General features: G+C 32.4%; 7 protein-coding genes across 10 annotated transcripts in view; 5 read left to right on the top strand and 2 right to left on the bottom strand.

The window, feature by feature from the left end:
• The window catches only part of LOC111713607 (zinc finger transcription factor Trps1), a 9,426-nt gene extending 2,291 nt beyond the window's left edge, over window positions 1-7,135 (bottom strand). The window contains exons 1-10 of one of the 2 annotated variants that reach the window (XM_023488502.1): window positions 7,025-7,135; window positions 5,998-6,123; window positions 4,769-4,846; window positions 3,781-3,844; window positions 2,994-3,020; window positions 2,781-2,857; window positions 2,250-2,316; window positions 1,380-1,426; window positions 849-913; window positions 1-84 (exon numbers count right to left, since the gene is read on the bottom strand). The exon at window positions 1-84 is cut by the window's left edge and continues 24 nt beyond it. In XM_023488502.1, coding sequence (XP_023344270.1) covers window positions 1-84; window positions 849-913; window positions 1,380-1,426; window positions 2,250-2,316; window positions 2,781-2,857; window positions 2,994-3,020; window positions 3,781-3,844; window positions 4,769-4,846; window positions 5,998-6,123; window positions 7,025-7,108 — 719 coding nt within the window. In that variant the 5' untranslated portion in view covers window positions 7,109-7,135. The remainder of the gene's footprint in view (window positions 85-848; window positions 914-1,379; window positions 1,427-2,249; window positions 2,317-2,780; window positions 2,858-2,993; window positions 3,021-3,780; window positions 3,845-4,768; window positions 4,847-5,997; window positions 6,124-7,024) is intronic. The other variant, XM_023488503.1, reaches the window with a different exon arrangement.
• Window positions 7,136-8,914: 1,779 nt separating this feature from the next.
• On the bottom strand, window positions 8,915-22,435 carry LOC111713606 (uncharacterized). The gene is made up of 15 exons (XM_023488501.1): window positions 22,026-22,435; window positions 20,406-20,506; window positions 18,769-18,955; window positions 18,026-18,217; window positions 17,292-17,390; window positions 16,418-16,527; window positions 14,663-14,732; window positions 13,905-13,947; window positions 12,653-12,737; window positions 12,244-12,308; window positions 11,494-11,606; window positions 10,647-10,734; window positions 10,202-10,278; window positions 9,167-9,217; window positions 8,915-8,952 (listed from the first exon to the last, which is right to left on the bottom strand). Exons 1-15 carry the CDS (start codon window positions 22,078-22,080, stop codon window positions 8,915-8,917), a joined length of 1,374 nt encoding a protein of 457 aa, XP_023344269.1. The 5' UTR covers window positions 22,081-22,435.
• A 3,698-nt stretch (window positions 22,436-26,133) lies between these two features.
• Window positions 26,134-28,113, top strand: LOC111713605 (copine-8). The gene is made up of 5 exons (XM_023488500.1): window positions 26,134-26,228; window positions 26,802-26,853; window positions 27,558-27,637; window positions 27,820-27,878; window positions 27,941-28,113. Exons 1-5 carry the CDS (start codon window positions 26,140-26,142, stop codon window positions 28,111-28,113), a joined length of 453 nt encoding a protein of 150 aa, XP_023344268.1. The 5' UTR covers window positions 26,134-26,139.
• Window positions 28,114-29,292: 1,179 nt separating this feature from the next.
• Window positions 29,293-30,095, top strand: LOC111713608 (splicing factor 3A subunit 2). The gene is made up of 2 exons (XM_023488504.1): window positions 29,293-29,400; window positions 29,488-30,095. Exons 1-2 carry the CDS (start codon window positions 29,361-29,363, stop codon window positions 29,946-29,948), a joined length of 501 nt encoding a protein of 166 aa, XP_023344272.1. The 5' UTR covers window positions 29,293-29,360; the 3' UTR covers window positions 29,949-30,095.
• Window positions 30,096-33,720: 3,625 nt separating this feature from the next.
• LOC111713603 (monoacylglycerol lipase ABHD12) lies at window positions 33,721-47,810 on the top strand. Of its 2 annotated transcripts, none has more exons than XM_023488496.1 (15): window positions 33,721-33,948; window positions 34,552-34,669; window positions 34,899-34,932; window positions 36,160-36,236; window positions 38,320-38,394; window positions 38,575-38,624; window positions 39,263-39,371; window positions 39,948-40,025; window positions 40,314-40,382; window positions 40,451-40,539; window positions 41,264-41,361; window positions 41,473-41,596; window positions 42,872-42,914; window positions 47,440-47,518; window positions 47,709-47,810. In XM_023488496.1, the coding sequence occupies exons 1-15, from the start codon at window positions 33,879-33,881 to the stop codon at window positions 47,763-47,765; spliced, it is 1,170 nt and encodes a 389-aa protein (XP_023344264.1). In that variant the 5' UTR covers window positions 33,721-33,878; the 3' UTR covers window positions 47,766-47,810. The 2 variants fall into 2 exon arrangements, with proteins under 2 accessions (XP_023344264.1, XP_023344263.1); XM_023488495.1 differs by having other exon boundaries at window positions 33,851-33,948; window positions 42,866-42,914.
• On the top strand, window positions 43,419-44,842 carry LOC111713604 (actin-5C). 2 transcript variants are annotated; one of them, XM_023488499.1, is made up of 2 exons: window positions 43,419-43,650; window positions 43,704-44,842. In XM_023488499.1, exons 1-2 carry the CDS (start codon window positions 43,482-43,484, stop codon window positions 44,663-44,665), a joined length of 1,131 nt encoding a protein of 376 aa, XP_023344267.1. In that variant the 5' UTR covers window positions 43,419-43,481; the 3' UTR covers window positions 44,666-44,842. The 2 variants fall into 2 exon arrangements, with proteins under 2 accessions (XP_023344267.1, XP_023344265.1); XM_023488497.1 differs by having other exon boundaries at window positions 43,419-43,671; window positions 43,725-44,836.
• Window positions 47,811-48,342: 532 nt separating the features above from the next.
• LOC111713602 (cytochrome P450 2B4) lies at window positions 48,343-71,106 on the top strand (the record flags this gene model as incomplete). Its single annotated transcript, XM_023488494.1, has 26 exons — window positions 48,343-48,411; window positions 48,620-48,763; window positions 48,818-49,536; window positions 49,790-49,793; window positions 51,923-51,998; window positions 52,430-52,507; window positions 52,557-52,585; window positions 54,224-54,324; window positions 55,235-55,332; window positions 55,394-55,435; window positions 56,085-56,156; window positions 57,463-57,516; window positions 58,280-58,321; window positions 59,021-59,118; window positions 60,381-60,414; window positions 61,029-61,074; window positions 61,777-61,820; window positions 62,562-62,638; window positions 62,767-62,860; window positions 63,129-63,180; window positions 65,205-65,257; window positions 65,741-65,817; window positions 68,263-68,333; window positions 69,491-69,551; window positions 70,136-70,174; window positions 71,040-71,106. Coding segments are annotated over exons 1-26 (2,341 nt in total), but the record flags the coding sequence as incomplete, so codon positions are not given.
• Between the last annotated feature and the right edge of the window lie 102 nt (window positions 71,107-71,208).

Raw genomic sequence — 71,208 nt, 5'->3', positions numbered from 1 at the left:
ACATCTGCCTCATAGGGTTCCACCTCCCTGAAATAGGATTCTCCGCCCATTAAACCACGAACACGAGACATCAAGGGATCAATCCTGAACAAGTGTTTTGTTGATAATCTTATTCTTTTTTAATTGTGTGTATCCGACCTACCGTAGGTCGGTTGCACACTTAACTGTAGGTTAGATGGAGACCTTTTGTACAAAAAGTGTTTCATCCGACATACAAAATGTGTTCATACTATCTATATAAGTTGTGCATCCGACCTGCAAAAAGTGTTTATCCGACCTACAAAACTGTTCATCCGACCTAAAAAATGTGTGCATCTGACCTACAAAAGTTGTGCATCCGACCTACAAAAAGTTTGCGTCCGACCTACAAAAAGTGTGCATTCGACCTACAAAAAGTATACATACGACCTACAAAAAGTGTGTGCATCCGACTTATAAATTTGTGTGCAGCGAAAACAGCGAGATCCTTATGGTAGCACAGTCTACTGACAATATCTGCAGTTGGGTCGGATTAACAAACAAGAATGTACATCTGACATACAGCTGTCGTATGATCGATGTTGGGGTAGGTCCGAAATATCGTAGGATTTGATATTAAACCTACCCATTTATCTGTTACTAAACCTACCCATTTATCTGTTACTAAGCCTACCCATTTATAAGTTATCAAACCTACCCATAATTATTCGTTATAAAACCTACCCATTTATGTGTTACTAAACCTACCCATTTATTTGTAATTAAACCTACTCATTTATGTGTTATTAAACCTACCCATTTATGTGTTATTAAACCTACCCATAATTATTCGTTATAAAACATACCCATTTATTTGTTATTAAACCTACCCATTGATGAGCCCGTTTCCGTCATCTAGGTACCCTTTCCCAGGAGCCATGACATAGTCCACGGGCTGAAATAAAAATGGCCATATAAAAAAAATGTAATATGTATTAAAATTAAAATTGTTTGAAATCGTTTTAACGATTTTGTAGATTAACATTGGCCTGCACGTACTTTACAAATCTTTATATATATATATATATATATATATATCTATATATATATATATATCTATAAGTTGTAATCCCTGTTCGTCTGGTTTTTTTGTCAGATCATAACTCATGAACCCCTTGACCGATTTACCTCAAATGTTGATTGGGGAACTCGAGAAAACTACGTGAATGTTCTTCGATGAGCTAAAGGTTTTTAAGTTAAGTGAAACCACTTTTATAGGGAAACATAGCTTTACGACAAATCACGGGTAAAAAGTGAAACTAACTATGACTACCCTGGGCAACGATGGGTTCCCAAGCATGTGCTTATATATATATATATTTAACAGATTTAGTTTCGATGGTAAAATGAATAATATCAACCTGTGAAAATTCATGAGCTTTCATGTCTGTGTAGTCTAGAACCTTTCCTAGAATAATAGAATATATAAAAGAGTAATATCGATTGACCCTTATGATTAAATGCCGGATTCACAATGGTACCCTTTACCCCTTTTTAAGTTAAACTATGACGAAAATAAAATTTGTCTGTCTTGTAAAGATTGATTGATTTTTCTTATTTTCTCTTCTTGGACCAAATTTAATGAATATCGGGTAGGTCGAAGAACCGTCTAATACTAAGCAATACCGGTTCAAATTTAAACCACCAATTTATGTTAAAGATTCTGGAAGGATTTGAATCGGTAACTCAAACTTTAATCGGCGGTAGGCGGTTCAGCGATCCCTCAAATTCATTAAACTCGAAGTCCTTTGTCTCAGTGTGAATAATTACGTCTACTGGTCTACTGGTCTACTGGTCTACTAGTCTACTGGTCTACTGGTCTACTGGTCTACTAGTCTACTGGTCTACTGGTCTACTGGTCTACTGGTCTACTGGTCTACTGGTCAACTGGTCAACTCGTCTACTAGTCTACTGGTCTACTGATCTACTGGTCTACTGGTTTACTGGTCCACTGGTCTACTGGTCTACTGGTCTACTGGTCTACTGGTCTACTGGTCTACAGGTCTACTGGTCTATTGGTCTATTGGTCTACTGGTCTACAGGTCTACTGGTCTACTGGTCTACTGGCCTACTGGTCTACTGGTCTACTGGTCTACAGGTCTACAGGTCTACTGGTCTACTGGTCTACTGATCTACTGGTCTACTGGTATACAGGTCTACTGGTCTACTGGTTTCTTTAATGTTTTTCTTAGTTATATACTTTTTTTACTTCAAATTTATAAGAATTTAACCTGCTAATATATAATCATTAGTTTTGATTGAATATCCAGACTGCTTTCCAGAATTCAACACTATCTCCTTAAAGGGACTGTTAAGGTAAAATTAAAGGAGGTATAGGCTGAGGCCTAACAAATTTAGGAGTTGATCGCGACTAATATTATTTCTATCTGATGTCCTTGTCTCGAGAAATTGGTATAAAACTCTGGCAAAGTTATACCAAAACTTATATATCTATAATACTTTGACACAGTTTTTTCGAGACAAGGACATAGAACTAATATTGGTCGCGATCAGCTTCAAACATTTTTAGGTTTCAGCCTATACCCCCTTTCATTGGACTTTCACATTCCCTTATAATAGAAATCATTTTATCTAAAATTTCGAGAGGTTTTTGAAACCTTGTAATAAGCATCCCATTATGTCTGAATTATCTAAATGTTATCTAAAATTTCTGAATATGCAGATTCATACTCCATTCAAAGTGTTTATCTTCATATATTTCAAAAATGATTATTTAGAATTTTTCAGATTTTTTGTGTTACCTGTGGGTCCAGATTCTCTCCTAGTTTAGGTGTTAAATAAATATTTCTATCTCCGATCTCAATCTTTACTCGTGTCTCTAAATACAAAAAAAATAGTAAAATCAACACTTAAAAACCCCCATTTAGTCAAAAGAATCGGTTTTGCAAAAGTTTTTGAATTTTAAAATTTGACTTGAAAACTTAATTCTGTTGAAGAGATGGGTTTAGTCTTACCTTCCAACCTGGAGCCTTTCATCTTCTCTGCAATAAAAGTTTTTAAACTAAAAGATCAAAATAATTTAAACTAAAGATAAAGGGAGTTTTCGCTTAATATAAAAAAGAGGAACTATAGTTACGTTACACACGGATCTGCCCTATTTCTAACCGATAAATAGGTAAATATAATTTTGAGAAAATCTCCACCATTCTCATACCCTCTTAAATTTTTTGCAAACAGTCCCTTTGAATAAGAAAATCCTATAACTCGTTTTGTCGGAAAAATATTTCAGTTACAAATTTTTGATTTTTAAGCGCAAAAAGAAAAAACATCAAAGACATAGATTCAAAATTTTTCCTAAAATTTCAAGAAATCCTTTTGTATTTTAGTTGTATGAGAAATGAGAATCATTAAAAAGTTTACTGCAGTGATAATTAAAATATTTGAAATAAACTTGATTAAGGAAATCAAAGTTTTTAAACTACAGGGTGAGTCAAAAAAAATGTGATTGGCGGCGCCTGATGAAAAATTGTACCTTTTTTGTGCAACTCTCCTAGATGGTATTTTTTCAATATTTTTTGGACATTTTTATTTTTTTTTTGCTACTCCTATGGCCATAAAAAAGATCCGCGAATCTTTTTTCTCTCAAAATCAAAAGTTCAGAAAAGCAAAAATGTGTATTTAAATTATTTCTATCACTGAAAAACATCTTTTCCTTCAAAATAAGACTAACCCTGTAATTTTCAAAGATTGATCAAGACCAATAAAAATAATAAGGATAAAGCTAAAATATTTTTGGTTTACCCATTTCTCTCTCCATATTAACAACGCTGGCTGGCTTTGTGGAGGTTTTATGCCTTCTAGGCTCCTAAACATAATATTAGAACATCTATCATTCATTTGTATGTTGGCAACATATTGAACCTTAACTGTTAAACTTACACTCTTTGAAATAAATAAATATTAAAATTTCAAAATAAGTTTATTTTATTCTGTACAAAGGAATAGAGCCTTTAACACAAGCTCATCTCTTCTAATCCCTATATCTTTACAACATGATGATGTAAAACTTTGATAGTTCAAATTTAGAATATTTGATCTAACAGAACTCATAGTTTGAAATATCTAGTCTACGAAATTGTGTAGTACAGATATAGGAATTAGAAAATCAGATGTTTGTGTCAAACACTCGTTTCTTTGAGAAAAAAAATGCCCTTTTTGCTTTTTGGCAAATACATAATTAAACGTTTGAACGTTTTGTTTACAGTATTGCAAGGCAACGTGAATATTATGTTTGAATATATTTTTTATACAAACCTTGTGTCCTTGATATAGGGTGTCTCACGAAACATGACAGTTTGTGAATAGTTTAAAATGTCTTCTTCCATAATTTGATAAGTTGTTTGATGTATTTATCATTATAAAATTGATTTCACAGTAAAATATATATGATTTAAACATTTTTTAAAAAGAAATAAACTGCAAAAAGGCTTTAATATCTAATACAGTATGTGTAAGAAGACAATTAAAACTATTCACCAACTGTCAGGTTTCGTGGGACACCCTGTAGCTGTCAGAGATCATTTATGTATGGCAGTGTTACTCACAAAAGAAGAAAATGTGAGGACGAACTGAAACTCTTAAAATAAAACAATCCCAGAGTTATATTAAATTGTATAGTCTAATTGAATGGCGTGTTTAATGATTGAGCAAAGTAAGAAACCCTGTATATAATGTACATTGGACACCCTGTATGTTATTATTACATATTTTTTATATATCTTATTCTAACCTTAACATTGTTTGGATTTTTAGGTTTTCTTTTCCTTGAACGAATACCTTCGTTCTTCTTAGATGGTGGACGATTTATCTGAACAGAAACATCAAAATGATTTGTTTTAGAAAAGAATTTTCATGAGGTTTTTTCTAAATGAGAAGTTTTTTCTTGGTATTAAGAAGTCAAATAAGCATGTGATACTTAAATCTAAAGAAATGGAGTTTTTGCCACAAACTCAAATCACTATATCTTTGCAACTAGATGGTGTAAACCGATGATATTTTAAAATCAGACTATTTGATCTAACAGAATTCATAGTTTGAAATATCAAATGTCTACAACACCAGGTTGCTAAGATATAGGGGGGAAACAGCTTTAGAGTTTGTGGCAAAAAATCATTTCCTTTAAAAAATTTACTTTGCTAATCGGTTCAAGATTAGCTAAAATTGAATTTGTAGTTGACCAAGCTCTTGTAGAGATGGACATCGTTTTTAAGAACGAGAGAAACTTTTGAGAACGAACTCAATTAATCGTGGAAAAGGGTGTTGTTTACAAAAAAACGAACGTTGAACAAAGAAACTGGATCGTTCAGAGAAATGAAAATGATTATTTCTTAAAAACGAACAATAAAAAGCAAAAACAAATGATTTTAAATTGTTCGAACGAAACATTAGCTTTTTTACTGAACACACAAGTTTTATTGAACAAATGATTTTACTAAACAAACAAGTTTACTATAAGAACGATTCTACTGAACAATCGTTCAGTGAGAAAACGAACGAACGAAATATTTTTTTTGAACAATTGAAAAAAAGGAACAAAATGGGTCGTTCACAAACTTAATTATTTCCAACCCCAATTGTAACAGCCCAGCTTTCAGCTTTACGGTACACAGCCTCATCAATAGATAAACATACAACAGGGGTCAAAATTCATTTTGTAGGATTGAAGGGCTAACCACTAACCAATGCAAGACTTTTGCGCTGCTTTAGACGGACTGGTATAATAAGTAAACACTTTACTATAATCCTTCTAGTTCAGATTATGCATCTTTTGAGCTTGTGTTTGTAAAACTTTTAAAAATAAAATGTCATAAAATGTCGTGCATATTTTTTTTTTACTTTCCTAGTTGTTAAGGAATTGCTGTGGGCTAAACAATTATAGTCTTCGGTGGTTAGTTGGACTTTATTTATTTACTTATGTAAATTGTCCTTAGGGAATGGTGGTATTGTTTATTTACTTACACGATGAAGTTTAAAGTATAGACCGCATGCATTGCAAACTGGTTCTCCTGAGCAGTTCCGCCGCCACAGAGTAGTAGTGTTGGTCTGGCAGTTAGCACAGCTTAAACCAGTTCTACGGTTAACTGCCTGCACAAAAGATTACATTTAGAGTTTCAGTTAAAATGATTTTGACAGACGTACATAGGGCTGGGAAACGTTTCGTTAATAAACGGCAAGTTTTTAAAAATCAACAGAAAAAGTATAGCAAAAACCGTTAAAATAGCCATTGTTGAAAAAAATGAGCGGTTTTAAAAAACTTCAAAATAACGGCGACTTTTGTTGATTTTTAAAATTAAAGAAAATAACAAATTAATTTGATGTATTTGACGTTTTTAAAAAAGTTTGTCCTCAAATTGTTCCAGCTGTGCCTGTTAACGATTTATATGTAATATCTTCCGTCAACGGCGTCAATAAAATTGATCCGAACGGAAAGTTTCAGTTCTCAGATAAAAGTCGGAACGTACCCGTGACCCAACATTAGCCATTAACCCAAGGTAAGGTAAGTCCATAAGAGAATTGTGTACTCAGAATAAACCAAATTCCGTAATATACATTGAACTCATTTTCGGTAGTACAATAGTATATTGGTTGTTTATAAACAAACGCAACCGAAACAGGGACTTGAACCGAAACATGTGATTAAACCCAGTATTCAATTACCTTGGTCGCAGTCCAGAGTTGTAAAGTTACACATTTAAAGATAAAATGGTAAATTGATTCATTATTCTAAAATATTTGTCAAAAACACCCTCCTCCTCTCATGTCGAAACTGCCGGCCAAATTTGCTAAAAAATTTTGAGGGAACCCGGGTACGCTAGGAGTGACATTGTCTAAAAGTTTTTTTTTAAACCAAATTTTTAAAAAAGGAAATTTCGTTTTCTAAAATAATTTTTTTTTAAATTATATTTTTTTTCTTTCAAAACTCAATTTTTTCTGATTTTTTTTCTATTTCAAGTGCCATGCCGTGCACTTCAGCTAGCGTGCTTACCCCAGAAGAGTTTTGGGAGAGTTTTGGTTTGTCTGGAGGTGTTCTGTTTCCTGCTGAAGAGGCTGAAGGTCGAATGCCATTCATCTTGCTATAAATTAATCTACAGTTATAACCAGAAAAATCCAGAATTTATTCAAAGTTTATCAGACAACTTTCCATATAAATTTCTGGTAATTTTAAACATAGAATAAAGACAGACCACATTTTGAAAATGGCAGGACTAGGGCTATTTTATCATAATTGATTCATCAATCATATTTGTAAAATTCGATTGTAAAGTCGTCTGATTAATTATAAATTAATTCTGGGTCTTTCTGTTTATCACTGTATAGGTGTCGGCGTTTATATCAATACAATGAAGACGACTTTTTTAAAAGTTTTGATTTGTAACAAGCTTTATTTAAGTTAAAAGTGCATTTAAACTAAGAGAAGCTGTCAATACAAATTTTTGTTAATCTGAGCATCCATAAACCTTCCCTGGGATCATGGGAGGTCCCATACAAAAGGAATTGAGTTTTTGCCACAAACTCTGAGTTTCTAATCTCTATATTTTTTATCCCTGGTCCAGGATTTAGTGGTAAGTTGGATACCACAGTTCTTGCATAGGCTGGTAGAGGGAGAGAAGGTTTCTGATTCTTGGTATACACCACCTTCCTGAATTAGGGTTTGAATATGAAGAAAAATGTTTTAATGCAAATTAGTAATTGCGACAGAAGTTAATTGATTTCGTTCGTTTTCAAAAATATTGTTCATTTTTTATCTATTTCGTACGTTTTCTCATTGCTCAGTAAGATCGTTTGTTTGGTTAAAATACTCTCGTTTCTTTAAATTATTTCAAAAATTGTTTGATTAGTAAAACACGAGCGTTTGTTTAAGTAGGGCTAAAAGATTTTAAATATTTCGTGTTTTTTTTGTTGGTTGTGAAAAATTCCTTTATTTTACGCTTAGTTTGAAAAGTTTGTCAATTGTCCATTTTGTTGTAACGGCATCATTGTTTACGAAAAATTTTGTTTGTTCACAATAACGATGTCCATCGTTCTATACAAAATAGAGCGTTACCTGTGGCTCCTGTGGAAGGTATGCTGAGGTTGGGCAGGAGTTGGCAGCTGATGGTACATAATAATAGAGCGTTACCTGTGGCTCCTGTGGAAGGTATGCTGAGGTTGGGCAGGAGTTGGCAGCTNGCATGGTGCAGACAAGATAAGTTGCTCCAAGAGCATGGTGCAGACAAGATAAGTTGCTCCAAGAGCATGGTGCAGACAAGATAAGTTGCTCCAAGAGCATGGTGCAGACAAGATAAGTTGCTCCAAGAGCATGGTGCAGACAAGATAAGTTGCTCCAAGAGCATGGTGCAGACAAGATAAGTTGCTCCAAGAGCATGGTGCAGACAAGATAAGTTGCTCCAAGAGCATGGTGCAGACAAGATAAGTTGCTCCAAGAGCATGGTGCAGACAAGATAAGTTGCTCCAAGAGCATGGTGCAGACAAGATAAGTTGCTCCAAGAGCATGGTGCAGACAAGATAAGTTGCTCCAAGAGCATGGTGCAGACAAGATAAGTTGCTCCAAGAGCATGGTGCAGACAAGATAAGTTGCTCCAAGAGCATGGTGCAGACAAGATAAGTTGCTCCAAGAGCATGGTGCAGACAAGATAAGTTGCTCCAAGAGCATGGTGCAGACAAGATAAGTTGCTCCAAGAGCATGGTGCAGACAAGATAAGTTGCTCCAAGAGCATGGTGCAGACAAGATAAGTTGCTCCAAGAGCATGGTGCAGACAAGATAAGTTGCTCCAAGAGCATGGTGCAGACAAGATAAGAGTGAAGACAAAATGATTACCTATAAATTCTGCTTAAAATGTTTTAATTATTTACTTTACAGGGAAGTTAAGAAATTTTACTTTACCATAGGTTCCCAAGAAAGACCAATTTTGCCTACAAATCATCCAGAGCGCAATGAGGAATGTTTTTTAGGCAAAATGGGTCGCGGGAACCCATGGTTAAAGGGACTTTAAAAGAAGAATGAAAGGGGATATAGGCTGAAAGCTAATCACTTTAGCTCTTGATCGCGACCATTGAAAGTTATATCTGATGTTCTTATCTCGAGAAATCGATATAAAAACTGTGTCAATTTTTTTATCTGGCTTACCAAGGTTTTTGCTGAACAAATCACTATTTTCCACAACAGCTGAAGACAAACCTAGAAAAATGTTTAATGTTAAATTCCTAATAAAATGTTAATTGTCAAACCTAGTAAAATGTTTAATGTCAAATTCCTAATAAAATGTTAATTGTCAAACCTAGTAAAATAATTAATTGTCAAACCTAGTAAAATGTTTAATGTCAAACATAGTAAAATGTTTAATGTCAAACCTAGTAAAATGTTTAATTGTCAAACCTAGTAAAATGTTTAATGACAAACCTAGTAAAATGTTTAATGTCAAACCTAGTAAAATGTTTAATGTCAAACCTAGTAAAATGTTTAATGTCAAACCTAGTAAAATGTTTAATGTCAAATTTAGTAAAATGTTTAATGTCAAACCTAGTAAAATGTTTAATATCAAACCTATTAAAATGTTTAATGTCAAACTAATGTAAGGGTTGAAAAGCCAATTTGTTAATATTTTTATAGCAATATATCCAGCTAATCGGGAAAGATTAGTGAAAGAAAATTATGAAATACATACATTTCATATTTTCATTTTTATGAAGGTCAAACACAATAATAGGATGCTATTCACCCTTGGGGATAAAAATATTATTTATTTTAGTTAATTTTACAAATGATTAGTTTTATCTAGGTTACTTTTGCAATTTTGCTGTTATCATTAAATACAAAATAAATGTTTATGTTGGACTATTTAAAGGGACTGTCAAAGTAATTTCAATTGACACTTTGATTAAAGGGGGACAGACCCAATTACATTTGTCTAATCAATAAAATGGAAATATAGTAGCTTTTAGAATGTGAAATTTTGGCAATTTCCTCCATTGTTTATTAAGCAGAAATCCATGAAACACCCAGAGAACCCATAATTAAGATTATCAATCTTCAGTGAGAAAAAAAGGATATCTTATTCAATTTTGATCAGCTAAAGCGTCTGAAGGTACGGTTAAAAATCTGACATTCCTCGCTTTACATGAAGGATCAGGGTTGAAAAAACGTGCCCAGTCCCTTTATTACCATGTTGATGTGGAAATGTTTCGTACGGTCCGGCTCCTGTGCTCCAAGGTTCAGGGTAGAGGGATTCAAATGGTTTTCTAAACAAATATTAGTAATCGATTGAATTTTGAAATAATTAATGTTGATAAAAAAATAGATGTTTAACTAATTTGAATAGTAACTCTTTCAGCATATACTTTATCTTCAAAACTTGTAACACTTTTTTTTTTTTTNGTAAACTCTCAGGCTTTTATTTTAAATTGGCAAATCATAGACATTTCTTTTGCAAACTCCTGTTAAAAGATTGCAAACTAGGGTAGAGTATTTATAGTTATAAATAAAAAAGAAAAGTAGAGTAAAGTAATAAAAGTAATATATTATAGTTTGAACTTGATGATTTTAAACCTACTATATAGATGGTAGGATGGTGGAGGTGTGTATTCTTCATATCTAGGAGAATGTTTACCTACTATATAGATGGTAGGATGGTGGAGGTGTGTATTCTTCATATCTAGGAGAATGTGCTTTATTATCGTAAACTCCACCAGCTGGTTCTAAAGAACAACAGTATTTATATCATTTTGAATTATCTCATACCAGATACATGGTGTCCCATGAAACTTTATGGTAGCAAGACGTTCTAAAGCTCGTCTTAAATATTTGAAGAATTTGCCTAGCCCTGGCATTTCCAAAATGTGTTTTGCCTTTTTTGTGCTGTCAATATTACCGGAGATATTAAGAATTCCATTCAGAACTGACAAAATCTGAACAAAATTGATCAGAGCTGCGGTAATATTGAAAGCATAGAAAAGACAGAGCACATTATGCAAATGTCAGGACTAGGGTTACTCTGTGTATATACTACAGAACCACACAAATTTCGGTTACTGTTATATGTTTCTTGGGACACCCTGTATATGAAAAGACAACAAAATGAGAGTGCGAAACTTTTATATAAGCTAAGAAAAAAAACTACGATCATTTCCTATTGATTGGTCGGATGAAAGTTTGATGTGTACAATTGTGAATCAAAGTCGCCATTTTGTTAGTATGAGTTAGTATGAGTTACATAATTTACAATCTCTAACAAGTAACTGTAAGCGTAATTTCAAGTCAAACTCCCTGCAAAGATGGCAACGGTAACCGTGAAAACTTAGTCGGATCAAAACATGAAGGAATTGTCAGAATTAAAACTAGAAAAATGACACGTTCTTCCAAATTATGGGGTTCAATGGTACCGTTGTGAATCGGGCATTAAAAGTTTCAACCTTATAGATAGATGTTAGTTATAGTTTGTTAAACAGCTGTGTTCCCTAGTGTTGTGTACATGGGGGACTCTCTGCTAGCATCCTTTACAGTAAAATATGGATCCTGAATAGCGTGGGAATCATCAAACCCAGGAACTAGTTCACGTTCATATCCATCCCTGAACAACGAATTTTGTATCAGAATATTGTCAGTTAGATTTTGATCTTTCATTCGAAAATCTGTCAAAAATTCAAAAAAATACAAAAAATATACTTTTTATGGATAAATAAGTGGGGCTTAAAGTTTAGACTGACTGGACTCTAGTGTATCTATCTATCTATATATAAATTTAGCTTGTCTGTCTGTCCGTTTGAATCCAATAAACGTCAAAACGGCTGAACCGATCGGGCCCAAATTATGTGTGGGACCTAACGTGACCCCTGGGAAGGTTCATGAATAATCAAAATTTGAAAAATTTGTGTTTAAAAGTTTTTTATTATTGTAAAATTTTTTAAATCTTGAAAATCCGCGAAATTTTTTTGTTTTTCAATGTTTACAACGAGAACACGTTCACAATTGAAATAGAAGATGGGCGCCGCGAAGCGCCCTTAAAGCCTAGTATATTATATTCCCACGAAGAATAAGACTTCATTCAATCATTTTCTTCAGATAATGATATTTAAAGTTTTTACATCATTAAACTATTAAACTAAATAAGTTTGCTCTTTCAAAACAACAATGAGTAAATTTTGGGGAAGTTTTTCAAACAAGGGGATGGGGTCATCCCGCCTTAAATCCCCCTTGTAATTTTGTACCTGGAGTACCCTCTCTCATATCCATCCAGATGTCTGGTTTGAAGAAGATGCAATCCAAGGCCATCCTAAAGTTTTTAAAAATTGTGAAAATCTATAAGTTTTTTGGAATTAATAACAGCTTTGAATTTGGAAAGAAAAAATCTTTGGCAAATCTTATCCAAATTTGTTAATAATTTTAAAGAATTTGTAAATTTTAGCGACAGTGCGAAAATGCTATTTCTCGAATTAATGCCGATCTTAGAATGGGCAAATTCTCACCATTTCACCGCAAATATTTCGTTTTATTTGGATTAAAAGTTAGATCAATCCCGAGGTTAGGATCACATAGATCCAAACAGATTAAACATGGTGGAGCCGGGTTCAATATCAGCCGTGTGTACGGTTCAACAAAGTTATTCTTGTCCAGTACCTGCTCCCTTCCCGTCTCTCCAAGGTTTTCCCCCAACCTATCCACCTCCGCACTTTGTAGTGCTGTCTGCAGGGCGTCAGGCCTACTAAAATATATTGATTGCACACTTCAAATGAAGCGGGAAGGTAAAAATACTGTCCCTAGTTTTGATTTTACGCACAAGTATGCTAAACGCATAGAGAATAGAATATATAGAGAGGAATTAAAAGAATCTCTCGGTATGAATTTTTTTAGTCCCTTTCAGCCTGAAAGGGAGTTCAAAGTGTACAAATCATGTAAATGTTCACAAATTATATGCAGTAGAGTACATTAATACAACATGTTCCTTAGACTATCCATTTCATCACCTGCAGTATGGAAACAGTACAACAAAATAGCCGTTTTACACTTTTTTCTAGTAAATTCCTCTCTATATATTCTATTCTCTATGGCTAAACGCAAAGGAATTGACTCTTTGCAACAAACTCTGATATTCTAATCCCTATATCTTTGGATTCCAACGTCGTAAACCTTTGAAATTTCAAATTATGACTTTTGTTAGATCAAAAAATATAAGTTTGAAATATCAAAGGTTTACGACATTGGGCTCCAAAGATATTGGGATTAGAAAATCAGAGTTTGTGGCAAAGAGTCAATTCCTTTACCTAACATATTTACTCTTCCCAGTAGCTCTTTAATACAATTAAATACTTGGTCGCTAGGCCAAGCTAACGGAAAATGACTTTGTACTAGTACTGGCAGGATTTCCTCCCACCTATTCTGCCTGACCGAAAGATAATGCTGTTTTAGCGCAGGGTGCAAAGAGCTGTGATTAACAACATGTTAGATTTCAATCTATTGTACAATTTACTTTAGTTTGACGTATTACCGGGTATACACAACCTATTCTAAATATTTCTTATACAAAGCATTTAAAATCATATGGTAGGGCGGGCCCCGTCAGGTGTATCTCCCTTCCATTCCATACTCCTTGAGTGTGGCCCATAAAACTTTGGCATAAGAAGATAAGAAGATATTTTTGAAGTTGAATTATGTTAGATCAAATATGCGGTAAATTTTAAATATCAGTTTGAGATTGGGGCAAGAATTCAGTTCTTTTACACGAAAAACCGTTTTTTTTTCAATCCTCATTTAAACATATATAAAAATATATGTTTTGTTTTTATTGCATCATATTCGCATAGTCAAAATAAAATGATATTTTATTTTTCCAAATTTCTAATTTTTATCATCTTGTTTTGTCATAGAATACCTAGCTGAGTCATGAAGATACTGCACTGAGAACTCGGGATATCCTTAATGAAAATTCATTAAAAATCTGCCTTTTTTATTTTTTTTTTATTTCTTAAACAGTGGTATAGCCAAAAAACGATGAAATTTTGTCATCTTCGTTCTTCCTTTAAACTAAAAGGGTAATTAATTAATCTTTGAGAATGCGCATTGAACATTTTCAGAAATAAATCAATTTCAACAATATCAGATCAAAATCTCCAGAATAAAGCCTACAATCATTCCACTGCTTTGTTGTGACCACTGTATTTACAATTTTCTAGAAATCAAGAAAAGCAAAATCACAACAAAAACAGACACATGCTTTTATTAGAATTCTTTTTAATGTACCTAGAGATACGCATAGGTACTTGATTGAAAGTATTTCACAATGTTTACATGTAAAAACTATGTTAGCTAGCAGATGTGTGTCTTTCTATGAGACTATGGAAGCAAGTTCTACAAGTTTTACAAGAACTTTTAAATACAAGAATGAATAATTTATATGTTGAAGGATTCGATGATTACGTAATAACTGAAATGATAAATATGTTATGTAGTGAGTAAAAATCATTGTTTTCTATTTGTGCATAATNTTATTATAAAGATTTATTCACACACAAAGATATAAATACATAAATAAGTGGTGTAGTTTTTTAAACATTTAATTATGTATTTATATCTTTGTGTGTGAATAAATCTTTATAATAAATATTAAAATAAAAATTCTGGTTTGTTTACCTAAAGTAACATATTCTACTCGACCTTCAGCCGTTATACCCGGCACATCAGCTGAACCAAGGTATTCAACCTGACAACAAAAATCAAAATGGCGACTAAAAATAAAAAATGGCGCCTTAGAATACGAATGGGTGTTTATAAATTTAAAATGGCGTCCACAAGAACTAATTCCGATCGCCATGGAGAGCAACATTTGTGTAGAAGATAGAGATTAGAGCTTCAGCTAATTTACTTTATATTAGTATCTACTGCACACACTTTTAAATTGAGGTGTTATTCATGAAATCTAAGAAAGTTGTCGATTTCAAGATTAAACCAAAGCACTGAAATCCCAGTTTTAAGATAATACATTTTTGTTTTCAGGTAGCGAAATTATTTTAGATTTTTTTTCTTTTAGAGAAAATAATCAGCCTTAAGAACTTTGTCATTATATATTTTTTTATAGATTACTTATTGGTCTATTCAGCGGAGGAAAAGCTATATCATATAACCTACAATAACCCATACTGGTATTAAAACATTCCCTTAACAGAATAGATTTTATTTTTCAAAATGAAGTGTGTAAACTTTCTTTAGCATACCATAAGCACGGTGGCTACATCGAAGTACTTTAAATTTTCTTTTTTTCTCAAGTTTTTGCACAGAAAAAAAATTAAACTTCAAAACAAATAATGCAATGTATAATTTCTTTTCTTTTGGTCTAAAGAATAAATCCACAAACATAATTCCTGCATAATCAATATTATTATATAGATGTCATTAAAAGTAAACCGTATGTAAAACACACAAAAAATTGTTAAATATATAACTATCGGTAAAAATAAATATTTAGACTTAAAAAATAATTTCTTTTTGACTATGTACATATCTTTAATTTTTTTCATTTGAATTATAACTTAACAGTAAAGCTGAAACCTTCACATACAAAAGTTGATATTTTAGTTTTCAGATCAATATGTGAAAAACCAACACTCCAAGAAATCTAAAATTTTCTTCGAGCACTGCACTGAGTCGAATTTGCCTTATTAGCATCAGGCTTCAATTAACATTAAAGGGACTGTAAAGGAAAAATGAAACCTGAGAATCTCAGAAGTTGAACGATACCTATAAGACATTTATCTGAAATTCCTGTCTCGAGAAACTGTTTCAAAATTATTCCAAAACGTATATATGTAAGATATACATCCGTATCACGTTACCAGAACTCCCTCCAATGGCAGAGCAGTATACTGGTCACGTGATACAGACGGAGACACATAACAATAATACTGCACTGTCATTGGTTGGAGTTCTGGTGACATGTTGCGGACGCATAATAATATTATCAATTTTATCAATTAAAAATGAAAAATTATTAAATTCGAATAATAATAGGAGCAAACTTGAACTTCTCAGGCTCCTCTGGGATATCGTTGTTTTCATATTAGTTGCTTATTTACTGAATATAATCTGTTTAATACTACAAATCTTATACAAATCTTACATATATACGTTTTAGTATTATTTTGACGGATTTTTCTATCAATTTCTCCAGACAGGAACATCAAATAGAACTCTGATATGTCTCAATCAACTCCAGAGATTCTCAGGTTTCAGCCTATACCCCCTTTCATTGTTCCTTTACAGTCCCTTTAAGCACAATTTGCAGGCTGAGGCCAAATAGATGAAATTGACTTGAATTTTTGACTGATTTTCTGTTTTTTGACTTTTACAAAAACGTGTTTTTTATGTTGTTTAATTTAAAAACTTTCCGACCTGCACTGTGTCTTTAGAATCCGAAATAGTATATTCCACATAGCTCGCCACCTGGGGAATACTTTCTAAACTATACGGATTCTCTTGCAGGGTAGAGGCTCCTCCTTCACCTAGTAATCATTTAGTTAGCTCTAAACTATACGGGTTCTCTTGCATGGTAGGGGCTCCTCCTTCACCTAGTACTCATTTAGTTAGTTCTAAACTATACGGGTTCTCTTGCAGGGTATGGGCTCCTCCTTCACCTAGTAATCATTTAGTTAGTTCTAAACTATACGGGTTCTATTGCAGGGTAGTGGCTCCTCCTTCACCTAGTAATCATTTAGTTAGTTATAAACTATACAGGTTCTCTTGCATGGTAGGGGCTCCTCCTTCACCTAGTACTCATTTAGTTAGTTATAAACTATACGGGTTCTCTTGCATCGTAGGGGCTCCTCCTTCACCTAGTAATCATTTAGTTAGTTCTAAACTATACGGGTCCTTCACCTAGTAATCATTTAGTTAGTTCTAAACTATACGGGTCCTCCTTCACCTAGTATACATTTAGTTAGTTATAAACTATACAGGTTCTCTTGCAGGCAGGGGGCTCTCCCCTTCCTTCACCTGGTAATCATTTAGTTATTTCAAAAAACATGAAACTTCTTAAGTTGTTTCTAATTTTTCTTCAAATTAGACAGCTTTAGAATTGTAAATTGTTGTATATATACTTGTTCAAAGAGTTATATACAGTTCTTAATTTCATAGGTTTCTCAAATTTGTTCATACAGAAATACAACAATATTTTCAGATATTGGCACCGTTTGTAAATAGGATTTATAACTTTTAAAATGAGTATGACTTGAACTAAAGTGTGCAGTCCTTGTATGAATGTTTTTACCTGCAGGAAGAAGGTCAGGAATGGCAGGAACATCTTCAAGTTTAACTTCTCTATCAGTATGTTTAGTGAGTTCAAGAGGATGATCTGTTTGGTATTCTTCTAAATCAAGATAATAGAAACAATCTATGTATATTATTTGTTTTTCTGTCTGTTTTTTTTGTGTGGGACCTGACGTACATGACCACAGGGAATTGGTTTATAGATGATAAAATTTTCAAAATTTAGCCTCCATCCAATAAAATTCGATTTTCATTTAATTTTGAAAATTCACGATTTGTTTAATAACATCTGCGAACTTTTTTTGTTATTATTGTTTTACAATGTATACAAAGAGAAAATATTCACGATTGAAACAGAAGATCCTGAAAGCCTGGTCATAATAATACATGTTTTTGGTTTGAGAAGGGTTTTTTATTAAAAACAGACACATACAGTAATTGAGTCTTTGTCACAAACTCTAACAGAATTCATAGTTTGAAATATTACTGGGTTGCAGAGCTATGGGGATAAGAAAATCAGAGTTTGTGGCTAAGACTAAACTCCTTGAAAAAATCAAGCATAGAATGTTTAGGACAAATTTCAAGAATTTATGAACAGTATTAGCAATAAGAATTTGAGGCAAATCTATTTAAGGGTTACTAAGGTATGATACGGACATACAAACAAACATGCAGTGATAACTATATAGTTGCAAAAAAAGAGGTATAATCTTTGTCAAAGTTAAAAGTTCAAACCTGCTAAAGAATACGAATTGTTAGGTATATCTGAGCTGCTTGTAATATCAGCTTCCGCCACGTCTTCAGCTCGGGTAGCAACTTCTTCATGTATCTCTTCTTCTGAAACTGGATTAGCTCTGGGGGCTGTTGATGGGTGTTCAGTAGAGTCAGGATCAGGAGTTGCTTCAGCTTTGAAAGTGTCAGTGTTGTCTAAAGTATTAAAGGAATTAATTCTTTTCTTTACTTAAATTTACTTATCCCTATTTTTTTGCGTCTTGATGGGGCAAAATTTTGATATTTTTGATATTTCAAACTTAGACTATTTGATCTAACAGAGGTGGAAACTTTAGAATGAAATATCCAGATATCCCGTCGGATAATTAATCTGAAGATTAAAGTTATGAGGTAAAACAAGCAATATTAAATCTGTAGATTAAGAAAAAGAGTGGATTAAGCCTTAATCCTAATATCCACCATTCTAAAGTTTTCAGCTCAGAATATATAGTTTTGAAATCTAAAGTCGACGCATCGGCTTGCAAATATACAGGGATTCAAAAATCAGAGTATTTCGCATTTTTTTAAATAACCACGCTACCCCAGTTACCATTATTATTATATGTTAGCTGTACCTGGCAAAACGACTGAAAAATTTGGCTAAAAAAATTTTTCTCTCAAATTCTATTTTTTTCCCCAATGTTTTCAAAATTTTACGGACACCACCGGGCACTTATTATTATTATTATTATCATTGTAACTATTACCATGGCTAAAGGTGTTCTCTGTATTATTCTCCTGATGTTCCATCTCCACATCTTCATCATCTTCTTCCTTGTCCTTCATCTTGTCCTCTAGTTCACCACTGTCCTCGTCCATGTTCTTGTCCTTGTTGTCCTCAATGTCCTCAGAAGGATGAAACTCATCCTTAATTTCCAGTCCTGAGTCAGAGTCCTGTAATCATTTCTATGTTTTAATGGACATTTTTTTAAGAATTTAAAATTACTGCTTTATTTTTAAAATAAAGTTTATCTAGCATAAATGGACATGGACAAAATGTTGTATCCGTAGAAAATAGAAATATGATTTTACTAAATTATTGATACATCAATTGTAGAACTCCCTTTTCCTCTTTTTTTGACAGCCCCCCATCAATAAACTAACAGATCAGTAAGTTTATAAAACCAGTGCAAAGGAATTGAGTTTTTGCCACAAACTCTGATTTGTAAACCTTACATCTTTGCCAAAAAATGTCGTAGGCCTTTCAAACTGCGTATTTGGTCATAATCTGGAATAATCTGCACATCAAATAATCTTAGTTTGAAATATGAAAGGTTTACACCATAAGATTGCACAAATATAGGGATTAGAAAATTTGAGTTTGTGGCAAAGACTCAATACCTTTAACATTAAGATACAAAATTGTTGATTTTCTAAAAATCAAAATTAACGTTTTTGAATAAATTGGTAACGTTTTTGATAATTTTTTACTTAAAGTCCTTCTTAAAGGGACTTTAAAGGAAAAATGAGAGGGGGTATAGGATAAAACCTGAAAACAGGAAGATAAGATAAATGTCCTGAAATTCTCAGGTTTTATCCTATACCCCCTTTCATTTTTCCTTTACAGTCCATTTAACTTGCCAATTTGAAATATTTGATATTTTTTGTTGCACATTTTAGAAGAACACGTGCCTCAGACACTCTAAGTTCCAAGAGTAAACAAAATTCGAGAAAAAAATTAACCCTCCTCCCCATGTTAACCATGTTTGACTTTAATTAAAATACTTTTCAAAAAAATAGTTTATGAAGTTAAAAATATTTGCTTTTAAATACATTTTAATAATAGTGTAACAGATTTTGTTTCTAAGGTTATTGCATTTTGTTAATAAAATTAGAAAATTCTTTTTAGATTTAAACAAAAAACTTTTATATATCTTGAAGTAATATATCTTCCAAACCTTTGAAATGAATTTTAAAAAACTGAAAATTGAATTTTTCCTTCATTAAAGTTACAATCAATTAAATTTAAATAAGATTTTGTTATCATTTAACCATTTTTTTGTTATTGCTGAATATCAATTAATATTTTATCTTCATTGATAAAAGTTAATTGCTATCATTACGGTATATATTAAATATATATATATATATATATATATATATATGTATAGCATGTAATCTCTCTTCTGTTTTACTTGTGGAAAAAAGATATCCCTTGATAAGATATCCTTATACACTTCGATAAGATAGTTTTATCGGTGGTATTTGAGTTAGAGATAGCAGACTATAGATAGGCAGCATATACTTCAATAGTTTACACCAGTCCTGCACCCCTAAAGGATCGACCAGGATACCAAGATTTCAAAAAAATATTAATTATTAAATATTAATGAGAGATTGCTACCTGCAGTGCAGTGTCCATGGCTTGAATGTTTGGTGAGTGTTGGCTGGATAAACTTGGACTTTGCCCTGGACGCTTCATTGCACGGTATACTCGCATACTCCCTACTCAAGAACATAGGCTTTAACCTGGAGGTAGCTTGCCAGTAGGCCAGGAGGAACACGGGCTTGAAGAAGATTTAAGAGAACCAATATATCATATATTCTCACTATATAGGGCTAAACTGAAAAGTAGGCGGAATAACGTGTAATGGCGGAGAAGTGTGGGGGGGGGAGGGGTGGGAGGTCTTATCTCAAGTCAAACATAGGAGTCTTATCAGCTATAAATGCTAGGTACACATTAATATATGAATCACCTAACCTTGTTACACAAAATATACCTTTCATATGAAATATATTAGACATGGGAAACAAAATTAAAAGAAAATCCAGGAAGAAAATATGTTTTAGAGAAAATTTCTCAGAGAATGATTGAATGAGTCTGAAATATAATTTAAAATAGAAAAACACATAAGTTGAAAGATTTGGGAGATTTTTGTAAATTTTTTTAGGCAAATATTTGAAAACAAAATTCATAGAGATAAAAAAGAAAAAGTGGCCCAATCATAGCAAAATAGTCTAGAAAAATCTGGGGGGGGGGGGCCTTGCGGCTAGATTATTCATGTGGTCAATCGCTTAGTAAGGCCCAGTTCTAAGTTAATATTCTAAAACTAAAAATTTCTTCAAATTTAGGGGGGGGGGGGCAAAAGAGGATACAGAATATGTAGATGAAAAAACAACTCTTAAGTGGAATAAGCAGGGGCGGATACGGGGGGGGGTGGCAGGACCTTCGCACCCCCTGACAGATTCAGGGGGGGGGCAGATTTCAGAATAGCTTCTCACTAGCACTTAAGGAAAAGAAAACCTAGTGCAAAACAGGATAGTCAACAACAAATGTTCACCTTCGGGGCGTCTTTTGGTTCCTAAATCTGGATTTTTTGGTTCCGAAATAAATATATAACACCCCCCTCACTTAAATCATGTATCTGTCCCTGGAAATAAGTAAGATCTAGTAGCAACGAAACAAAAACTTCATTTCGGAATATAAATTGCTCAGAGCATTTAATGATTTTCTCTTTAGATTAAAGAATTAAATTTTTTTAGACATAATAAATTAATTGAAAACTATTTTTTTGGTTATTATAACTTCTAAAGACCTAGAAGTATTACGTCAACGGAAAAGAGATAAAAGGAAAACTTCTTATCTTTCTGTAAAGTATAAAATTACGAAAATCATTTCTTTGAGAAATATAAATTAAATCGAAATAAAAAAATGAACTGTAAAATATGAACTGTACTTAATTGATCTGCACTGTAACTATTGATCTTCACTGTAAAAATTGATTTGCACTGTAAAAATTGATTTTAACTGTAAAAATTGATTTGCACTGTAAAAATTGATTTGCACTGTAAAAAATTATCAGCACAGTAAAAATAATCTGCAATATAAAAAATTGATCTGCATAGTAAAAATAAAATAATCTACACTGTAAAAATTGATTTGAACTGTAAAAAAGTCGGCACTGTAAAACTTGATCGGCACTGTAAAAAAAAAATGGCTGCCAAGATCGTGTTATCGTGTTACCTTTGAATTTTAACGGAAAGGAGATCATATTTTCTGCTGTACTCTGCCCAATCATTTTGGTTCTTATAAATTGCCAAACACTGTCGATTTTTCTTTTTCTTGAAGTTTTCTTCAAAATAGCAACACTTTGTTTTCCAGCATTTCATTCCGATGTTTTGATTTTTTGGAGAAGTTTCGTTCTTTCTCAGTAGTTTCTTTCACTAGATTTTCAATTTCATTCTAGATACAGTTCTCTCGTTGGGAGGGGGGTGGGGACAAGTGCCAGTGCACTGCCCCTTTGCCAAAAGGTCGGCCCGGTACTTTAAATAAAACGCAATTTCTTGGACAGAATTTTCTAGTTTCCCGTTTCCTGATACTTAATTTCACAAAGTTCTATTATCACAACAGGATTCCAATTTCATAGAATTTTTCTTTCTCTAGTTTTTAAACTCCTAGATGTATACCTTTCACTAGTTTTTAAACTCCTAGATGTATACCTTTCACTAGTTTTTAAACTCCTAGATGTATACCTTTCACTAGTTTCAATTTTCCTGTTTCCTGTTTCCAACTTTTTTTTATATTTTATTTTATAGTTTCAATTTAATAAAAAAAATTTAATAGTTTGTTAAGTTTTTCACTAGATTCCAATTTCATAGCAGAATTTACAAATTTCACTATTTCGAGGCGTTTTTTTATTGATGTTACTAGGTTTAAAGGGATTTAGAAGATTCTTTTACTAGATTCCAATTTCACAGCAGAAGTTTACTTGTTTCCAATTTCACATAAGTTTTTCCCTTAGCTTTCAATTTCTGAGAAGTTTCAATGTGATAAAGTTTCTTTTACTATAGCTTCCAAATTCACAGAACTCTCCTCGACACATTAAACTCACTACTTGCGTTAGTTTTGTCTTATCAATTGGTTCTGCGTACAAACATGCGTACATCCATGCGTACAAACATGCGTAAACGCATTCATTCATTCATATAGACAATTTACCTGCACTTTACTATATGGTTTATTTTTGAAGTTGATAAGGGATAGTTAGTTAGATGGATGGATAGATAGAGAGATAGATAGATAGATAGATATATAGATAGATAGATATAAAGATAGATAGATAGATAGATAGATAGATAGATAGATAGATAGATAGATAGATAGATAGATAGATGGATAAATATGGGGGGCAAATACAATTGTGGACAAATTTTTTAGGAATTATTTGAGACATAAAAAACGTTTCTTCGATGTATAATTACTGAGTTTGATAGCAAAGTCAACGCTTAAAACCATCTTTTTGAGTGGATACGTTTTGAGAATCGGTTTTTTTAAATTATTATAACGACCACAAAATTGTAACAAAAATTCTACAGTAAACTAATTGGTTGTTTAGGAAAAGGTTGAGAAAACAAAAATTAACTCTTATCACCGAAAATAAGTAATCTTTTCAATTATCAGTTTCTCAAATCTCTCATTATTCACAAAGATTTTCTGTAGATTTTCTGGAATTTTTTTTTGAAAAGACGACATTTGAAGAATTTGAAGAAATCTGCAAACAAATTCATAGAAAATAAGATTTTAAATCTGATGATGAAAACGAAATTGATTCTAACATTGATTTATTGACAAATTTCTTTTGAGAAATATGTTCCTAAACATCTGATTAGTCTACTGTAACATTTTTACTATTTTTTTTGTCGTCGTTATTTAATAATCTTTAAAAAACCGATTGTCAAAACGTACCCACCCAAATTAATGATTTTGAACTTCGACTTTGCACTCAAACTCAGTAATTATAGATCTTTAAAACTTTTTATATGTATCAAATGAATCCTAAAACATTTCTCTACAATACTGCAATTTCAGTTCAACCACCATACATTGCCGGTCACTCCCTTTAACAGGATAAAATCAGAAGGGCAAATAGCTTATATAATAGAAAGATAGATCGATAAAACTATTATTGTTAAAAACTTGTTAAAATTTGAGGTTAGCCGTGAACCAGATTAACTGTAAAAATGATTTTACATTTATTTAATTTATTATGTTAAGAATATTTTAAAATAATTCGATTGGCTTGTCTGTTAGGATGTCTGTATGTTTAAAAAAAGCCAATACAGCTGAACCGAATGGGCCCAAATTAATTTATGTCACATGATCCAAGAGAAGGTTTATGGAACGTTTAAACGGAAATTTTTTTACCGGAAAAAGATGATGACATTTAATATATAGAAAACGCGACAATTCATAAAGAAAATCCGCGAAATTAGCAAGTGAATAAAAATGGCGGCTTTATGAGAAAGGGCGAGAAACGCCATAAAATCACGGTTTCCTTGAATATTATTTATGAAGTGGCATGTCTGCTTTACAATGGTACCCTTAAAACCTTTGACTGATTAAGATATTGACACTTTTGTTTAAAAAAATGAATTATTTTCTTTTGTGGTTTTACCTGAAAATTAACTTTCTTGCTCCAGTAACAAAAATAATCAAAATTAAAAACTTTTTTAGCCAGAAAGTACGAGGTTAATATTCCACATTAATCATTAGGTTTAGGTTTCACGTGATACAGACGGAAATCATGTGACCAGTATACTGCACCGCCATTGGTTTAAGATCTGGTGACGTAGTTACGGACTAAACGGACTAAATGTAAAAATATTATCAATTATATTTATTATAAATGCAAAACAAAAGTAAAAAAAATTATAATACCAGCAAATTTGAGATTCTTAGGCTCCTGTGGGATATCTTCGTTGCGTAATTGTTGAATATGATCTGTTTAATACTACAACTTTTATACAAAATTGCATATATATGAATTTTCGTATAAATTTGACACAGTTTTATATAAATTTCTTGAGACAGGAACATCAGGTAAATGTCTTATAGGTATCGTTCAACTCTTGAGATTCTTAGGTTTCAGCCTATACCCCCTTTCATTTTTCCATTACAGTCCCGTTAAACACTTCAAAAACCCCTTTAACTTTTTCAACAAAAACCTGAAAATTAAATTAACTTTTTACAGATTATTTTTCACGTCTTGAAATTGTTATTACATCAATAATTATAAATTTATGACGACAATTAATGGATTTTCTATGACCAACGTACGTACTATATCTCTCACGTGATAAACATTATCAGTTGTGTACGTGCTTGATAAAAATATTAGTATATATAACATATCATATATTCACAGCAGTGTTGATAACATTTCAGACGATTCAATCTAATTCTGGAGTAGCATTGAAACTGTGTTAAATAATCATATTAAAGGAATCTGACTTTCTAATCCCTATATCTTAGCAACCTGACGCTGCACACCATTGAGGTTTCAAAATTTGAATTTTTGATTTAGCAGCACATTTATTTGGGATTTTCGACATCCGATTGCAAAGATGTACATCTTAAATATATATAATTACAATTTGAGGCAAATAATCAGTTCTTTTCCGCATAAAACTTAAAAAAATTACATATAAGATTGAAATCTGATATGTTTCAATCAGATTATTGAAAATATTTTTATTAAGAAGAAAAAATGTGTTAAATTTATAATAATTAACCAGAGTTGTAAACTTTAGAATGGGATATCCTTAATCCCGATCGGTTTATTAATCTGGAGATTAATTACAAGAGGAGAACAAGCATTATTTAATCTTGAGATTAAGAAAAAGAGTGGATCAAGAGTTAATCCCGACATGCACCATTTTAAAGTTCCCAGCTCTGAACATTTTTTTCTCTGATGCATGAGCATAAAATCAAAACAAGAGAAGCTGGAAGGTCGCAAAGTCGTACATATAATCCTCGCCTTTTGTCTAGTTCACATCGTCTACCAATACAAATTATAAACATTATAATTTTTATTTATAAACATTATAAACTATAAACATTATAATTTTTACTTATAAACATTAAATGTTATAAACATTATAATTTTTATGTATAAACATTATAATTTTTATTTATAAACATTAAAAATTATAAACATCACAATTTTTATTTATAAACACTATAAACTATAAACATTATTATTCTGATTCAATCGAATTTAAAATTTTAAAATTCAATATTTTGATTAATAAACATTATTAATCGTAAAAATTACTAAGTTATAAAAATTTCAGTAAAAATGCGAGCCGTAAGTCTGGGATTAGGAGCCAGGAAACTTAGGGATACAGATTATTTTTCTAAATCTGACCCATTCTGTGTAGTATCCAGGTTAGTATTCATGATACAGTGGTCCCATTCTGTGTAGTATCCAGGTTAGTATTCATGATACAGGGGTCCCATTCTGTGTAGTATCCAGGTTAGTATTCATGATACACTGGTCCCATTCTGTTTAGTATCCAGGTTAGTATTCATGATACAGTGGTCCCCATAATAATATTGAATTTTAGAAAATTATAAAAGTTTCAAATTAACGATTATGAATTACGAATCATAAATTATGTATATATTTTTATAAATACAGCGCTGTGATCTTGCCAGGCTACATTTGTTGAATAAAACGTGCTGGGTCGATACTACACGGTGTAGTCCAGACTGTACAGTACGACTGAATGAATAGTACATGTCGTACCGCCTCGGATCCTGCAACTTTTAGAATGGGGTGACAGGATGTCTCTTAAAAAAGATGATTAGTGTTTCATTTTCTTTATTCAAAAGTCATGTATTTGTGGAATTTGTAAGGGTTCTTTTCTCTCCCAATTTAATTAGACGATTTCTTAGAAAGAGAATCAGTCTGAATATTAGTATTTTTATTCTTTATAGTTTCATGCAATTATATTTCAGGCCTAACCTTCAGGGGGGTTTCACGCAGATTCGTATTTCGGAGACAAAACAAGTAAGTTTATTATAATTCGTGTATGTATCAGCATAACGACATAAACGAATGATTTTTATGTCGTTATTTGTTATCATTAAAGGTTCTTCGCACAAATTAACAATCTTAACTGAAGCTCTGAAACTCAAATTATAATCGTTCTAAAATTTTGCGTTTTTTTTTTAATTGGAGCATTTTAAGAATTGAAAATGTTGACATTTTTTCGGGTAAAGCTTTCATCTTTAACGGCCAATGAACCTTCTCTGGTGGGGTATTGAGTTGAAATCGAAAATTATGATCTGTTCCGCCGTTTTGACGTTTTATTGATCGCATCCTTACAAGTAAAATCTATGTTTAAAAATGCTTTAATTTTCAGCACCAAAAAAATCCATTAGTATAAAAAATAAAAGAATAAATTCCTAACTGAGGAATTTTAGATTCAGCAAAACATTGTTAAATTATAAAATAGAAAAAAAAATCTGTAAAACTGTAAAAGAAAATAAATTTGCCACAAACTCAAATTTTCTAATTACTGTATCTTTGCAACCCAATGGTGTACACCTTAAATATTTCAACCCATGATTTTTGTCAAACATTTTAAGTTTAAAACATCAATGGTGTCCACCCCTAGTTTGCAAAGATAACAGGAATAAAAAATTTGAGTCTGAGCTGACATGGATTAAAATAGGAAGAGGCGAAAATTATATTTTTAATTAATATTTTAGAACACGTTGAACCCAGACTGGAATGATTTTTTCTTTAAAGAGGAGGAGGTCCCTGGACACGATATGACTTTAAACCTTAAGTAGGTTCGATTTAAATTAAAGGGAATGTTATCGAATTTCATCTGCATAGTTTCCCCCTAAATTTCCTCTAGTCCCTATTTTCCCTGATATTCCCTGTATTCTCAGTATTCCTTGCATTCCCTGTCTTTCTGTATTCCTAGTATTCCCTGTATTCCTGATATTCCCTGTATTCCCTGTATAGGATAGAAGTGTTTGATGATGATGGCAAAAAAGGTCTCGACAATAACGATAAACTACTTGGTAATATTTAAAAAAAAAATTTGTAATTAAATTTTAAAGTTCTCATTTTTAATTTAATTTAGGAACGGGTCACTTTAGCCTTAAACAACTTGAAGCTGCATCATTGTGTAAGCATAATAATAATAATAATAATAATAATCTCCCTACATCCTTAGTTTACTCTCTACATCCTTGGGTTTACTCCCTAAATCCTAAGTTTACTCCCTACATCATGAGTTTACTCTATATACAATAGTGTTTCTTAAACCTCTGTCAACAGTGCACAAATATGGTTTTTTTTTCTATTTTAGAATGAATTGAGTTATGACAATTTCATTCATTGTTCCTGTAATAGAAATCCCATAATCACTAATTTTTGATTGAACAAAAATATCAATTTATGGGTGCCAATGTCTATCGAACATTATGTTTTTTTTTTGAATAGTTTTTGTTATCTTAACTTTTAGGTTTTTATGATTTATTTTTTATAATTTTTTAAATAATAAATAATTTCAAATGTTTATCAATCATTTTTTTCCCTTTCTCCATCTATGCGTCCACAGTTTTTTTATTGCCTCCCTTTGCCCGTCCATTTGTGGCGCTGCTTTTGAAAGAATGTTTACGAGTTGCTGTTTTTGTGCCATTTTAAGACATTGCAGGATCACCTTTTCATTATATAGATGTACTCCTCTCCGTTTTTTGTGCCGCTTATTGTAATTGCAGCCTCAGTGCTGAACATTCTGTCTACTTGCATTGGCTAGGTCACACTTCAAGCACTTCAAGTTAGTTTCTATTTCCAGCGAGGGAGAAATAGATTCCTAGCTATGAACCGCACATTTTTATTTTCCTGTACAAGGAGGGTTGCTATTCAACGAGGGATAATAAAGTGACTCGCTTAAAGGTAATTTTGCTGTAGGATCCATCAGAGAAATGTCCTCGAGTCTCATTTAGCTGCTTGTGAGAAGGTTATACGGTAGGTAGAGGAGAGTTGAAGATAATGATAAGGGTTTGTAGGAGTGGCATATTAGGAATGTTCGTTAAAATCACTCCATTTGTCCACATGTTATACTGTTTCCCAGTCCACCGGAATTCCTCAGGAAGTATCGCATTTAGTGTTCCCCTTGTAACAGCTCTGCTCAAAGAGCAGGAAAAGGGCCGTTTCAGAAAGGGCTCCGATTTCCGTGGCTACTGTAGATAAGAAGGACGCTAGCTAATTGAGCACAGGGTTCAGGGCCACTTGGCCTTCTCTCCCTCCATATGTGCAGACACCTTCCTCAGCATCTACTGCAGATAGTGCAGAGAGCTTTCTATCAGAGCTCTGTTATCAGGTTGTAGGAATGCAACTGTTTGTCAACTTATTATTTTTTTCAAAAATGAAGTCATAATCCTCCTAATTTAGTTTTATAAAATAATACAGCAAAACATGATGGAAACACTTAAATTCAAAATCAATTAGAAATTAAACTTTTTAGATCTTTCAAAATCCACGAGAATAATCTTGGCATGGCAACAGGCTCACAGCAGCAACAACCCAAGCCTAGTGGTAAGAATAAGCTTTATCTAAAACAAACAATTTACGACTTATTATGCTAAAAACATTTATTTAACATTAATATTAAACATTTATCAGGTAATTCTGGATATCCTTCATATCCTGCCCAGCCAGGGGGATATCCACCACAACAAGCCGGAGGATATCCTGGCTCTGCTCCAGCTGGATACCCACCCAACTCGTCTGGATATCCACCAAATCCAACTGGATATCCACCAAATCCCACTGGATATCCCTCTAATCAAACCGGATATTCCCAAAATCCTACTGGATATCTACCGAATCCAACTGGATATCCTTCTAATCCCACTGGCGTTCCCCCTAACCCTTCTGGATATCCGCTAAATCCAGCTGGATACCCTCCAAACCCGTCTGGATATCCTCCTAACCCCTCTGGATATCCTCCAAACCCCTCTGGATATCCTCCAAACCCCTCTGGATACCCACCTAATCCCTCTGGATATCCACCAAGTGGATTCAACATGCCTGGAGCCCTTTTCCCTGATAGTAACCTACCCTCCGGCCCTGGATACAAATAATGAGATAAATTAAAGAAAAATGGCTGGAAAATTGAAATCACGTGGCACAAATCATGTGACGGATCAGCTGATATTTCTAGTCGGTCTTATGTTTTTCAGCTGATTAAACGTAATATTTTTAATATATATTTTAATCCGTTTGTTAGACATTTGCTCAACATTTTTTGATTTCTCAACATGATTGGTGATAGAGAACATAATAAACCAGTCAGAGGCGTATTTAAGGGTAGGCTATGGGGGCTGAGCGCCCCCTGAACTAGTGAAATCTATGGATTTCAGGGGTTTTTCAGGCCCCAACCCCTGTGAAGAAAAAAGTTTCAACCCCCCCCCCCTAGAAAAATTCCTGAATACGCCCCTGAAACCAGTCTCATAATAAATTTGATTTTAGGTGTTTTAACATAAACTGTTATGTAAATCGCTAGGTTTCTTTTATACTTTTAGTAACATTTACATGTACTTGTACATTTTTTTGTACAAAATATTGCATGCATAATCACAAATTTAATAATTACATTGTAAGCTAAAGGCATGATCATACAATTTTCGTTTAGTTAAAAATATATAATTACTAGGGTTGCAAATTTACTTACACCAGACTCTGAGAATGAACATCTTGCTATTGCTGAACTGAAAACTTTAGAAGTGTATATCCTTAATACAGATCACTGAATCTGAATATCCGCTGTGGACACTTTTGATTTCTGCTTAAACCACTCTTTATCCTCTTTTTGGATAGCCCTACTGGATTTTGACCAATTAGAGTACTATCAATAAATGGCGCGCAAAGTTTCAAATTTCCAGGCTTCTAATCATAGATAAATAAAAAAACATAGATAGCTTATGCACGCAAAATGTCGTCTTATGCGCAATATATCTTTATCTATGCTTCTAACAGCTGTTTGGGATTCTGCATACACCTTCCTGGATACAAACTAAATATTAAAATAATCTTGAGATTAACAAAAGAGGAAAATCAAGCATTTATCTCGATATCCACAATTCTAAAGTTTTGTTTCTGTGTCACAAAGACACAAAAACCATTGATAGTTGTTTTGTAATAGTTGTTTTTTAGCATAGGAAATCAAAGTTTAGGAACAAAACAGTTTTATTTTTTTGTGCTATCAAGGTTTGTTGTTGTAAAATAGAGAATGTGTTGTTCTTTTTTTAAAAGAAATGGAAAATTAATTTTACCATTAACACACTGCACAATTGCACCGAATTTATAACTTGAGTATATCAGTTATCTTCTGTTTCCACTGTTTACAAGATCCCCCTGTAGAGTCAATACAATTGCACCGTATTTATAACTTGAGTATACCAGGTATCTTCTGTTTCCACTGTTTACAAGATCCCCCTGTAGAGTCAATACAATTGCACCGTATTTATAACTTGAGTATACCAATTATCTTCTGTTTCCACTGTTTACAAGATCCCCCTGTAGAGTCAATACAATTGCACCGTATTTATAACTTGAGTATACCAGTTATCTTCTGTTTCCACTGTTTACAGGTCCCCCTGTAGAGTCAATACAATGTTTTGCTTGTAAAACATGAGACAAACAATCAGCTAAAATTTTAATTGAGATTAGGTCGCCAAATTAAATTTACAGTAATAGACACAGTGTATAGAGAAAATAGACAATTCTTTGTCTATTTTTAGATTTAAGGGATTTTAATAGACACAGTGTGTAGAGAAAATAGACAATTCTTTGTCTATTTTTTAGATTCAAGGGACTTTAATAGACACAGTGTACAGAGAAAATAGACAATTCTTAATTGTAATTTCATGTGACTCTCCATGCATGCATTCACAACGGGGTTCTCTTTTAAGTTTTAAGAAAAAATTTTAAAATTTTTAAGGAAAATATACCCGGAGTTTTGACCTTCACATAAAAGCCGCCTATAATACGTCAAGAAAAGTCACAATTAATACAGTTTAACATAGAACTTTAAAGATATTGAAAGAATATATAAAATGTCGTCTTGACCATTTACCAATAGGTTTTAAACCATTTTACCTAAATCTTTATAATTGCAGAAATAAATAAATAGTCATTTAATAAGCGGAAACAGTTCAAAAGAGCTCCAGGATGATTGTTCAATTTAAAAACTAAATATCTCCATTATCAGTAGGTTTAGGAAAACGACATTCTATAAATTCATTCGATGTCTCCGAAGTTCTGGGTTAAACTGTAAGATGATCAAATAAAGCTAGGCACTTTCTAGTTTTTTATTAGTTCGTTAAACATTCGTTAACGAAGGCCATAAGCTGCATTGATCGTTCCACTTTCGTTCATTTCAAAATAGTTATATTTCAAAAAAAAATTTCAGTCGGTATTTTAAAAATAAACGATTGTTAATGAATCATACCGTTCTTTCACGAATTGCTAATGATGTTAACGATGTTAACAATGCCTTATTTTATTTTATAGTTGCTTCGACATTCAGGGTTTGGGTTCCTCGGAACAAAATTAAAGATGATTTATGAAAATATGCGGGGTCAGATGTACACAATTTATATAATTGATAACATTTCTGGTAGGGTTTCCAGCGAAATCGTTTCGCGAAAATTTTCTCTCTTTTCTCCGAAAGTTTCTTATTTTTTCGTATTCTTTTTTTAAGATCTAGATATTTATTTATGTATCGAGGTTATTACAAGTTTACAAAATTGTTAATATGGATTTAACACAAAACATTTTTGCAATGTTATCGTGTAAATACAATTGTAAATTAATTAAGTCGAAATCTAGAATTTTACAGATACATTTTTTCGTTTTTTCATGTCTGGATTGCTGGTAAATTTATATTCAAGTATTGACAAAGCAGCAGTTCAAGAGAAAAAACTACATTATATATGATAGGATAGCATACTTTTATGAAATCTGACTTGGAGATACTACAAACACAGTGTGTGTTATCTCTTATTGGAAAATGCTTCAAATAACAGTATTCATGCTTTCACATAAACATACACGGGAGCGAGTTTTCTTTTTTATATTAAAGAAAATTATTGTTAGCTTCATAAAGAGAAACATTGACCGTTACTCGTTAATATTGAGGCTACATAATTTAGGATAAAATAAAGAACATCATAATTAACATCTTTAATAACGGGGAGCATTGACGGCTCCTTGTTAATATCGAGGCTATATAAACTAGTATAGTGGAAAGAGACAAGATTTCAGTCTCTTCCTGTTCATCGTATCTTGTGAGATCATGGTTCCTCGGCTTGTTGCGGTGAAGTTTGTCTCCGTCAACCGCGAAATCGGGAGGCGTGTAAGTTCTGCTCATACTGAATTAATAAAAAGATCTATTAGTTTATTTAAAATCTTCGGTTGTTCTTAAATTGAACTCAAAGAATGTCAATTTTTAAATCATAGAATCTTTATTTGGAGACGTATTGAGAAAAGTATTTTTACAAAAGTGTTTATAAAAAAAGTTCAGATTGGATAAATAGGAACTTTGTAAAGACATAGAGGACAAAATTCGTATTCTGTAGAAAAAAATGCGAAAATATCGCGTATGTTTTCGGTTATTATCATCAATGACAAAAAAGACAATTTAAAATGGGTCCAGCTTCTCAAAAAATAGTTCTAACTGCGTTTAAAATTTGTTTCGAGCATAATATTTGGTTGTTCCCCAGTCATAGATACCTATAAGTATAAAGTTGTAATCTCAGTTTGTTTGTTTATCAGATCATAACTCTCGATCAGGAACCCCTTGACCGATTTGCCTCACATTTTGATTGGGAAACTCGGGAGACCCACAGGAATATTCTTAGCTTGAGATTATAAGTTGAGTCCACTTTTAACGGGAAAATAACTAAAATCGTAATTTACGACAACGGCGGGTAAATGGTGGGAATTACTATGACTCCCCTTTCAAGCTGGGTTCCTAAGCTAGTGTTTATATAAAGAGTTTCAGAGACGAAATGTTCCGATATGCTTTGCTATTTTCTTTTGCTCTTACCGTAACCTTGGAACCTGTTTTCAAAATTAACGGTAAATATTTTTAAACCAAAATTCTATGCAAACTGCAAACAAACTTTGAAAGATTGCAACAAATTAAAAAAAAACCTATAATCAAAAGTTTCAAAATTTTACATAATACCGAAGTCATTTGAAACTAAAAAGTTAGAATGGGCATTTTTAAATAGGTATACATAGGGCTGGGAACGTTCCAACTTTTTCTAGCCGTTTCGTTAACGGTTGGTTCCAACCATTAAAAAATAAAAATTTCAGTTAGCAGATAATTTTAAAGGTGAGGTTGGAGCGTTCATTCCGTTGACGGCATTTTTTATTTTTTTTAAATGTCATGCAATTTTAATCCGAAAATAAGGAAATTTACTGTTTTCATCTTACCAGTTAACGTTTTTAACAATGATTTTTTTTCAAAAACGGCTAATCCGTTTTGTTAATGATTTAAAAATGACGTTTTTTGCCATTCGCTAACGGACTCTTCCGTTAATTTTCGAAAACCTCGGTTTCCTTAATGGAACTTTGCCCAGTCCTAGCTATAAAATTTATTTTAAACGTATTAAATCTCTCTCTCCTTCTCTCTCTCTCTCTCTCTCTCTGGATCTCTGGATCTCCTCCTGTACTTAGGAAACCAGACTTTAAATGAAGAGAAGACAACTAAAGAAGTTTTCTTACAAAATGAGGAAAGGGAAGAAAAACAAGAAGAAGAAGAGGAAAAAATTATAGAAAATGAAAATAATAGAAGGTAAATAGTAATTTGCTATAACGTTATTTTTTTTAAGAATTTTATTTTAAAAGTTTTTTCCTATAAAAGATAAATAAAAATTGTACCAAATTACAAAAAGTGTAAAACAGCACACCTCAAACATTTATTTCTGATATTTTCAAAATAATTGGTATCAGAAATAGTCGGTGTACATTCTTCTTTTCTTTCACATGAAAAAAATCAAATGAAATTAATAAAATTGTTCTAGTTTTCACGAAGAAATGTCAGCTATCGCCATGGAGGTAAAAAAGCTACTTAAAAAAAAAGATTTTGTATTAATGTCAAATACTGTCCAAAACAAGAGAGGGTGTCATATTGGCCATAGAGGATACATTTTCATTCAATGTTTTTAAAAAAGGTTAAATTACATAAAATTCATATTTTTGAAGGCATTATTTTTTCCCAGACTTGAAGAAAGGTCAGAAACTAATCTCCTGGACGTTTTTACAGGAGTCATCGACAAATATCTTTTGAGAATTAAGTTTCTTAAAAATATTAGATTAAAGAGGTCACAAAGCACCTGAAAACTTGCCTCTAACTTAAATTGTCTAATCCTTATATATGTCAAACCTGATGTCAAAGACCTATTATTTTATATAAAAAAAATTGATAAATTGAAATTGAAGAGTACTTGTACGTTGCTAAAGCAAGTTGTGTACAGAAAACGTACAGGCTATATAGATGTCAAAACGGGACAGTACAAAATGGGACAGTACAAAAAGGGACAGTACAAAATGGGACAGTACAAAAAGGGACAGTACAAAATGGGACAGTACAAAAAGGGACAGTACAAAATGGGACAGTACAAAAAGGGACAGTACAAAATGGGACAGTACAAAAAGGGACAGTACAAAATGGGACAGTACAAAAAGGGACAGTACAAAATGGGACAGTACAAAAAGGGACAGTACAAAATGGGACAGTACAAAAAGGGACAGTACAAAATGGGACAGTACAAAAAGGGACAGTACAAAATGGGACAGTACAAAAAGGGACAGTACAAAATGGGACAGTACAAAAAGGGACAGTACAAAATGGGACAGTACAAAAAGGGACAGTACAAAATGGGACAGTACAAAAAGGGACAGTACAAAATGGGACAGTACAAAAAGGGACAGTACAAAACGGTACAGCATAAAAACGGTACAGTACAAAAACGGGATAGTACAGCAAATGAATCATCCCTTTCTAGGGAGTTTAATGTTCATCAGGATGCGAAAACTAGAAAACTAGAAAACTAGAAAACTAGAAAACTAGAAAACTAGAAAACTAGAAAACTAGAAAACTAGAAAACTAGAAAACTAGAAAACTAGAAAACTAGAAAACTAGAAAACTAGAAAACTAGAAAACTAGAAAACTAGAAAACTAGAAAACTAGAAAACTAGAAAACTAGAAAACTAGAAAACTAGAAAACTAGAAAACTAGAAAACTAGTTCTCGGTTCTTGATGAAATGTTATTTCTACTTTAGAGAGTTGAATGTGGCAAATATACAACATGGTTTGTTAGAACAGTTGTATTTTTACCTATAGTTAGGTTTAAAATCAGGTACGTAGTGCTCATGATGCATGCTTTCATAAAAACATAATATTTCTTCTTTGAATTCTTTGACTTTTTGGCCTTAACGATTATCAGGTTTTCTTAACAAACTAAGAAGTTTAGCTTTTAACTGTTGCTCTAAAATTTGTCATCTTAAATTGTTCTAAATTTTTGAATTGGCGTATTTAAAAAAAAATTAAATTATGATGGTCCAAATTATGGTTCATATTATATATATTGTAGAAGTCTCAATAACTCAGAATGATAACATATTTTCACAAGTTTATTTATTCATATGTTACTCGCTTAACATACTAAGAATGACTAGTGTAAAATCCGAGATTGAACAAGTTTGCGAAATATCAGTGAAACTGTTTGCGCATTTATGCAAACTCAATTCTAATTTTAACATGTAGGACAAAATCATATTTTCTTATAACTAAAAGTCAGGCTTCTACAATATAGACATAACTATAGAGCAATAATCAGAGCAGCTTCTATAGTTTTAATATTTATTAATACAAATTATTTCGTTTTGCTCGTCTTCAGTTAATATTTAATAAACATGGATAAGTTTATTAAATAAATTAAAGCAATTAATTACATTAAAGCAATGTTTAATTATAATTTATTCTGTTACAACGCAAAAAGTTGATTTATTTATTTATAGTAACTTACAAATCGCATGGCTAAGTGAAATAATTTATGCAAATTGCTCAATTGCCGTGTTTAATGTTTATTCGACTATTTACAATTATAACTTGGGTCTTGCTATGAGAAAGTGATTACTCCTTCATTTTCTAACTGTGATTTAGCTGGGAACTCCCAGGCTAGCTAGGCGAGTAAGTGATTACTCCTTCATTTTCTAACTGTGATTTAGCTGGGAACTCCCAGGCTAGCTAGGAGAGTAAGTGATTACTCCATCATTTTCTAGTTGTGATTTAGCTGGGAACTCCCAGGCTAGCTAGGCGAGTAAGTGATTACTCCATCATTTTCTATAGTTGTGATTTAGCTGGGAACTCCCGGGCTAGCTAGGCGAGAAAGTGATTACTCCTTAATTTTCTAGATGTTATTTAGCTGGGAACTCCCAGGCTAGCTAGGCGAGAAAGTGATTACTCCTTAATTTTCTAGATGTTATTTAGCTGGGAACTCCCAGGCTAGCTAGGCGAGAAAGTGATTACTCCTTCATTTTCTAGATGTTATTTAGCTGGGAACTCCCAGGCTAGCTAGGCGAGAAAGTCGCAGCTAAATCACAGCTAGAAAATATTTAAAGAATCCACACCACATATCTTTACAAATTAATGTGGCGGACCTTGATTATCTATACATATAAATAAGGTTGTAATATTTGTTTGTTTGTATGTCCGATCATAACACCCTGACCGATTTGCCTCAAATTTTGATTGGGAAACTCAGGAGTACCACGGGAATGTGTTGGTTTGATTTTTAAATTCTAAATTTAGTGGATCCACTATTTTATGGAGAAAAAAGGCCAAAATCGTAATTTACAACCAAGCGCGGGTAAACGACGGAAGTACCTATATGAGTAACGCTGGGTTCTCAAGCTAGTACATTCACAAAATAATAATAGAATCCACCTTCGTTCTTCCTCTTGGAAACACACACAAGAAATAAAATCATAAATCTTTGAAAAATTTACGCTTTTAGCAATTATAGCAACCCTCTTCCAGAATGATAAAATGTTTTCTTTAAAATTCTATACGGTTCAACCTTTTCTGAAAAATTTGAGCAAAACAAATATAAATACGCCCTTAGGTTTTCCAGGGGCGTATTCAGGAATTTGTCTAAGGGGGGTTAATTTTTTTTCTTTCCGGGGGGCTCATCACCCGTTGAGCCTGGAAACCCCTGAAATCAATATATTTCACTGGACCAGGGGGGGGGGCTAAACCCACATAGCCCCCCCTGAATACGCCTCTAAAACCAAATGCTAGATTTATAATTAATGTCCAATATAAATATTTGTATTTCGCCAGAGGAGGTCGGAACTGCTTAGTGGAGACGGAGATCAATGTTTGATCCGAGATTCACAAAACTGAAGTTGGACTTTAATTTTTTTTTTCTATTGAACCAGGGGAGGTATTTTAAACCTGTTCCGAGATCTATCCGACCCAGCAGACTATGGAATTAGCAATGGAAAAAATTTTAGGTAAGCAAAAGAAGGGAAAAAATTGTCTAATTTATTCCACTCTTATAATTTATACCCTTGCATTAAAAACTCAGCAAAAAGCAAACTAAACTAAACTAAGCAAAAAAAATCAGAAATTTGCCAATGTTAAATTTATCAAAATATAATAAATTTAATTCAAGAGTATTTTTTTTATTACAGAATTCCGACTGTTAAAGGTTCCCTTGGAGCCTGGTTTATCTGGCCCCAAGGATAGAGATGGAAATCGTTTTTTCATATGAACACAATTTTTGAGAACGAACAAGATTTTTCGTGAACGATGGTTTTATTCAGAAAAAAAACAATGGTGGACAAACGACTTGGAACATTCATAGAATTGAAAAAACGATCGTTTGTAAAAAAAACGAACGAAAAAACAAAAACGTACACTTTGAAAGTGTTCAAACGAACGAAAGAAATTTCTTATTTTACTGAACAAACGAGTTTTATTTCAAATGATATGGCTCTGGTCTGAATTTAAATAATAATCGGAAGTTTTTTAAAAATTTAAAGAAAACAAACTTTTATTGTTATTGTCTAGAAAAAAACTGAAAGAAACATTAATTCAAAAAAAATAATTCTGTTAATTTTGTAAGTTAAGCCGAAAAAAGGCTTGGATTCTTTAGAAAAGTAATTATTTTGAAACAAAAAAAAACGAAATAAAATTATTCGAAAAGAGATAATTTAGTTGATTTTTATGTTAATCCCAAAAAATTAATTTGAGAGCTTAGAATGGCTGAAATTTTTTTTTAAATTAACAAATAATTCTCTTATTCCTACCAACCAAACGTTTTTATCTAACGGTTAACAAACAGTCAAATAATACCTAACATGCCCTTCCTTACTCAAGGGTCCTCTGTGACTAGTTTATCTGAGTTAAGACCACGTGACACTCTGATTGTGTATATGCATGGAAACTCTGATTCCAGAGGGTTCGGAGACAGGATACAGCTTTACAGGTTAATCATCTTCATGTAGTTACGAGTAACCAAACTTTATGAAAATGTGATATCCTGTAAATATCCTGTAAATATCCTGTAAATATCCTGTAAATATCTGTAAATATCCGAATTGATTAAAAGAGTTTTCTTCCTGCAGAATTTATAACTTCAAAATAAGAAATATATTTCAATGTTTGTTACATCATTATCAATTCTAGAACAGAGGAACTGAGTTTTTGCCACAAACTCTGACTTGCTAACCCTTATATCTTCAACCTGATGTCGTATACCTTTGATATTTCAAAATATGAATTTTGTTAGATCAAATTGTCTAAGTTTGAAATATCAAAGGTTTACAACATCATATTGCAAAGATATAGAGATAAGAAAATATGAGTTTGAGGCAAAAACTTGCAGTTCCTTTGACTAATAAATCATAAAGATTAGACAGGGGATTAAGAAGAAATGAAAGATTTAAAAAACGTTTTACAATTAACAAAAGTAAAGAAAAGACTACAATGTAAGATAAATACAATAAATACAATAAAAAACAGAAAGAAAAAAGAAAGAAAAAAAAGAAATAATATTGTGTAGTGTATTAACCAAGATGGGATACTATGTTCTTTCATTCGACTACCGAGGTTTTGGGGATTCTACAAAAGTTCATCTCAGGTATTTTTACGCGGACTTTCGCAAATTTTTTCCTCTATGATAATTTTATTTATTATTATTTAATTTTGAAGAATATTAGGTTCCATTAGTAACGGAAGTAATTATTAAAAATAATGAAACATTAAGTAACAAACTAAAATTATTTTATAAAAATAAAAAAACGCTGTTTTCAGGACATATTTTATCATAAAAAAACTTTGTATTTAATTTTAAAAATGGTTGTACTATGTTTATTTGTAAACAAGTAAACAGTCCCTTTGAAAGGAAAATATTTGATTTAAATTGCAGTGAAACTACCTTGGTATCTGACAGCTTGAATGTCCTAACCTGGGCAACTAATTCTTTTAAAAAATCAAGGTGAGCTTTCTTTTAAAAAAGAATCTGCTTAAAACTTCAATATCTTAAATTTTCTTTTGTTTTCACAGTGGGAAAGGTCCTTTGTTGGTTGTTTGGGGGCACTCACTTGGCACTTCGATTGCTACAATAACAACAAATAAATGGCAAGCACTTGATAGTAAGTACATTATTTTTACACTTTTCAAAAAAAATTTTCATTCCACTTTAAAAAAATCCTCCTCCCCTAATTTGCTTACTTTTTTATAAATTTCTAGAAAGTATTTGTTTCATTATCTTTATTTTTAATTTGTAATAATTTTGGTAATTTTCTGTAGGACTGCTGAGGATATGAAATATATCGAAATTAATTTCCAAACCCGAGTTTTTCTACCTGTGAGAGTGAAACCTTTTTTTGCCAGTTAGGACAATTTTCAAGTACAATTCATGTTTTCATTGTTGCTTTTTTTTTAATGTAATTAAAAATCACATGCTGGAATGCTAACTTTTGTATGTCCCACATAATATTAGATCATGGTTGATGATTGTCCCACATAATATTAGTTCATGCTTGATGTTTGTCCCACATAATATTAGATCATGGTTGATTATTGTCCCACATAATATTAGATCATACTTGATGTTTGACCCACATAATATTAGATCATGGTTGATAATTGTCCCACATAATATTAGTTCATGCTTGATGATTGTCCCACATAATATCAGATCATGCTTGATGTTTGTCCCACATAATATTAGATCATGGTTGATGATTGTCCCACATAATATTAGATCATGCTTGATGTCTGTCCCAAATAATATTAGATCATTTATTGTCCCACATAATATTAGTTCATGCTTGATGAATTCTCAATGCACATGCTAAAATATAAATATTTTAGAGTATCTTATTAGCGGACTAGTTCTAGAAGCTGCTTTTAATACTATGGAAGATGAGGCCCAGTATTTAGGTGGGGCACTTGTGTCATGGCTAAACCTGGTAAATATTTTCACTTTTTACTTCAAAACTTAGATTTGTAATTTCTTTTTTCAGTCAGCGTAAAAAAAGCAATGGTTTCTTGGTAAAATTTTAAATGTGTGTTTACTGCAGAATGTGTCAGCTGAATTGAAATGCGCAGATGCCGAGTTCCGTTCTGTCGATTATCTACTGAACATCACTGCGCCTACGCTAGCTTTGCACGCGGAAGACGATACAGTAGTTCCTGTACATCTCGGTGAGAAATTTTTCATCTTACTTGAAATATTTAGTTGAATGACCATTATTTAAGTGTAAAGAATAAAGAATAAGAAAAAAATTGCACCTTAGGCCCCGACTAGCGCCTTGGTGTACTGTCCTGTTTAACCTCCCCCCCAGCATATCCTGGTTTTCAAGTACCCCAGCAGAGATAGGGTAGTTGAAGTGAATATGCAGTTTTGTGGAAAACTTCTTTCGGATTCATTTGAGACATATTAAACTTTTTAAAGATCTATAAATCCTGAGTTTGACATGCAAATTGGACGTTAAAAACTCCTACTTTAGGGGTGGATATGTTTTCAGAATTAGTTTTTTTAAATTATTAAACTCTAGAACTCTGTCTTAAACTATCTCATATCTATCTATTGTTTCTGGGCGAAAAGAAAGAAATATCTTTAAAACAATTTCTATTGATAATCTGGTAGCGTAAATATTACAGGATAGACTACTTGCAGGAAAAAAATTGAAAACCCTTTTATACCCAAGTGCGCCTAGCCTAGCCTAGCACGCTTGTTCGGTACAAAAAGGTTCTTAACCAAAAAATGAAACATAAACAGAAATAAAAGTCGCTGCATAACGACAACGAAAAATAAAGTAAAAATTATACAGTAATCAATTTAGATGGTGAGGAACATATTTCTGAAAAGAAATTTGTCTATAAATCAATGCTAAAATCAATTATTTCGTTTTCATTTTTATATTGAATTTCTTATTTTCTTTGAATTTATTCGCAGATTTCTTCAAATTCTTCAAATGTCGTCTTTTCAATAATAATTCTAGAAAATCTTTAGAAAATCTTTGTGAATAATGAGAAACCAGAATAATGAGAAAATAGAAACTAATAATTGAACAAGATTACTTATTTTCTATGATAAGCTTAATTTTTATTTTCTCAACATGTTCCTTTACGTGACGTCTGTAGTTTATTGTAGAACTTTTTTACATTTAATGTCGTCGTTCTTTAATAATTTAAAAAAACTAATTCTGAAAACGTATCCACGCCCAAAGTAGGAGTTTTGAAAATCGAATTTGCGCTCATACTCAGGATTTACAGATCTTTAAAAAGTTTAATATGTCTCAAATGAATCCGAAAGAAGTTTTCCACAACACTGCATACTCAGTTCAATTACCTTATATAGCCGGTTACTCCCTTAAAGATAAAGTGAAAACACATTTTAGAACACTCGTTTTTTGTATGCTTTGTTTATTGGGAACCCTTTCTTATATGAATGCTCTTTTAATTTTTAAGGTAAAGAACTTTTTAAGAGTGCTGTTGCTGGTGGGAAAACTAATATTAGGTAAAACATCAATGCACTGCACTATAGACTTGATTTCAAGTGACCCTCCGTTAAAGAGATACATTTCCAATTTACAATACTCCTCTTTGAATATTTATCTAGATCAGAATGCGGACGATAAAATTGTTTTCTTGTTCAAGACTTAAGTTAAAAAAAAAAACAATTAAAAATTATCAATTTTTTTGGATACTCAGATACAAGAACATTGTTATATTATAAAAATTAGAAACTTTTAATGGAAGGTCCGTCAAAATTATGATAAAAGTTAAAATAATTCTAAAAAGATTAATTTTTCTAATGCTAATAAAAAGATGTATGAATATAACATTTTACAAACAAGGCTACAGCCCAGCTAGCAGAAAATTTAAACAAAACTTTCCCAAACATTCCCTGATTTTCTCAGCTCACCGGTCAATTGACCAGGTCAACACAATACCTTACCTTATATGGCCTTCATGACTCTGCTTTCCTATCTGTGCTAAAGTATAAATGTTCAGATAGAAGAGTATAATTTATCAGTTTTCTGCTGCTCATTCTACACACAGCTTGTAGTAGAACTCAATCAAGATGTGTGACGAGGATGTTGCTGCTCTTGTCGTAGACAATGGATCTGGAATGTGCAAAGCTGGATTTGCTGGTGATGATGCTCCCAGAGCTGTCTTCCCCTCCATTGTCGGCCGTCCCCGTCACCAGGGAGTCATGGTTGGTATGGGACAGAAGGATGCTTATGTTGGAGATGAAGCCCAGAGCAAGAGAGGTATCCTCACCCTGAAGNTGCTTATGTTGGAGATGAAGCCCAGAGCAAGAGAGGTATTCTCACACTTAAGTACCCTGTTGAGCATGGAATCATCACCAACTGGGATGATATGGAGAAGATCTGGCATCACACCTTCTACAACGAGCTCCGTGTTGCCCCTGAGGAGCAGCCCGTCCTCCTGACTGAGGCCCCCCTCAACCCCAAGGCCAATAGAGAGAAGATGACTCAGATCATGTTTGAGACCTTCAATATGCCTGCTATGTATGTTGCTATCCAGGCTGTCCTCTCCCTCTATGCCTCTGGTCGTACCACTGGTCTTGTCATGGACTCTGGAGATGGTGTTTCCCACACTGTTCCTGTCTATGAAGGTTATGCTCTCCCCCATGCTATCCTTCGTCTGGATCTGGCTGGTCGTGAACTAACCAACTACCTCATGAAGATCCTGACTGAGAGAGGATACTCCTTCACCACCACTGCTGAGAGGGAGATTGTCAGAGACATCAAGGAGAAGCTCTGCTATGTTGCCCTTGACTTTGAGCAGGAGATGTCCACTGCTGCTGCCTCCACCTCCCTAGAGAAATCCTATGAGCTTCCTGACGGTCAGGTCATCACCATCGGTAACGAGAGGTTCAGGTGCCCTGAGGCCCTCTTCCAACCTTCCTTCCTTGGAATGGAGGCCTGTGGCATCCACGAGACCACCTTCAACTCCATCATGAAGTGTGATGTTGATATCCGTAAGGACCTGTATGCCAACACCGTCATGTCCGGAGGAACCACCATGTACCCTGGTATTGCTGACAGAATGCAGAAGGAGATCACTGCCCTGGCTCCCTCCACCATCAAGATCAAGATCATTGCTCCCCCTGAGAGAAAGTACTCTGTATGGATCGGAGGATCCATCCTGGCCTCCCTCTCCACCTTCCAACAGATGTGGATCTCCAAGCAGGAGTATGATGAGTGCGGACCCTCCATTGTTCACCGCAAGTGCTTCTAAATGAATAATTTAATCACATTTATTAATCCCCAGTCTTAACTTCTCTTCCATTTAATTGTATTCACATTCCATTGTAACTCACATTTTTTGTGATAATAGAATAATCTTAAAATTTAGACCGGAAAATAAACATAATTCAAGCAAAAATACTTCAGTAAAGAATGAAATAGGTTTTAATTCTTTTCCATTGATCACAAGAATCTACAGAATAGATGCATGAAAAAAGTTTTGTAAACAATGTAAGAAATTGTGGAATATTAATTCCAAGAAAATGAAAATTAAGTTGCGACTTTTATATTTCTGGTATGGGGGCATGTGAATTCATAATTTGAATTTTCTTAAATGTTTTCTGCCTTTTTTGTTCCTTCATCATTGACTGAATTATTAAGAATTTGGTCCCGATATTATTTTTCAAAATAAAAATGAATAAAATTTTCCTAAGTCTGCTGATTTTAAATGTAAACCGAGGGCAGACAACATTTAGGAAATCCCCCTTCTTGGACAAACTTTTTCTTACATTAACTACTTAAAATCAAAGTCTTTTCTACAGGGTGTCCCAAAAAACATGGGAATTCAGTGACGAATTCGATATCGTCTTTTCAAATAATTCTTTGATTTAGTATAGTGATACCTACTGAGAAAGCTGTAATCTGTAAGAGTTTCGTCTGCTATGTTTACATTTTGTTTGTTTATGTTTTGACTGCAACCGGATTACTTAGTAAAACAAGAAAATTACAGTATACAAACAGAGTAAACTTGTCCGTATTCACTGTTCATCTTGCGGAGACATTATTGACACATCTTTGCAGTCTTTTACCCTTTTCATTAAATAAACTCTAGCAGACATAATAATATTATGGCTTTTGAAATTAGGTATTACAATGCTAATTCATAACAAAGACGATATCGAATTCGTCACTGAATTCCCATGTTTTTTGGGACACCCTGTAAATTAAATTTTTAATGGAAAACTGGTGTTTACGACAAAACTTTTCATGATACAAATTCATCACGCGTGAGATTATAGAGAACATAGAATATGTAATATGTATGTACGGTAAACCTGGACTGTACGCCAAATGAGTATTCCCCTTTCAATGACATGTATGTACAGGGTGTCCCATTAAACATGGGAATTAAGTGACGACTTTTATATTGTCATCGATCCATATGGCATCTTTCATGAACACAATTATTGCAGTATTTCAGTTTAAACATCTTATATCGAAAACGCCTGGTCTGGAGAATTTTAAACTGTGGTTCACCAATTTTTTATCTTCAAAATTGATGGAGATATCGCAAAACTTGGACAAATTTCAATTAAATAAAAATAAAAATTGTCTTAATATCTCATATTTTCGTCAATATTTTATACATAAGAAAGATAGACCACTTTTTTACAGCTCATAAGACGTACAGCCTCGTTTTATACTTTCTTTGTCATCCCTTAAATATCAGAAATCAAAGACGACTTTCATGTCGTCTCTCAATTCCCATGTTTATTGGGACACCCTGTGGCCTGTAGTATAGTATAGATGGAAGAATAAAGATAAAGAATATATAGATGGAAGAATGTAGAATAAAGAATATATAGATGGAAGAATGAAGAATATGTAAATGGAAGAATGAAGAATAAAGAATATATTGATGGAAGAGTGAAGAATAAAGAATATATAGATGGAAGAATAAAGGATAAAGTATATATAGATGGAAGAATAAAGAATAAAGAATATATAGATGGAAGAATGTAGAATAAAGAATATATAAATGGAAGAATGAAGAATAAAGTATATAAAGATGGAAGAATGAAGAATAAAGAATATATTGATGGAAGAATAAAGAATAAAGAATATATAGATGGAAGAATGTAGAATAAAGAATATATAAATGGAAGAATGAAGAATAAAGTATATAAAGATGGAAGAATGAAGAATAAAGAATATATTGATGGAAGAATGAAGAATAAAGAATATATAGATGGAAGAATGAAGAATAAAGTATATATAGATGGTAGAATGAAGAATAAAGTATAATACAGATAAAGGAATGAAGAATAAAGTATATATAGATGGAAGAATGAAGAATAAAGTATAATACAGATGGAAGAATGAAGAATAAAGTATATATAGATGGTAGAATGAAGAATAAAGTATAATACAGATGGAAGATTGAAGAATAAAGCATATATAGTTGCAAGAATGAAGAATAAAGAATATATAGATGGAAGATTGAAGAATAAAGTATATATAGATGGTAGAATGAAGAATAAAGTATAATACAGATAAAGGAATGAAGAATAAAGAAGAATGAAGAATAAAGAATATATAGATGGAAGATTGAAGAATAAAGTATATATAGATGGAAGAATGAAGAATAAAGTATAATGCAGATGGAAGATTGAAGAATAAAGCATATATAGTTGCAAGAATGAAGAATAAAGAATATATAGATGGAAGAATGAAGAATAAAGTATATATAGATGGAAGAATAAAGAATAAAGAATATATAAATGGAAGAATGAAGAATAAAGAATATGTAAATGGAAGAATGAAGAATAAAGAATATAGAAATGGAAGAATGAAGAATAAAGAATATATAGATGGAAGATTGAAGAATAAAGGAGAAAAGAGAAGAAAAAGAGAAGAAACTAAAATATATGGTTGAGAAAATATTTAAGAATTTGTTTGGTTTATTTGACCTGTGACCCCCGTTTTACAATAAAAAGAACCGCTTGCATTGCAAACTTTTATTGTGTACACAAAATTATCTTTTAGGTTTATCAATTATGACAAGAAATACAATCTCAATCATAATCATATATTCTCAGCGACAACAATAGACCAAGATCTCAAGGTATATTTTAGTACAATATAAAACACATTAAAATGTAAAAGTTAAAACGCAGTGGTAAACATGTCCGTTTAATGCTACAAACCTGCAGATTGTAGGTTCGGTGTGACAATTTCAAGTTTGACTCTTTCTTGCTCAGTGAAGAACACATTAAACGGGTATTATTGTAAATCTCCTTAAACCATTTTTTCAGGAATTCTTTTATCTCGTTGGAAACACTTCAAACGCTGATAATCTACCCACGAATTAATAAAAATGTATATATTTTTTTAATAAACATTCATTATACAGTCTATACAGTAATTTTTTGTTAAGTCATAATCTCAATGATTTAGATGTAAAATCTCAGTCGATGCTTACAATATTGGGAGAGCATCAAAGAGACGAAGAGTAAAACATGCAATATTTTAAAGCTGATTTACAAAGTGATGTTCACTTTTCACTTTTTTGCAATTCAAACAAACAGTTACGTTTACAACTAAAAAAATCTTAAAAACGAAACAATCCTCTTTTTAAGACATGAAAAAAACAAGTATTAGTTTCTTAATCCTTCCTCAATTTTGCTGTTTATTATGATATATAACTCAGTATAATTTCTGTATTACTTTCAAAGAACTGAGTAGTGAAAAGTCCCCTGAAATTATTGCAAGGTTGATTGAATGTGATTGAATGTTAACGAAACGACGAATTTTTAAAAAACGATCGTTTTAAAAATGACCATTTTTAAAAAATGAACTTTTAAAAAAAACGATCGTTTTTAAAAACGATCGTTTTGTTTTTGATTTTTCGTCATCGTTTTCATAACGAAACGATCGTTTTTAAAAAAAATGAAAACATCAACATCCCTAGGTCCAGACTGCTATGAAAAATCCATCATTTTCCAGATCGGGTCGACTGTAAAGTGACACAACGCCCTCCCTTGCTTTTGAATTTACCTCACTATACTATACTAGCATGTATACTAGAGCTTTAAACATTTGTCTCAATTCTTAATTTAAAGAAATAATTGAAAAAATTTTTATTGCATGAAAGCTTTAAAGTCTACGGCTTGCATCTGTGGTCACTTCTTTTCATAAAAATACTAAATTTGACCCTTTGAAACAGGCACACGGTGATACACAGGCACATGGTGATAAAGAGGCACATGGTGATACACAGGCAAATGTTGATACACAGGCACATGGTGATACACAGGCACATGGTGATACACAGGCACATGGTGATACACAGGCACATGGTGAAACACAGGCACATGGTGATTAACAGGCACGTGGTGATACACAGGCACATGGTGTTTTACAGGTACATGGTGATGCACTGGCACATGTTAATATAAAGGCACATGATGATACACATGCACATAGTGATACAGAGGCACGTGGTGATACACAGGCACATGGTGATACACAGGCACATGGTGATAAACAGGCACGTGGCGATACACAGGCACATGGTGATACACAGGCACATGGTGATACACAGGCACATGGTGTTTTACAGGTACATGGTGATACACTGGCACATCTTAATATTAAGGCACATGATGATACACATGTACACAGTGATACAGAGGCACGTGGTGATACACAGGCACATGGTGATACACAGGCACATGGTGTTTTACAGGTACATGGTGATACACTGGCACATCTTCATATAAAGGCACATGATGATACACATGCACATAGTGATACAGAGGCACGTGGTGATACACAGGCACATGGTGATACCCATGCACACAGTGAGACACTAGCACATGGTGATACACAGGCACATGGTGATAAACAGGCACAAAATGAGACACTAGCACATGGTGATACACAGGCACATGATTGGACATATGTATATGGTGGGACACAGGTACATGTGGGACACAGGTACATGGTGGGACACTGGTACATGGTGGGACACAGGTACATTGGGGGACACAGGTACATGGAGGGACACAGGTACATGGAGGGACACAGGTACATGGTGGGACACAGGTACATGGTGGGACACAAGTACATGGTGGGACACAGGTAAATGGTGGGACATATGTACATGGTGGGACATATGTACATGGTGGGACACAGGTACATGGTGGGACATATGTACATGGTGGGACACAAGTACATGGTGGGACACAAGTACATGGTGGGACATATGCCAAAAACGTGAGACTCAAGCACATGTTGATACACTGGAATAATAAGAAAATATCATGAAGTTTTTTTACAACGATATCCTTAAAGGGTATGTTATACTTAAGAAATATACTAAATATACTTTCAGGAAAGTATGTTAATTAAGATATCATGCAGTCTGAGCATTTAAAAAATTCCGACACGCTAACAGAAAAAAAACACTTAATTTGCTTATATAAATATTCTTATCTATCATATTTTAAGGTCAATTATATATAAGATTTTAGAATTTAAAAAATGCAATATAATGGGTTATGCATAAAAAAAAATTTAAAACACGGTTTAGACAGATTTCAGATTTCTGAATGATCCCGTGTTATAGTTTCAAGCGTTGAATACAAAACTTATATAACTTCAAAATGTAATTACAGGGTGTCTAGATGAACACAGGAATTAAGAGCCAAATATGGTATCGCCATTGTTAAGAATTAGAATTTCAATGGTCAAAATAGATCTAGAGAATATTCTGTGAACGGTAAAAGACTGTTTTGTTATTCTTCAAAATGTTGTCTGATGTCTTTATCACATTTCTGCAAGATAAACAGTGAAGAAGACATGAATAAACTTTAACTTTAGCAGACGAAACATCAAAGTATCATAGATTTCCTGGTAAGTAATCAAAAAATCATTTACAATTAGACGATATCATACTCGTCGCTCAATTTCCATGTTTATTTAGACACCCTGTCCTATTAATGCATAACTAACATAGCACATTAACAGAAATTGTCTATACAATAAATAAATAAAAAGAATTGACAAGTTTATCTTTATTATGATATCAGTTTATTATCAACTCTAATTTTGAAAACACACAGATAGATGCTCTTTTGTAATTTTTCTTTTTTGAGGGGGGGGGGTGTAAAGACGTTGGGATAAAAGTTGGAAATCCAGCGTACAATAAAAACGTATAAATTACAGTATTTTCACCAAAAAAATAATTGCAAAATTTAGGGTTCAATCTAAAGTCCGTGGATAAACTGAAAACCCACAAAAGACAGCATTAAAAGAAGGGGGAATTTAAAACTAGAAATCGTCTGAAGTTTCTTCCTTTGAGTATTTTCTTTAATAAATATTTAATTATGAAAACTCGTTTTAAAAAAAAATAATCACGAAATAATAAAGAACACATCAACAATTCTAATTCCAATAAAAATGCATTTATTTGATATATATTTTGAAAGTATTTTTATAGTATATATATTTTATTATTTATATATATATATATATAAAACTGTTTTAAGTACGTCTGAGGAGTTTTGGGGTTCAAGGTCATTAATTCCCCTATATACTGGTTTACGGTTCTTTCTATATTTGAACACAATTGTAACGTAAGATTTCAACTCCGCTTCGACGGTATGAAAAAGGCATCAGTAGTTAAAAAGCGCTTCTACAGTTATGAGTTAGTTCAGACAGTGTATTAAAATACATATCTTAGAACGTTTAATACAGGGTGTCCCAATAAACATGGGAATTGAGAGACGACTTGAAAGTCGTCTTTGATTTCTGATACTTAATGCATGGCAGAGAAAGTAAAAAAAAAACAAGGCTGTATGTCTGACGAGCTTTTCATAAAGTACGTGGTCTACCTTTCTTGTAACTTAAAAAGACTAAGATATTAGATATTAAGACTATTTTGATTTATTAAATAAATTGAAATTTGTCCAAAATCGCAATATCTCCGTCAATTTTGAAGATACACAAATGGTAGACCACATTTTAAAAATGTCAAGACCAGGCGTTTTCAATATTAGATGTTTAAGCTGGAATACTGCAATAATTGTGTTCATGAAAAATTGCCGCATGGATCAAAGACGATAAAAAAGTCATCACTGAATTCCCATGTTTATTGGGACACCCTGTAGATGCGCTGACATTAAAATAGACCTTTAAATGGGGACGGTGACACCCCATGTAACACGTTTGCATCGGTACCCATCAAACCTAATTATTTTGAGCAAACATGTTGAAGATATTCTTGTTTTTCTAGTTGAATAATTGATTATTTTGAATTTGGGGGTTCTCTGAATAAGTTACTTGCGGAGTCAATGAAATTGACCCAATATATTCAACACAATTTAAGATGAGATTCAGATTAAGGTTTTAATTGTATCACACTCTACACAAAGCGCTACAATATCAATATATCTATTATGCACGGAAATTCTGTGAAAGGTGATCATTGTGAATATTGCATTCAATTCTTATATTTATATTTTAGTCTCATGATCCGATTCTGTACGAGTATTTACCGGCAGGTCCTGTACGTGCATTTACTAGTACCGGCACTGCGGCAGGTCCTTTTGTTGTAAAAGTAGTCTGCTTCCTATGTACAGATTGCATCAAAGAGTTTGAATCAACCTGGTAATTAGGACTGAGCACGTTTCTTGTTTTTTAATCCATTCATTAATGGGCTGAACAACTTTTTCCATTCAGAACCAAAACTTTACGTTCATAAAAGTCTTATAGTTTAAAAAAAATATATTTCTTTGTTTGATTGGTGATTTTTTTTTCTTATAAATAAACGGGTTTTTCTTAAAAAATAACGGTTACATTCGTCTCTTTACGGAGTTTTGCGTAAATTTCCCAAAATTGTTTCTTTGATTTAAAATTCAGTGATGGTGATGGACCAAACCTTGTTTCTTTGAAATCGAATTTTTCATCACTCCCGTTTTAGATATTGAATAGAATATAAAACTTAATAAATATATATGTTCACTGTATTTAGACCTGAAAATGTTAAGTTGGATTTTATTTACAACTCTGCTTTGCATTCTCGCTTTTTTTTACCTTAAAAAACCAAAAGGTAAACAATAAGAAACAAATTTGATTTCTTTTTAAATTTGTTTTTTTAGTTGTTGGTCCAAGAATGCCTGGTCCTAAGGAACTTTATTAAAAAGTCAAGAAAAAAATGTTGGTTTTTGAACATAAATCTTATCTTTAAAAATATTGTAAATTGTAAATTAATTATTTTTTACAGAAATCATAAATTTTTACATCCTTATCATTAAGTCAATTAATTCTTTAATATTACAGTAAATTGATATATTTGCTTGCTTTTTTATTAATTGATATTAATTGATATTAATTGGAATTCCTCTACAAAAGTAATCCTTAAGAATGAAGTCAATGGAGAAGAGACAATTAAGGAAAAGTTTCTCATTGTTAAATTTTGATCAGAGCTGAAAACTTTAGAATGAGATCTCCTTAATCACGATCGCTTAAGCTGAGTATCCAATGGACACACTTTTGATTTTCTTCTTATAATCCTCTTTTTGGATATTTCTACTGTATGAAAGTTACGTTTGATAACAATTACAAATACAATGGTATATCGATTGAACTAATATCCGATTGAATTAAAGTCAGCTGTTCACAAGCCGGCCTTTAGAGCATTTAAACAAATATAATTAAAATCATGTTAATATCAAATTATTAAGAAACATATTTTAGGACTGTTGTCATTTTGAACGTTTGTTTTAATAAACATTAATCCAAAACTTACGTTCGTTCAATCGATGTTTAGTTCAATGGATATGACACCATCAACACCAGTAATCAAAACCGGTTTTTCAAAAGACACAGAGTACATCTTAACATGACACGCTGATTGGTTAAATTTTTAACTTCTTTCTTGGATATCGAATGCGTACTAAAATAATCTTAGGTTTAGTAAAACCAGGAGTTAAAGCATTAATCTTGATATCCATCATTATAAAGTTTTCAGCCAGGGGCGGATACAGGATTTAAGTGAGGGGGGGGGGCAAGATTTTTAGGAACAAAAAATGAATAATTAGGAACAAAAAGACTCAAAAAGAGTCAAAATTGATGACTAAAGACTAAAAAACTAGATTTTTAAACTGTAGGAACAAAATTAAAGGATTAGAACAGGAATTTAGGAACAATTAAAAGATTGTTCAGGAATTAGGAACAAAATTAAAGGATTCGGACAGGGATTTAGGAACAATAAAAAGATTGTTCAGGAATTAGGAACAAAAATAAAGGATTAGGACAGGAATTTAGGAACAATTAAAAGATTGTTCAGGAATTAGGAACAAAAATAAAGGATTAGGACAGGAATTTAAGAACAATTAAAAGATTGTTCAGGAATTAGGAACAAAAATATAGGATTAGGACAGGGATTTAAGGTGGGTCGGACACAGGAACAGGAACAATAATAGGAACATTAGCAATTTAAGAACAAAAAGAAATTACTAGTTATACTTAAATGCATGAAAATTAGGAACAATATTACAATTTTGATAAATGAGTATTGATTAAGGAACATCACTAGATACAATATTATAACTTAACTTACAAATTTCTAATTCTAAATTTATCGATAACAATAACATTTATCTAATTGGGAACATTTTTTGCCTCGAAATCTCAGGGGGGGGCGAATGTCCCCCCGCCCCCCCCCTTGTATCCGCCCCTGTTTTCAGCTCAGTTGATATTTCTTCCTTAGTCTCCCTTTATCTGTTTCACTTTTTAATATTACCCTGTACACGGGAATGTACAGGGTGCTTTGGCCTGTGGACGGGAAATGGGAAGTATGCAAATGGGAAAAGTAGCTTTTCTTGGTTTCCATCAGCTGTCAATGAAATGGGGTAATATTCTAAGGTAAGATAAATGTCGTCTTTATTTAAGATTATACAGCGCTTTTACAAAAGACCCGAAATTAATTGACAGTTATTTAGGCGACTTTACATATACATCTCTAGCAATTTTGAATATTCAAAAACGGCAGACCACAATTTGGAAATGGCAGGACTAGAGCTATTTTGTGATTATAGTTTCATCAATCATATTTGTAAAATTAGATTGTAAAGTCGTCTGATTAATTGTCAATAAATTCGCGGATATTTCTGATTTATTGCCAACCTTGAGCGATGTTGACTGGATCAGTTTTAGACATTCTTTTGGCTTAAAAAGTCCAGTTTTTGTTTGGACTGTGCATATGCAGAAGAGATCTTAATATTTCTGAAGCAACCTGTATTGTACCCTTCAGAAATAAATACCTGCCTAGCCAGGGATAAAAATTCTACCTAACCTTTTACGTCTTTATGACCTTTTCCGATGTCATAAAAGTGGCATGTCCATACCATCAGAGCTACATATTTATATAGGATAATAGGAAAAGAAGTTTATTATGTTTCACCATATTTTTTACTAGCTGAACAGCCCGGCGTTGCCCGTGGAAAAAAGTTGAAAACAATTATTTAGAAAAAAAATCGAATTCTTTTAGCCTATAACACCCCTGATTTTTACAAAAAATTGCAGCCCAATCGGTTCCGTTCCTTTACTAATCGTTTCAAAATTTTTAAGAACGCGTTCTAACAGTTCGTTCTTTTTTCGGAACAATGGGATCATTCTTGATGATTCCGTTAGTTCTTGTGAAAGAACAATCATTCCCCAGGAATGACGCCCAGCCCTACATATAAATATGTTACGTCACAGTAAAATGTAAGCCAATATAGCCCCCCCCCACACCATTATATCTAATTACGTTGATTTAATCTTATTTATTTAGTTTAGATTTGGTAGTTCAGAAAATGGTAATTTTGGCGGGTTTTCAAGAAATTAAACTGGTGCACTCCTCGGAACATGCTGACTCCAGGGCGCCACTAAGTAAAGTTTTCGTATTTTTTTTATGAAAAAAAATATTTTTTCTTACAACCTTTTTTTGCAGTTATTCCAAACTTGATCTTTGTTGGGAGCCATGCTACAAGAGGTATTTGAATTCATGAATATATATGCATTATATGTAGTATACATGTCCCAGGAAACATGACAGTTGGTGATTAGTTTAAATTGTTTTCTTCAATAATGTGTAAAGTTGTTTAAGATACCAAAGAGCTAATAAAAAAATATTACATATAATAGTAAAATTGAGTTGAACATAAAATATTTATGAGTAAAAGATTTTTTTTACCGAAATTAACTTCAAAAAGTCTTTAATATCTTACAGATTATATGGAAGAAGACATTAAAAACTGTTCACCAACTTTCATGGGACACCTTGTATATTATATATATTGCATTGGTGATCAGAAATCGTTTAGTTTAGAAAATTATGTTACGGATTTTATGCCCTGCTATTTATTATGGCAAAATTTTAGAATTTTTTAAAAACTTTCATTTTTCAAAAGTAATGAATAATGAAAATTATGTTTTTTGGTTATTATCATACATCTCCTCCATTTAAAGAGAGTAGTGCCCGATTAACAAAGGTACCTTTGAAACCTTAATCTGATCAAAAATGTGGAATATTCCGGCCGTTTTCTTAGCTTAAAAAGTGTTTGATTTCTATTATCGGATATGCCACTCTTGCAATGGAGGGTCACTTGAAATTACGTCTGCAGACCTTTTATACATTATAGGTATTCTGTTTAACTCTGGACAAGCTTGGAAAGATCTGCGTCGGTTTACGATCAAATCATTGAAGGATCTGGGTGAGAAATTGGTTTTTAGTTTTATAATAAAAAATAACAAAAAATTATGTTTACAATATACTGACAATCGTATTCTGTGTTCACCAATGAACATGGAATTTGCAATTTGGAAAAACTGAGAATGGTTTTTTAAGTTATAATCTCAAAAATATATTAGATATAATATAAATAATTATAAAGTGTTTTATTTATTACTATTAGCTTTCCATGGAAACTTTAAGTTTTCCCTTAAAAAAGTCAACCATATACTCAATTTAGAATTCTTCAAACCAAGCTTAGAACATTTTAACAAGTTACCCAATTAAAATTTGAGGCAAATTGGTCAAGGGGGCCGGGTCATGAGTTATGATTGGACAAACAAACAAGCAAGTACCCAAACAGAGATTACAAATTTATATATATATAGATAGATTTAAAAATGTCTATAGGTTACATAAGTTTTGATACACTAAACAATAAACATAACAGTTTTTATCCGACAAACTGGAATATGCGTGAACACTAATTTTATCTATACTCGTGCAGAAAATTTTATTTTTTTTGTTTTTTAAACTGGGAATGAATATTTAGTATCCCCGTTGGTCGTGTTTTATTCCAATAAACATAGAAATTGAGAGAAGACTTGAAAGTCGTCTTCTTTTATTTCTGATATTTTGAGAAAGGCTGCATGGCAAAGAACGAGGCTGTATGTCTTATGAGCTTTTCATAAAGTGGTCTACCTTTCTCATGTCTTAAAAAGATTTTAAGACAATTTTAATTCATTAAATAAATTTAAATTTGTTCAAATTTTGCAATATCTCCGTCAATTTTGAATATACAAAAATGATAACTTTATTTTGAAAATCTTAAGACCAAGCGTTTTCGATATAAGATGGTTAAACTGGAATACATAAAAAAATGCCGCATGGATCGAAGACGATATAAAAGTCGTCACTTAATTCCTATGTTTATTGTGACACCCTGTATCATTCAATATGCCCTCAGGTTTTTAATTAAATCCCTCATGGGTTGAAATTTTCATTTATTCTAAGTTTTTGGTGAGTAAATCACATTCAATTTTAAAGATATGGTTATAATATGGATCTGCATTAATAAAAGAAGTAATTGAAACCTGGGAATTATTATTTATTTAAACCTACGTGTTTGAACAATCTTAGAACAAACCCATGACTGTCAGTTCTCATTCTACAGTATTGTTCAAATCCTTGGAAAAGTTGTAAGATTAGCAGGACTCCATGAAAATACCAAAAAACAGCTTTTAAAAAAAAAAAAATTAACATTGTTTTAGTGATAATTTATTTATTAGGGTTCAACAAATCTGCCTCTGAAGACACTGTTCTAGTGGAAACTAATGCTCTAGGGAGATAATATCATTTTATGAAACTGCCTTGTGACGTGTTATCAGGTGTTCAGCGAAATGGGGAAATCGTTTAGAGAAAGAAAAAAGAAAAAAATCCCAACGAAAATTTTTAATTTATTCGCATTCCGTTCGTTGAAAATAAATGTAAAAATGTTCATTTTTTGCGAAATTTCGTTTTTAACTTTTGCGCAAAAAATATTTGCGAAAATTTTCGGTTTTGTTGAGAAATTTCACATTTTTTTGTTTCGCGAAAATTTCCCTTTTTTTGTTTGCTAGAAATCCTGCGGGACGATATGTTTTTAATCCCTAATGTTGTCTTGGATAAAATAAAAAAAACATTAAAATTGTGAATAATAATGCAGGATAAAATTTCTCTGTAAAGTCTTCTCCCTATTTCAGAGTTTTCTGGTTATCACAGCGGCAAATATCAAATGCCAGAAAATTAAATTTAGAAACATCAAATAAGCCAAACTTCCTTGCAACAAACCAGAAATATCAGACAGAATTCTGAACCAATTAATATAAAAATGGGGGTAGACTATTTCTAATACCAGTTATTTTGAAAATATCAAAAATAAATGTTTGGGTGCTGTTTCCCCACTTGGGGTTTTCATGGTCCGGGGATCCTGAAATAGATATGTTTTCTTTGTCGAAAAGGTTTTAAATTCCAGAAATTATACCAACATTGAGCCTACAATCGGAAGAAACAAAATGTTGCTTTCCATTGAAGGTTTTATCAAATAATATTACATAACTTCAACAGTTTCTGAGATCAGAGGACAAGCAAAGTTGAAGGATGGAGTAGGTAAGCAGTAACATATTATGGTATTATAGGACATTTTGTGATATTAAATGATATATTGTGATATTAAAGGGACATATTATGATATTAAAGGGACATTGTGGTATTAAAGGGACATATTATGATATTAAAGGGACATATTATGATATTAAAGGGCATTGTGGTATTAAAGGGATATATTGTGATATCAAACGGACATATTGTGATATTAAAGGGACATATTATGATATTAAAGGGACATATTATGATATTAAAGGGACATATTATGATAGTAAAGGGGCATTGTGGTATTAAAGGGATATATTGTGATATCAAACGGACATATTGTGATATTGAAAGAACATATTATGATATTCAGGGACATTGTGGTATTAAAGGGACATATTCGCAGTATCAAGGGATAATCCATTAAATAATGATAAAAAAGGCTTATTCTATATTTTTTTTTAACTTCTATTCAATTTTGAATAAGAAGACAAGATATTTATTTATTTTTACAATTACTGAGATTTAGGCATAATAATATTATAACACCCATTGAAAAGTTGTCAAGACGACATTTTATAAATTCTATCAAAACCTCCGAAATTCTGGATTAAATTTATATAATTTTTAGAAATAACAAGATAACTTATTAATTTCGATGAAAATACAAGATAGTCTATTTAATTTATTGTAAAAAAACGAATTTATATTTTTTAGTCAATATAGACCTGCTGTTTAATAAAGCTGCGTTAAATATTGTTTGGAAGTTTGTATCTAATCAAAGATATGAATATGATGATCATAGAATGCATAAGGTAAGCATTAATTTTTTAATAATTTCTATATTTTTTCAGTTTTAAAATAGGTCTTTTTTTATAATTTGTAAGTAAAAAGTTAAAATTGAAGCTTTTTTTCAAATCAAATATAATTTTTTTAACACATCACATCTTAAAATTATATAATATAATGTTACATCTTAACATTTTTTTATACAATGTTAAATCTTAACATTATATTATTAAGTGTTAAGATGTGATGTACCAAATAAATCTTAAAAAAAAAAAAACTTTAATTTCAACTTATTACTCAGATATAGATTTCTAGACGTTCTGACCACCATTTCTATATCTCATAAAAAATTATAAAACTATCTCTTTTAAAACAAAAACAAAAAAAGGTTTGCTGCCAATAATGTATTTCAATGGTCCATATGATTAACGATTATGAAAGAAAATTTATTTTTGAAGTGATTGATATGTTCGATTGTCCACTTCTTTGTCTGATCATCGACGTTTATAAAATCTGTGTTTTCCCCCTTAAAACTGGAGTGTACACCGGTGTACACTGTGAATCCTTAAAACTGGAGTGTACACCGATGTACACTGTGAATCCTTAAAACTGGAGTGTACACCGGTGTACACTGTGAATCCTTAAAAATTGGAGTGTACACCGGTGTACACTGTGAATCCTTAAAACTGGAGTGTACACCGGTGTACACTGTGAACCCATAAAACTGGAGTGTACACCAGTGTACACTGTGAACCCTTAAAACTGGAGTGTACACCGGTGTACACTGTGAACCCTTAAAACTGGAGTGTACACCAGTGTACACTGTGAACCCTTAAAACTGGAGTGTACACCGGTGTACACTGTGAACCCTTAAAACTGGAGTGTACACCGGTGTACACTGTAAACCCTTAAAACTGGAGTGTACACCGGTGTACACTGTGAACCTTTAAAATTGGAATGTACACCGTTGTACACTGTGAGCCCTTAAAACTGGAGTGTACACCGGTGTACACTGTAAACCCTTAAAACTGTAGTGTACACCGGTGACACTGTGAACCTTTGAAATTGGAATGTACACCGTTGTACACTGTGAGCCCTTAAAACTGGAGTGTACACCGGTGTATACTGTGAAATCCTTATAAAGATTTCACATATTGCTCGAAAAGACTTAAAGCCTTCTAGTAGATAATATTGTGTATCTACTCTTTGTAGTAATTTCTCTAATTCATTTTGTAATTAATCTTATGAATAATTTTAATGATAGATTATTTATTTCAAATTATTTCAGCTGCTCAAAGTGCTGGACACATTTATGACTATAGGGAAGGGCATGCACGGAGACTCCATGAATTGCTAAGACATAAAGCAATTAAGTTCTTGCCACAAAGCCCTATATCTTGGCAGCCCAATGTCTTAAAACTTCAATATTTTAAACCATGAATTCAGTTTGATCCAATAATCTGAGTTTGAAACATTAAAGGTTTACAGCATCAGGTTGCAAAGATAAAAGAAATCGAAAATTTGAGGTTGTGACAAAGCCTTAATTTCTTTGTTACAACTTTTTTATCTGTAATATGGATCAAAACTAATTAATTTTCTTAAAATAAAGCCTAACGATTAAAATGTAGAGCTAGCTATGATTGAGAAGATTAAAATTTGAGCAAAGTACGGATGGTTACACTCCTTCTCAGATGAACCAGCCGTACCTAGTTAAACTACCGTTGGGCTTTATTTATTCATAAAATCTCAACTCAGCCGTTGGGCTTTATTTATTCATAAAATCTCAACTCAGAACTTCAAAATTCAAAAATTTCACAAAAAATTACGCACAAAAATATGTAATACAATTTTGAAACATCCAAAACATTCTTTTTAATCCACCCCCCCCCCTCCCCCCCTCCCCCCCCTGTCCCTATGCAAGCCAAGGTTTCCTTAGGAACTCATGTTATGGGAAAACCGTTAGGAATACTTCCCTTTTTGAGGTAAATGACGGAGAAATATCGAAAATTAAATTTGTTAAAAAAATTTTACTAGAAATCAGTGTGAGTCTTCTCTCACAGATTTCTATGAAGATCTTCAAACCATATCAGTTTGTTAGTTTTAGACAAGGTACCAATGCAAGGAAAGTTAATTTGGGTTGTGTATACTCTGCGTACATATTGAAACCAGTTCTCTTTGGGCGGAATTTGTAAACAAGAATAGATGCATCAGTGTTCGTCTAGTATCCGAGGAGGATCAAAGTATTTAATTTTGATACTTCACATAATAGTTTCCTATGACCAGAATATTTCGTAGATTATTTTTGTGAAAATGGATTCCAAGTCAGGCTGTGACATCCGTCTTGTGTTTACTTTTCTGCCCAAAGCCAGTACATTGCAGTGCAAAATATGCATACACCATTGAAATAACTTTCCTTGCATTAGTACCTTGGTGTTAGATAAGTCATTTTTTACATGGGTACAAAACGCCGGGAGTTCTTTTTACAGCTCAAAATATAAAATAGAAAGCTAATTTAAAAAGATTGAATTCAACTTTTTTTGTCAACATTTTGGATAATGTTATTTTTTATCTTCTTCAATCATTTATTTTAAAAAGATTAAATGCAACTTTTTTCTGTCAACATTTTGGATAATGTTATTTTATATCTTCTTCAATCATTTATTTTTAAATTCATCGTTTTTTAGGTTTTTCCCTCCCTTCAGGCAAACCTTCAATAATTGCTACAATGGTAACTATAATTTTGTAATTTATATTTATTTAAATTCAACCAACAATAATTATAGAAATATTTATGACTTTTTTGACCAACACTTTCGACCAAAGATTTCCCCCAAGTTAAGTAACTTAACGTCCCTGGTAAGACTGAGGACGATCAAGTAAAATAAGAATCCGCTTTGCGAAGTTTTTGTAAAAAGAATCGCGCATTTTCATCTCAAAAGACGATAGAATTGTGTAAAACAACTTTTTTTTGGGATGTTTTCTGGACCACATTTTTCTTGGGAACTCTTTTAACCCTATCCCTGCTGGGGTACTTGAAAACCAGGATATGCTGGGGGTAACAAAGATTTAGTTTGTTACAGGAAAAAGCAGTCATTCAGGCAGTGTGCCTGAGGACTCAGGCAGTTAGTATTAAAGCCCGGTTTTAGGCCTAAAGGAAGGGCTTTGGGTATGTAGAAAAAGTCAGAAAATTTCAACAGCCTCAGACCAATACTTTTTGAGTTATGTAAAAAAACTACAGGGGGGGTCAAATTTACCCCCCTCCCCAAGAAGGAATAGGGTTAACAAGATTTATCGAGAATAAGATAATAGATAGTTTTGAATATTTCAAATATTCAAAAACTAAAGCCAGGTAAAAGGACAAACGTAGTCTTTTAAATTACAACACAAAAATGGTCTTTATCTGTTTAGCCGTTTATAAGATACCAACAGCAAGCCCAATACATGTATAATTACTAATAATAATGTTTAGGAATAAAGGAGCTTCGAGATTTTATCCAGGAATCTATAGACGATCATGTTAAACAATTCGATAAAGACGACATCAAGGTAAATTAGGATTCCGTTTCAAGTGTATCAATTACTCCAATTAATCCGAGTGTTTCTTTCAAGATATTAATTATGTTGCAAACAAATATTGACGTTCCGTGTGTAAATGAAATAGGGGTGTGTTTCAGGATTATATTGATGTGTTTCTAAATGAGCTGGGAACACAGGAACACTTTATAATGGAAGAGCTGGTTATTTGCTGCCTGGATCTTTTTACAGCAGGAACATAATCTAACAAATCATTTTTTTCACAAGCACATTATTTTATTGGCGCAATGACATTATTGCAAGAGTTATCTTAAAAAAATCAAAATTGATAAATTGCAACTCAAAATTGAATAACCAAAATTATTCAAATATCTGTGTTTTAAAGAATTTTACTTTAACCAGACTTATCGAAGAAATTTCTTATTAATATTAATATTAATATATTCTAATCATGTCAAAACAAATCATTCTTAATAATTTAATCTTATTTGGTTTGATTAAGGATCGGAAACTTCAAGCAAGGGTCTTATGTTTGGTATTGCACTCATGATTAGGTTTGTTTTATAGAAAACCTACACTGTAGTTCTACCATGGTTCCATATAATTCCATCTAATACGATCCCAAATGTTGATTGATTGATATAAAGGGCAGATATTAACCATGTTATTATTGTAAATAGTTGGAAGAATGATGTAAAGTTGCAGAAAAATTCCATACTGCAGAATATTTACTGCAAGGGAGTGTTCAATTTTCTGTATGTCATACTTATCTCTTACATTAATTACTGATATTTACATCTTTTAACACCCCAAATCAAGGTACTATTGCATGGAAAGTTAATTGCGGTCGTGTATACTCTGCGTACATATTGAAACCAGTTCTCTCTGGGCGGAATTTGTAAACAAGAATAGATGCATCAGTGTTCGTCTAGTATCCGAGGAGGTTTTAAGCATATTATTTTGATAATTTTGATAGTTCACATAATAGTTTCCAATGACCAGAATATTTCATAGATTATTTTTGTGAAAATGGATTCCATGTCAGGCTCTGACATTCGTCTTGTGTTTACTTTTCCGCCCAAAGACAGTACACTTCAGTACAAAAAATGCGTACACTTCTGAAATAACTTTCCTTGCATTAGTACCTTGCCCCAAATGAAGTTTAGTACACGTACACAATAACTTAAGTGGTAAAGTTCACAATGACAGAGAAAGTGTATTTTCATGACAAAGAGAAAGTGTATTTTCATGACACAGAGAAAGTGTATTTTCATGACACAGAGAAAGTGTATTTTCATGACACAGAGAAAGTGTATTTTCATGACACAGAGAGTGTATTTTCATGACAAAGAGAGTGTATTTTCATGACACAGAGAGTGTATTTTCATGACACAGAGAGTGTATTTTCATGACAAAGAAAGTGTATTTTCATGACACAGAGAGTGTATTTTCATGACACAGAGAGTGTATTTTCATGACAAAGAGAGTGTATTTTCATGACACAGAGAGTGTATTTTCATGACACAGAGAGTGTATTTTCATGACAAAGAAAGTGTATTTTCATGACACAGAGAGTGTATTTTCATGACAGAGAAAGTGTATTTTCATGACAAAGAGAGTGTATTTTCATGACCCTAAATGTACTTTCAACCCCCATCCCATTTGGGATCAGAAAAAGAATTATATGGACCCCTAAATTTTAAAAATATTTTAAAAATTAAATTTTTGATTTGACATAATTCAAAGTTTGAAAAATCAAAGATCTTCAGATTTCAAAGATTTATGAATCAGAAAATTGGAATTAGTGGCAAGAGTATTCAGTTTCTCATAAATCTTTGAATGAATTTCTTGAAAGACTTTGTTAGAATCTCATAAAACTTTGATAGAATCTCATGATATAATTTCATCACACTTGACTTTTTAAATCTTCCTAATTCCAAAAATTTGAGTATCATGTAATTTTCTTCGAGTTAAAACAATTCTTTTTTCTTTTTTGTTTAAAATAGTTTGTATTGTAACCAGTGTGAGCTCAATAGCTCGGAATAGGGAAAATTCCATTGATGTAACCCCTACGGTTCTCATGACCCTGCAAACATTAAGTCTCCAACAAACCGATGGCGAACATATAAAGTCCAGAATTATTTACCCAACAACTCCGCCATCAGCACATAAAGTCGGTAAAACTTTTTCTTGGGTACGAACTCAGAATGGATAGTTCCATACGGACCCAGAAAACCAAACCCACAGTTGACCCAGGAATTCTATTTTAAATTCAAGACAATAGGCTTGAAACACAGCTTGACACAAGGGAGGAGGAAATATGATCGGCCTGGGCTAAAACCGAGATGGAAGTTAGCTATCACGAAGGGTTAGAAGATTAACTCGTCGTACGAGGCGAATGAAAGGCGGAGAGTCTGCCAGAGAGCGCCGGGTTTCCATGATTCATTAGTATCATTTTATTTGTTCTTTTTTACTTATAAATACATTTTTTCCAATACTCTGTAGATTTACTCAGATCAGTTTCAGGCTTTAGATTTCCTTTATTTCATAACACTTTTAAATGGTAACAATATTTTAGGAACCCTGATATACAGTCTAGAATACAGGCAGAATTAGATCTACACCTACAAGGTTCAAATAATGATCACCTGAGCTGGGAACTTTTGAATTGGATCACTCATAATCCCAATCGTTTGATCTTGATCGTCTTTATCTTAATATTCACAGTGGCCAATTTTGAATTTTTTTCACGGGCTATCTGATTGACAATTCAGGGGATATTGAATAAAGATTAAACTAATCTGTGGATTAACAAAAGATAGAGATCACGCATTGATCTTGAGTTCCTACCTCAGGTCTTTTTTAGTCATAATACATTTAACTCACATAAACTGACATTTAAAAAAAAAAGATAATTTTGGGGTATTTCTGAAATACTATAAAAAGTAAAGCTAAAATATTTGAGATAAAAACCACCCTGTATAAAAATTAAAAACAACTACACCCTGTATAATACAAAAAAAAAATCTTATTTTTTATAAAATCCCCCTTTCTGAAAATGAAATTAAAAATACACCCTTTAAAATCTATAAATAAAAGCAAACTGTTTACTAGGAAGAAAGGTGGTAACCATGGAGGATAAGATCCACCTACCCTACACTGAAGCAACTATAAACGAAGTGTTCAGACTTGTAAGTATATAAATCAATATGATTAAAAGAACTTGATAATAAACGAAATTTCGCCAAAATAAGATTATTAAGATTCTTTACTTTAGCGCACATCGCGCCTATCTTCTATAGATGTAATTTTTTAATTGTGGCTCTATCTGTGAGGATCTTCTCTTTTTACATTGGGGTCATGTGAGTTCCCTCAAAATTGTTTAGCTTGATCGGTTCAGTCGTTTTTACGTTTATTGGATACAAATAAACAGACAGACAAGCAAAGTATACATATAGATACTAGGTTTTCGCGCCATGCATCTCACTTTTCAATTGTAAACATTTTCTCTTTGTATACATTGTAAAACAAAACCAAAAAAGTTGCTGATAATATAAGAAAGAAATTCGTTGGTTTTCAAAATTTAATGGAAATAAAATTTTGTTGGAGGCAAATTTTTAAAATTTTCATTAGCCATTAAACTTTCCCTAGGGTCACGTGAATGATGTCCCACACAAAATTTGGGCACGATCGGCTCAGCCGTTTTAATACACAGACAAATAAACAAACAAAGGATATAAATAGATAAACACCGAAATTTTGCGTAAGTGATCTATCGAAAATTTGGAAAACCTAATTGAGAGCAGTGTATATTTTGAAGGGAATATTGTAGGATTTGTAAATATAATTTAAATCTGATTTCTTAACCCTGCTTCCGACATTAAAGGCAAAACTTTTCTTTAGCTTGCAGTGCCTAGCAGTTGTATAGAAATCTTCTTTTCTTTAGCTTGCAGTGCCTAGCAGTTGTATAGAAATCTTCTTTTCTTTAGCTTGCAGTGCCTAGCAGTTGTATAGAAATCTTCTTTGAAAACTGATGAAAGGCAATCTTATTTTTTCCTCATAAACTACAGGGTGTCCCTATGAAAGAGGAATTTAGGATTTTAGATCTTTTATGCGTTTCAAAGATGGATAAAATTTTAACTTTTGATTCTGTAAGGGACCTTTCCTCTGAAGCCTTGTTTTAATAAAAAGAATATTAACACCAGCATTGAGTATGAACAGCTACATGTTGGAAACCAAATTAGAGAATTAAATATTAAACTTCTCTTTTAGGGACAGAATTTGTTTATAAACTAAACACTTTTCTTAAACTTAATTTTTTAAGAGCTGCTGTTTTATTTCAAATTATGAATTCTGCGAAACATTTCAGGTTTTTACAGTTTTCAAAGATGTAATAATATTAAAAAATTTGATTCTTGACAAAAGTTGAGTTCCTTTCGTTTATAAACCACTGCACACTGGTGAACGTGAAGACATAGACACACATTGTTTTAAAAAACCAGTTTCCTTTTAAAAGCTTTGTTTAATCTTTATTACCGCTTGATAAACCTAAATTTAAATCCTATAAAATACATCAAGAAGTATGAACTACAACTGCCAGATTATTATCCACCTGTAGTTTATTATCCATCTGTAGTTTATTATCAGTCTGTATTTTGTTATTCGTCTGTAGTTTATTATCCGTCTGTAGTTTATAATCCGTCTGTGTTTATTATCCGTCTGTAGTTTATTATCCATCTGTAGTTTATTATCCGTCTGTAGTTTATTATCCGCCTGTAGTTTATTATCCGTCTGTAGGTTATTATCAGTCTGTAGTTTATTATCCGTCTGTATTTTGTTATTCGTCTGTAGTTTATTATCCGTATGTAGTTTATAATCCGTCTGTGTTTATTATCCGTCTGTAGTTTATTATCCATCTGTAGTTTATTATCCGTCTGTAGTTTATTATCCGTCTGTAGTTTATTATCCGTCTGTAGTTTATTATCAGTCTGTAGTTTACTATCCGGCTGTAGTTTATTATCCGTCTGTAGTTTATTATCTGTCTGTAGTTTATTATCCCTCTGTAGTTTATTATCCGTCTGTAGTTTATTATCCGTCTGTAATTTATTATCCGTCTGTAGTTTATTATCCGTCTGTAGTTTATTATCTGTCTGTAGTTTATTATCCGTCTGTAGTTTATTATCCGTCTGTAGTTTATTATCCGTCAGATTATTTTGCAAACTTAATTGCAAACTTAAAGAGACAGTAGACATCATTTATAATGAACTGAACCTCTATATTAAGAGTGTAGCGGATCCAATACCAACCGGTACCTTTAAATCTTCGTCAGATCAAGGTTAAACGAAATATCCTTATTTTTCGAACTGAAATTTGAAAATTAATCATTTTAAATCTCTGAAAAAGTGACTTGCGGAATTATGCTGCACTCCACTCTAAAAGTTGATGATCCTAGCCGGTACATAATGCATTCTGTCGTACTTTCCAGTCTGGACTACCAAGTGTAGAGTCGACCCGGCACAGCTTTATGTAACAAATTACAGTGTGTTGTAAATCAAACCCGCAACTCTGTTAACTGAAAACTACGTCTACATTTCCTTTAATTGCAAATTTAATTGCAAATTGCCAATTTTTTGCAGTGCAATGTTGTGCCTGTTGTTGCTCCACATCTGGCAACCAAGGACATTCAACTTGGACAATATACTCTTAGGGATACAATTAATCAGTCAACTTTACAATCAGGAAATCAAGTGTAATCAGTCCGAGCCGCATTCTCCTAATGTTCTCGTCCGAGCCACCTCAAAATCATTGTCCTTCCAACATTATTTTTTAAAGTGTCTATTCCTCCCAGTTGAAACTATATTTTAAGAATCACCTTAGGACATAACTGAAATATTTAATTTTTGTAAATCGAAAAAATGTTTCGATTGAATTAAAGTTTTCAGATCTAACGTCCTTAAAAATGTTCACCTTTTACGTGCATTTTCAGATACTCCTGAGATACTCAAATAATTCCGAGTTTATAGAACTTCAATCTTTTTTGGTCATTTATAGTGAAAACCATAAAATTTTTCTCGGGGTTTCATGGGGAACATGATAGAGTGTGCCGAATACTTTGCTATTTATTTTATTTCGCGAAGGTTAACCATTACGGAGGCAGAAGAGATTTAAGTTTTACCTTCATGCAGTTTGACATCATTCTCATGGGTCTAAAGATTTCAACATGATGTGATCATTGCAATACTTTAGTCTATTCATATTTTATGCCAGTTTCTATCCATATTATATGCTATGTGCTGTGACCAGATTAAAAAAAACACATAATAAACGATGGACAAGGATTCCGAGGTGGCTTGGACTAGAAAACGAGGAGAATGTGGCTCGGACGAGAAATTGTTGTGGCGGGCCTTCCTCCTCTCGTGTGATAAGTCAGTCAAGTATGATCAATAAATCAATTTTAGATAAAGAAATTAAATGATGATAAATATAAAAAAAATTACCAATAAATCAATTAATGAGTTTGTTCAAAACTCTCAGTCAAATGTTCACTCAGAAACCCGCGTGTTTAAAGTAAATTTGGGGATTTTTTCAAAATTTGTATTATTATACAGTTAAACCCTAAATAAACCATACATCGAAAGAATTCATCATATATGTCGTATTCTTCACTTTCTGATAATGGAATGTTGCAGATATTTAGTATCATGTATGGGTCATTTAGGGTTTAATTGTATATATTTTGAAATAATAGTTTATTTCCTTGGCACTAGGATCAAATTTTCAGAAATTTCTAACTTCAAAAATTTTTCATGAATCAGTTATGTTGAGAAAAATGCTTTACTTATTGTATTGTTGTACACTGAACAGCAAGGGTACAACTGTACTCACTAACACCTATTCTGTACATATGGACCCAGAGCACTTTAAGGAAGGATTCAAAACAACCAAATGGTATTTTAAAGATATTTATTTCTATCATTGACCTTTTACAAGATGGCATCAATATTGCTAATATATCAGGTTGCCTTGAAACTTTAAACTATCAACTTAAGCTATAATTTCAATTACATATATTTCTCTTAAGCTGGCTGCAAGACTTAATTAACTCTTCATTGTAGATGAACATGTTCGATACACATCAGTACCCTTCGTCTAAGCAAAATTTATGTTGCTATTTTGTATATGGGTTACATGGAATTTACACATACACTCTACAGCCCTTTTACGCCATACTTACAAAAAACAAACCTCTTTTTATGACAAATAATTTTACTAAAACATAATAACACTTTTCGTTTCTCTTGTATATCTCCTATAAACTCAAATTTTCTAATTTCTCTATCTTTTCAATATAACACTGAAGTAAAAAACCTTTGATATTTCAAACTTAGCCTTTATATGCTTGGTCTAACAGAATTAATATTTTAAAATATCAAAGGTCTACGACAGTTCAGTTTATTTGTAAAATTCTTTTTCAAAATATTTGTTAAAAAGAATCCATTTTTCAACCAGGATCCGCACACCTTCAATCCAGACAGATTTATTAATCAGGCAAAATCAGAATTTAGAAATTATAAAATAAATTTCAAAAACGCTGAAAAAGTCTCGAAAAATCCAGAAAAAAATTATGATATATAATTAACAATTATGCTAAAACAGCAGTTTCACGCTAAAAATAGAGAAATATAGAGTTTATATCTACAACTTCCCCCCCCCCTCCCATCATCCCACCCCCTCTTTGATTTCTTTCTTCCTTCTTAAATGGTTTCAGCTGATGCAACACAAACTAGCGCCTCTCTCTAGCGTGAAAAATGTTTTTAAAATCTACATCTACCAGGCCCAAAACTAAAGACAGCTAGGGTATCGTTATGAAAACCAGTTTTGAAATCGGGTTTCACGAATGGGGAAAGGCAGTTTTGTGGATATCAATATTTTGTTATGAAAAATTATTTTATTTAGTTTATTCATATTCTCTATTTTTTCGAATCTCTTTAATCAAAATCTACACAAATGCTAAGACCCCAGAAAGGAATCTAAGGAGTTTTGTTCAATGATGCACTTTTAAATTTCGGGCTTAATTCCACTTTTACTCAAGTACATCATACTAGGGAGTAGAGAATAGAAGGGAGATATAACTGACGCGGTTCGCCCTACCATATGATTAGACATGCTTTGCAGACGGTACTTAATTTGAATAAGAAATATTTGTCTGATGTACAATTACCACGTATACAATAACCTATTCTAAATATTTCTTAAACAAATGAAGTACAGTCTGCAAAGCATGTATAATCATATGGTAGGGCGAACCTCGTCAGTTATATCTCCCGGTTCTATTCCCTACTCCTTGATATATACTCTATATTTCAGTTAAGATCTGAATATATTGCATTAACTATTATGATAAATTCTGCAGAAGGGAGAGTTCGAGAACGACGAAAGAAATATTCCTTTTGGAATTGGGAAAAGGTATGACGAGAGGGGTTGGGGAAATTAGAGAGGGTTAGACGAGAGGGGTTGGGGGAATTGGAGAAGGTTAGACGAGAGGGGTTGGGGAAATTAGAGAAGGTTATACGAGAGGGGGG

This window comes from Eurytemora carolleeae, unplaced genomic scaffold (genome assembly GCF_000591075.1).
Source record: "Eurytemora carolleeae unplaced genomic scaffold, Eaff_2.0 scaffold1449, whole genome shotgun sequence".
Lineage (NCBI taxonomy): Eukaryota > Metazoa > Arthropoda > Copepoda > Calanoida > Temoridae > Eurytemora > Eurytemora carolleeae.
The sequence above is the reverse complement of the archived record's forward strand: the minus strand, read 5'-3'. Positions and strand labels throughout refer to the sequence as shown.

Excerpts from the sequence above, each read along its gene's own strand:
- LOC111713606 (XM_023488501.1), bottom strand. The coding sequence starts at position 22,080 with ATGATTGGGCAGAGTACAGCAGAAAATATGATCTCCTTTCCGTTAAAA. Across the intron at positions 14,733-16,417 it reads ATTCTAAAGACACAGTGCAG|GTTGAATACCTTGGTTCAGC; the intron begins GTCGGAAAGTTT and ends TTTTGTTGTCAG. Across the intron at positions 12,738-13,904 it reads TATCTTCATGACTCAGCTAG|TAGGCCTGACGCCCTGCAGA; the intron begins GTATTCTATGAC and ends AATATATTTTAG.
- LOC111713605 (XM_023488500.1), top strand. The coding sequence starts at position 26,140 with ATGCGAGCCGTAAGTCTGGGATTAGGAGCCAGGAAACTTAGGGATACA. Across the intron at positions 26,229-26,801 it reads CCATTCTGTGTAGTATCCAG|GCCTAACCTTCAGGGGGGTT; the intron begins GTTAGTATTCAT and ends ATTATATTTCAG. Across the intron at positions 27,638-27,819 it reads GATATGACTTTAAACCTTAA|GATAGAAGTGTTTGATGATG; the intron begins GTAGGTTCGATT and ends TTCCCTGTATAG.
- LOC111713608 (XM_023488504.1), top strand. The coding sequence starts at position 29,361 with ATGGCAACAGGCTCACAGCAGCAACAACCCAAGCCTAGTG. Across the intron at positions 29,401-29,487 it reads GCAACAACCCAAGCCTAGTG|GTAATTCTGGATATCCTTCA; the intron begins GTAAGAATAAGC and ends AACATTTATCAG.
- LOC111713603 (XM_023488495.1), top strand. The coding sequence starts at position 33,879 with ATGTTCCGATATGCTTTGCTATTTTCTTTTGCTCTTACCGTAACCTTG. Across the intron at positions 38,395-38,574 it reads AGCAATGGAAAAAATTTTAG|AATTCCGACTGTTAAAGGTT; the intron begins GTAAGCAAAAGA and ends TTTTTATTACAG. Across the intron at positions 41,597-42,865 it reads AGTAGTTCCTGTACATCTCG|GTAAAGAACTTTTTAAGAGT; the intron begins GTGAGAAATTTT and ends TTAATTTTTAAG.
- LOC111713604 (XM_023488499.1), top strand. The coding sequence starts at position 43,482 with ATGTGTGACGAGGATGTTGCTGCTCTTGTCGTAGACAATGGATCTGGA. Across the intron at positions 43,651-43,703 it reads GAAGGATGCTTATGTTGGAG|ATGAAGCCCAGAGCAAGAGA; the intron begins ATGAAGCCCAGA and ends CTTATGTTGGAG.